We start from the raw sequence: 72,089 nt of genomic DNA, 5'->3' as shown, positions 1-72,089 counted from the left end.
TCCAGATGGCTGTGTGGATATATCCATGTTCATACCGATGGCGGAGAAAATATTTCAATGTTCATACAGATAGCGGTGTAGATCTTTCCATGTTCATACAGATAGCGGTGTAGATATTTCCGTGTTCATACAGATAGAGGTGTAGCTATTTCCATGTTCATACAGATTGCGGTGTAGATATTTCCATGTTCATCCAGATGGCTGTGTAGATATATCCATGTTCATACAGATGGCGGTGAAGATATTTCCATGTTCATACAGATAGCGGTGTAGATATTTCCATGTTCATACAGATAGTGGTGTAGATATTTCCATGTTCATACAGATAGCGGTGTATCTATTTCCATGTTCATACAGATGGCTGTGTAGATATTTCCATGTTCATCCAGATGGCTGTGTAGTTATTTCCATGTTCATACAGATAGCGGTGCTGATATTTCCATGTTTATACAGGTAGCGGTGTAGATATTTCCATGTTTATACAGATAGCGGTGTAGATATTTCCATGTTTATACAGATAGCGGTGTAGATATCTCCATCTTAATAGAGATGGCGGTGTAGATATTTATATGTTCATACAGATGGCGGTGAAGATATCTCCATGTTCATACAGATGGCGGTGTAGATATTTCCATGATAATACAGATAGCGGTGTAGTTATTTCCATGTGTAAAGAAATAGCTTTGTAGATATTTCCATGTATATGCAGATAGCTGTGTAGATATTTCCATTTTCATGCAGATAGCGGAGTAGATATTTCCATGTTCAAACAGATACCCGTGTAGATATTTCCATGTTCATACAGATAGCGGTGTAGATATTTCCATGTTTATACAGATAGCGGAGTAGATATCTCCATCTTAATACAGATGGCGGTGTAGATATTTATATGATCATACAGATGGCGGTGCAGATATTTCCATGTTCACACAGATGGTGGTGTAGATATTTCCATGTTTATAGAGATAGCGGTGTAGTTATTTCCATGTGTAAAGAGATAGCTGTATAGATATTTCCATGTATATGCAGATAGCTTTGTAGATATTTCCATTTACATGCAGATAGTGGTGTAGATATTTCCATGTTCAAACAGATAGCGGTGTAGATATTTCCAGGTTCATACAGATAGCAGTGTAGATATTTCCATGTTTAAACAGATAGTGGTGAAGATGTATACATGTTTACACAGATAGCGGTGTAGATATTTCCATGCTCATACAGATAGCGGTGTAGATATTTCCGTGTTCATCCAGATGGCTTTGTAGATATATCCATGTTCATACAGATGGCGGTGAAGATATTTCCATGTTCATACAGATAGCGGTGTAGATATTTCCATGTTCATGCAGATAGCGGTGTAGATATTTCCATGTTCATACAGACAGCGGTGCTGATATTTCCATGTTCATCCAGATGGCTGTTTAGATATATCTATGTTCATACAGATGGTGGTGAAGATATATCCATGTTCATACAGATATCGGTGTAGATATTTCCATGTTCATACAGATAGCAGTGTAGGTATTTCCATGTTCATACAGATAGCGGTGCTGATATTTCCATGTTTATACAGGTAGCGGTGTAGATATTTCCATGTTTATACAGATAATGGTGTAGATATTTCCATGTTTATACAGATAGCGTTGTAGATATTTCCATGTTTATACAGATAGTGGTGTAGATATTTCCATGTTTATAGAGATAGCGGTGTAGTTATTTCCATGTGTAAAGAGATAGCTTTGTAGATATTTCCATGTATATGCAGATAGCTGTGTAGATATTTCCATTTTCATGCAGATAGCGGTGTAGATATTTCCATGTTCATACAGATAGCGGTGTATCTGTTTCCATGTTCATACATATAGCGGTGTCGATATTTCCATGTTCATCCAGATGGCTGTGTAGATATTTCCATGTTCATACAGATAGCGGTGCTGATATTTCCATGTTTATACAGGTAGTGGTGTAGATATTTCCATGTTTATACAGATAGCGGTGTAGATATTTCCATGTTCATACAGATAGCAGTGTAGATATTTCCATGTTCATACAGATAGTGGTGTAGATATTTCCATGTTTATACAGATAGCGGTGAAGATGTATGCATGTTTACACAGATAGTGGTGTAGATATTTCCATGTTCATACAGATTGCGGTGTAGATATTTCCATGTTTATTCAGATGGCTATGTAGATATATCCATGTTCATACAGATGGCGGTTTAGATATTTCCATGTTCATACAGATAGCGGTGTAGATATTTCCATGTTCATACAGATAGCGGTGTAGATATTTCCATGTTTATACATATAGCGGTGTAGATATTTCCATGTTCATACATATAGCGGTGTAGATATTTCCATGTTCATCCAGATGGCTGTGTAGTTATATCCATGTTCATACAGATGGCGGTGAAGATATTTCCATGATCATACAGATAGCAGTGTAGATATTTCCATGTTCATACAGATAGCGGTGTAGACATTTCCATGTTCATACAGATTGCGATGTGGCTATTTCCATGTTCATACAGATAGCGGTGTAGATATTTCCATGTTCATCCAGATGGCTGTGTAGATATTTCCATGTTCATACAGATAGTGGTGCTGATATTTCCATGTTTATACAGGTAGCGGTGTAGATATTCCCATGTTTATACAGATAGCGGTGTAGATATTTCCATGTTTATACAGATAGATGTGAGGATGTATGCATGTTTAAACAGTTAGCGGTGCAGATATTTCCATGTTCATACAGATAGCGGTGTAGATATTTCCATGTTCATCCAGATGGCTGTGTAGATATATCCATGTTCATTCAGATGGCGGTGAACATATTTCCATGTTCATACAGATAGCGGTGTAGATATTTCCATGTTCATACAGATAGCTGTGTAGATATTTCCATGTTCATACAGACAGCGGTGTAGATATTTCCATGTTCATACAGATAGTGGTGTAGATATTTCCATGTTCATACAGGTAGCGGTGTAGCTATTTCCATGTTCATACAGATAGCGGTGTAGATATTTCCATGTTCATACAGATAGCGGTGCTGATATTTCTATGTTTATATAGGTAGTGGTGTAGATATTTCCATGTTTATACAGATAGCTGTGTAGATATTTCCATGTTTATACAGATAGCGGTGTAGATATTTTCATGTTTGTACAGATAGCGGTGTAGATATCTCCATCTTAATACAGATGGCGGTGTAGATATTTATATGTTCATACAGATGGCGGTGCAGATATTTCCATGTTCATACAGATGGCGGTGTAGGTATTTCCATGTTTATAGAGACTGCGGTGTAGATATTTCCATGTGTAAAGAAATAGCTTTGTAAATATTTCCATGTATATGCAGATAGCTGTGTAGATATTTCCATTTTCATGCAGATAGCGGTGTAGATATTTCCATGTTCAAACAGATAGCTGTGTAGATATTTCCATGTTCATACAGATAGCGGTGTAGATATTTCCATGTTTATACAGATAGCGGTGAAGATGTATGCATGTTAACACAGATAGCGGTGTAGATATTTCCAAGTTAGTACAGATAGCGGTGTAGATATTTCCATGTTCATCCAGATGGCTGTGTAGATATATCCATGTTCATACAGATGGCGGTGAAGCTATTTCCATGTTCATGCAGATAGCGGTGTAGATATTTCCATGTTCATACAGATAGCGGTGTAGACATTTCCATGTTCATACTGATAGCGGTGTAGCTATTTCCATGTTCATACAGATAGCGGTGTAGATATTTCCATGTTCATCCAGATGGCTGTGTAGATATGTCCATGTTCATACAGATGGCGGTGAAGTTATTTCCATGTTCATACAGATGGCGGTGTAGATATTTCCATGTTCATACAGATAGCAGTGTAGATATTTCCATGTTCATACAGACAGCAGTGCTGTTACTTCCATGTTCATCCAGATGGCTTTGTAGATATTTCCATGTTCATACAGATATCGGTGTAGATATTTCCATGTTCATAGAGATAGCGGTGTAGATATTTCCATGTTCATACAGATAGCGGTGCTGATATTTCCATGTTTATTCAGGTAGCGGTGTTGATATTTCCATGCTTATTCAGACAGCGGTGTAGATATTTCCATGTTTATACAGATAGCGGTGTAGATATTTTCATGTTTATACAGATAGCGGTGTAGATATCTCCATCTTAATACAGATGGCGGTGTAGATATTTATATGTTCATACAGATGGCGGTGCAGATATTTCCATGTTCATTCAGATGGCGGTGTAGATATTTCCATGTTTATAGAGATTGCGGTGTAGATATTTCCATGTGTAAAGAAATAGCTTTGTAGATATTTCCATGTACATGCAGAGAGCTGTGTAGATATTTCCATTTTCATGCAGATAGCGGTGTAGATATTTCCATGTTCAAACAGATATCTGTGTAGATATTTCCATGTTCATACAGATAGCGGTGTAGATATTTCCATGTTTATACAGATAGCGGTGAAGATGTATGCATGTTAACACAGATAGCGGAGTAGATATATCCATGTTCATAAAGATAGCGGTGTAGATATTTCCATGTTCATACAGATGGCGGTGTAGATATTTCCATGTTTATAGAGATACCGGTGTAGTTATTTCCATGTGTAAAGAGATAGCTTTGTAGATATTTCCATGTATATGCAGATATCTGTGTAGATATTTCCATTTTCATGCAGATAGCGGTGTAGATATTTCCATGTTCAAAGAGATAGCGGTGTAGATATTTCCATGTTTATACACATAGCGGTGTAGATATTTCCATGTTTATACAGATAGCGGTGTAGATATTTCCGTGTTTATACAGATAGCGTTGTAGGTATTTCCATGTTCATACAGATAGCGGTGTATGTATTTCCATGTTCATACAGATAGCGGTGTAGATATTTCCATTTTCATGCAGATAGCGGTGTATATATTTCCCTGTTTAAACAGTTAGCGTTTTAGATATTTCCATCTTCATACAGATAGCGGTGTAGATATTTCCATGTTCATACAGATGGCTGTGTAGATATATCCAAGTTCATACAGATAGCGGTGAAGATATTTCCATGTTCATACAGATGGCGGTGTAGTTATTTCCATGTTCATACCGATAGCGGTGCTGATATTTCCATGTTTATACAGGTAGCGGTGTAGATATTTCCATGTTCATACAGATGGCTGTGTAGATATATCCATGTTCATACAGATGGCGGTGAAGATATTTCCATGTTCATACTGATAGCGGTGTAGATATTTCCATGTTCATACAGATAGTGGTGTAGATATTTCCATGTTCATACAGATAGCGGTGTATCTATTTCCATGTTCATACAGATAGCGGTGTAGATATTTCCATGTTCATCCAGATGGCTGTGTAGATATTTCCATGTTCATACAGATAGCAGTGCTGATATTTCCATGTTTATACAGGTAGCGGTGTAGATATTTCCATGTTTATACAGATAGCGGTGTAGATATTTCCATGTTTATACAGATAGCGGTGTAGATATTTCCATATTTATACAGATAGCTGTGTAGATATCTCCATCTTAATGCAGATGGCGGTGTAGATATTTATATGTTCATACAGATGGCGGTGAAGATATCTCCATGTTCATACAGATGGCAGTGTAGATATTTCCATGTTAATAGAGATAGCGGTGTAGTTATTTCCATGTGTAAAGAAATAGCTTTGTAGATATTTCCATGTATATGCAGATAGCTGTGTAGATATTTCCATTTTCATGCAGATAGCGGAGAAGATATTTCCATGTTCAAACAGATAGCAGTGTAGATATTTCCATGTTCATACAGATAGCGGTGTAGATATTTCCATGTTTATACAGATAGCGGTGAAGATGTATGCATGTTTACACAGATAGTGGTGTAGATATTTCCATGTTCATACAGATAGCGGTGTAGATATTTCCATGTTCATTCAGATGGCTATGTAGATATATCCATGTTCATACAGATGGCGGTGAAGATATTTCCATGTTCATACAGATAGCGGTGTAGATATTTCCATGTTCATACAGATAGCTGTGTAGATGTTTCCATGTTCATTCAGACAGCGGTGTAGATATTTCCATGTTCATACAGATAGTGGTGTAGATATTTCCATGTTCATACAGATAGCGGTGTAGCTATTTCCATGTTCATCCAGATGGCTGTGTAGTTATATCCATGTTCATACAGATGGCGGTGAAGATATTTCCATGATCATACAGATAGCGGTGTAGATATTTCCATGTTCATACAGATAGCGGTGCTGATATTTCCATGTTTATACAGGTAGCGGTGTAGATATTCCCATGTTTATACAGATAGCGGTGTAGATATTTCCATGTTTATACAGATAGAGGTGAAGATGTATGCATGTTTACACAGTTAGCGGTGCAGATATTTCCATGTTCATACAGATAGCGTTGTAGATATTTCCATGTTTATACAGGTAGCGGTGTAGATATTTCCATGTTTATACAGATAGCGGTGTAGATATTTCCATGTTTATACAGATAGCGGAGTAGATATCTTCATCTTTATACAGATGGCGGTGTAGATATTTATATGATCATACAGATAGCGGTGTAGATATTTCCATGTTCATACAGATAGCGGTGTAGATATTTCCATATTCATCCAGATGGCTGTGTAGATATATCCATGTTCATACAGATGGCGGTGAAGATATTTCCATGTTCATACAGATAGCGGTGCAGATATTTCCATGTTCATACAGATGGCGGTGTAGATATTTCCATGTTTATAGAGGTAGCGGTGTAGTTATTTCCATGTGTAAAGATATAGCTGTATAGATATTTCCGTGTATATGCAGATAGCTCTGGAGATATTTCCATTTTCATGCAGATAGCGGTGTAGATATTTCCATGTTCATACAGATAGCGGTGGAGATATTTCCATGTTTATACAGATAGCGGTGAAGATGTATGCATGTTTATACAGATATCGGTGTAGATATTTCCATGTTCATTCAGGTAGCGGTGTAGATATTTCCATGTTCATCCAGATGGCTGTGTAGATATTTCCATGTTCATACAGATAGTGGTGCTGATATTTCCATGTTTATACAGGTAGCGGTGTAGATATTCCCATGTTTATACAGATAGCGGTGTAGATATTTCCATGTTTATACAGATAGAGGTGAGGATGTATGCATGTTTAAACAGTTAGCGGTGCAGATATTTCCATGTTCATACAGATTGCGGTGTAGATATTTCCATGTTCATCCAGATGGCTGTGTAGATATATCCATGTTCATTCAGATGGCGGTGAACATATTTCCATGTTCATACAGATAGCCGTGTAGATATTTCCATGTTCATACAGATAGCTGTGTAGATATTTCCATGTTCATACAGACAGCGGTGTAGATATTTCCATGTTCATACAGATAGTGGTGTAGATATTTCCATGTTCATACAGGTAGCGGTGTAGCTATTTCCATGTTCATACAGATAGCGGTGTAGATATTTCCATGTTCATACAGATAGCGGTGCTGATATTTCTATGTTTATATAGGTAGTGGTGTAGATATTTCCATGTTTATACAGATAGCTGTGTAGATATTTCCATGTTTATACAGATAGTGGTGTAGATATTTTCATGTTTGTACAGATAGCGGTGTAGATATCTCCATCTTAATACAGATGGCGGTGTAGATATTTATATGTTCATACAGATGGCGGTGCAGATATTTCCATGTTCATACAGATGGCGGTGTAGGTATTTCCATGTTTATAGAGACTGCGGTGTAGATATTTCCATGTGTAAAGAAATAGCTTTGTAAATATTTCCATGTATATGCAGATAGCTGTGTAGATATTTCCATTTTCATGCAGATAGCGGTGTAGATATTTCCATGTTCAAACAGATAGCTGTGTAGATATTTCCATGTTCATACAGATAGCGGTGTAGATATTTCCATGTTTATACAGATAGCGGTGAAGATGTATGCATGTTAACACAGATAGCGGTGTAGATATTTCCAAGTTAGTACAGATAGCGGTGTAGATATTTCCATGTTCATCCAGATGGCTGTGTAGATATATCCATGTTCATACAGATGGCGGTGAAGCTATTTCCATGTTCATGCAGATAGCGGTGTAGATATTTCCATGTTCATACAGATAGCGGTGTAGACATTTCCATGTTCATACTGATAGCGGTGTAGCTATTTCCATGTTCATACAGATAGCGGTGTAGATATTTCCATGTTCATCCAGATGGCTGTGTAGATATGTCCATGTTCATACAGATGGCGGTGAAGTTATTTCCATGTTCATACAGATGGCGGTGTAGATATTTCCATGTTCATACAGATAGCAGTGTAGATATTTCCATGTTCATACAGACAGCGGTGCTGTTACTTCCATGTTCATCCAGATGGCTTTGTAGATATTTCCATGTTCATACAGATATCGGTGTAGATATTTCCATGTTCATAGAGATAGCGGTGTAGATATTTCCATGTTCATAAAGATAGCGGTGCTGATATTTCCATGTTTATTCAGGTAGCGGTGTTGATATTTCCATGCTTATTCAGACAGCGGTGTAGATATTTCCATGTTTATACAGATAGCGGTGTAGATATTTTCATGTTTATACAGATAGCGGTGTAGATATCTCCATCTTAATACAGATGGCGGTGTAGATATTTATATGTTCATACAGATGGCGGTGCAGATATTTCCATGTTCATTCAGATGGCGGTGTAGATATTTCCATGTTTATAGAGATTGCGGTGTAGATATTTCCATGTGTAAAGAAATAGCTTTGTAGATATTTCCATGTACATGCAGAGAGCTGTGTAGATATTTCCATTTTCATGCAGATAGCGGTGTAGATATTTCCATGTTCAAACAGATATCTGTGTAGATATTTCCATGTTCATACAGATAGCGGTGTAGATATTTCCATGTTTATACAGATAGCGGTGAAGATGTATGCATGTTAACACAGATAGCGGAGTAGATATATCCATGTTCATAAAGATAGCGGTGTAGATATTTCCATGTTCATACAGATGGCGGTGTAGATATTTCCATGTTTATAGAGATACCGGTGTAGTTATTTCCATGTGTAAAGAGATAGCTTTGTAGATATTTCCATGTATATGCAGATATCTGTGTAGATATTTCCATTTTCATGCAGATAGCGGTGTAGATATTTCCATGTTCAAAGAGATAGCGGTGTAGATATTTCCATGTTTATACACATAGCGGTGTAGATATTTCCATGTTTATACAGATAGCGGTGTAGATATTTCCGTGTTTATACAGATAGCGTTGTAGGTATTTCCATGTTCATACAGATAGCGGTGTATGTATTTCCATGTTCATACAGATAGCGGTGTAGATATTTCCATTTTCATGCAGATAGCGGTGTATATATTTCCCTGTTCAAACAGTTAGCGGTTTAGATATTTCCATCTTCATACAGATAGCGGTGTAGATATTTCCATGTTCATACAGATGGCTGTGTAGATATATCCAAGTTCATACAGATAGCGGTGAAGATATTTCCATGTTCATACAGATGGCGGTGTAGTTATTTCCATGTTCATACCGATAGCGGTGCTGATATTTCCATGTTTATACAGGTAGCGGTGTAGATATTTCCATGTTCATACAGATGGCTGTGTAGATATATCCATGTTCATACAGATGGCGGTGAAGATATTTCCATGTTCATACTGATAGCGGTGTAGATATTTCCATGTTCATACAGATAGTGGTGTAGATATTTCCATGTTCATACAGATAGCGGTGTATCTATTTCCATGTTCATACAGATAGCGGTGTAGATATTTCCATGTTCATCCAGATGGCTGTGTAGATATTTCCATGTTCATACAGATAGCAGTGCTGATATTTCCATGTTTATACAGGTAGCGGTGTAGATATTTCCATGTTTATACAGATAGCGGTGTAGATATTTCCATGTTTATACAGATAGCGGTGTAGATATTTCCATATTTATACAGATAGCTGTGTAGATATCTCCATCTTAATGCAGATGGCGGTGTAGATATTTATATGTTCATACAGATGGCGGTGAAGATATCTCCATGTTCATACAGATGGCAGTGTAGATATTTCCATGTTAATAGAGATAGCGGTGTAGTTATTTCCATGTGTAAAGAAATAGCTTTGTAGATATTTCCATGTATATGCAGATAGCTGTGTAGATATTTCCATTTTCATGCAGATAGCGGAGAAGATATTTCCATGTTCAAACAGATAGCAGTGTAGATATTTCCATGTTCATACAGATAGCGGTGTAGATATTTCCATGTTTATACAGATAGCGGTGAAGATGTATGCATGTTTACACAGATAGTGGTGTAGATATTTCCATGTTCATACAGATAGCGGTGTAGATATTTCCATGTTCATTCAGATGGCTATGTAGATATATCCATGTTCATACAGATGGCGGTGAAGATATTTCCATGTTCATACAGATAGCGGTGTAGATATTTCCATGTTCATACAGATAGCTGTGTAGATGTTTCCATGTTCATTCAGACAGCGGTGTAGATATTTCCATGTTCATACAGATAGTGGTGTAGATATTTCCATGTTCATACAGATAGCGGTGTAGCTATTTCCATGTTCATCCAGATGGCTGTGTAGTTATATCCATGTTCATACAGATGGCGGTGAAGATATTTCCATGATCATACAGATAGCGGTGTAGATATTTCCATGTTCATACAGATAGCGGTGCTGATATTTCCATGTTTATACAGGTAGCGGTGTAGATATTCCCATGTTTATACAGATAGCGGTGTAGATATTTCCATGTTTATACAGATAGAGGTGAAGATGTATGCATGTTTACACAGTTAGCGGTGCAGATATTTCCATGTTCATACAGATAGCGGTGTAGATATTTCCATGTTTATACAGGTAGCGGTGTAGATATTTCCATGTTTATACAGATAGCGGTGTAGATATTTCCATGTTTATACAGATAGCGGAGTAGATATCTTCATCTTTATACAGATGTCGGTGTAGATATTTATATGATCATACAGATAGCGTTGTAGATATTTCCATGTTCATGCAGATAGCGGTGTAGATATTTCCATATTCATCCAGATGGCTGTGTAGATATATCCATGTTCATACAGATGGCGGTGAAGATATTTCCATGTTCATACAGATAGCGGTGCAGATATTTCCATGTTCATACAGATGGCGGTGTAGATATTTCCATGTTTATAGAGGTAGCGGTGTAGTTATTTCCATGTGTAAAGATATAGCTGTATAGATATTTCCGTGTATATGCAGATAGCTCTGGAGATATTTCCATTTTCATGCAGATAGCGGTGTAGATATTTCCATGTTCATACAGATAGCGGTGGAGATATTTCCATGTTTATACAGATAGCGGTGAAGATGTATGCATGTTTATACAGATATCGGTGTAGATATTTCCATGTTCATTCAGGTAGCGGTGTAGATATTTCCATGTTCATCCAGATGGCTGTGTAGATATTTCCATGTTCATACAGATAGTGGTGCTGATATTTCCATGTTTATACAGGTAGCGGTGTAGATATTCCCATGTTTATACAGATAGCGGTGTAGATATTTCCATGTTTATACAGATAGAGGTGAGGATGTATGCATGTTTAAACAGTTAGCGGTGCAGATATTTCCATGTTCATACAGATAGCGGTGTAGATATTTCCATGTTCATCCAGATGGTTGTGTAGATATATCCATGTTCATTCAGATGGCGGTGAACATATTTCCATGTTCATACAGATAGCGGTGTAGATATTTCCATGTTCATACAGATAGCTGTGTAGATATTTCCATGTTCATACAGACAGCGGTGTAGATATTTCCATGTTCATACAGATAGTGGTGTAGATATTTCCATGTTCATACAGGTAGCGGTGTAGCTATTTCCATGTTCATACAGATAGCGGTGTAGATATTTCCATGTTCATACAGATAGCGGTGCTGATATTTCTATGTTTATATAGGTAGTGGTGTAGATATTTCCATGTTTATACAGATAGCTGTGTAGATATTTCCATGTTTATACAGATAGCGGTGTAGATATTTTCATGTTTGTACAGATAGCGGTGTAGATATCTCCATCTTAATACAGATGGCGGTGTAGATATTTATATGTTCATACAGATGGCGGTGCAGATATTTCCATGTTCATACAGATGGCGGTGTAGGTATTTCCATGTTTATAGAGACTGCGGTGTAGATATTTCCATGTGTAAAGAAATAGCTTTGTAAATATTTCCATGTATATGCAGATAGCTGTGTAGATATTTCCATTTTCATGCAGATAGCGGTGTAGATATTTCCATGTTCAAACAGATAGCTGTGTAGATATTTCCATGTTCATACAGATAGCGGTGTAGATATTTCCATGTTTATACAGATAGCGGTGAAGATGTATGCATGTTAACACAGATAGCGGTGTAGATATTTCCAAGTTAGTACAGATAGCGGTGTAGATATTTCCATGTTCATCCAGATGGCTGTGTAGATATATCCATGTTCATACAGATGGCGGTGAAGCTATTTCCATGTTCATGCAGATAGCGGTGTAGATATTTCCATGTTCATACAGATAGCGGTGTAGACATTTCCATGTTCATACTGATAGCGGTGTAGCTATTTCCATGTTCATACAGATAGCGGTGTAGATATTTCCATGTTCATCCAGATGGCTGTGTAGATATGTCCATGTTCATACAGATGGCGGTGAAGTTATTTCCATGTTCATACAGATGGCGGTGTAGATATTTCCATGTTCATACAGATAGCAGTGTAGATATTTCCATGTTCATACAGACAGCGGTGCTGTTACTTCCATGTTCATCCAGATGGCTTTGTAGATATTTCCATGTTCATACAGATATCGGTGTAGATATTTCCATGTTCATAGAGATAGCGGTGTAGATATTTCCATGTTCATACAGATAGCGGTGCTGATATTTCCATGTTTATTCAGGTAGCGGTGTTGATATTTCCATGCTTATTCAGACAGCGGTGTAGATATTTCCATGTTTATACAGATAGCGGTGTAGATATTTTCATGTTTATACAGATAGCGGTGTAGATATCTCCATCTTAATACAGATGGCGGTGTAGATATTTATATGTTCATACAGATGGCGGTGCAGATATTTCCATGTTCATTCAGATGGCGGTGTAGATATTTCCATGTTTATAGAGATTGCGGTGTAGATATTTCCATGTGTAAAGAAATAGCTTTGTAGATATTTCCATGTACATGCAGAGAGCTGTGTAGATATTTCCATTTTCATGCAGATAGCGGTGTAGATATTTCCATGTTCAAACAGATATCTGTGTAGATATTTCCATGTTCATACAGATAGCGGTGTAGATATTTCCATGTTTATACAGATAGCGGTGAAGATGTATGCATGTTAACACAGATAGCGGAGTAGATATATCCATGTTCATAAAGATAGCGGTGTAGATATTTCCATGTTCATACAGATGGCGGTGTAGATATTTCCATGTTTATAGAGATACCGGTGTAGTTATTTCCATGTGTAAAGAGATAGCTTTGTAGATATTTCCATGTATATGCAGATATCTGTGTAGATATTTCCATTTTCATGCAGATAGCGGTGTAGATATTTCCATGTTCAAAGAGATAGCGGTGTAGATATTTCCATGTTTATACACATAGCGGTGTAGATATTTCCATGTTTATACAGATAGCGGTGTAGATATTTCCGTGTTTATACAGATAGCGTTGTAGGTATTTCCATGTTCATACAGATAGCGGTGTATGTATTTCCATGTTCATACAGATAGCGGTGTAGATATTTCCGTTTTCATGCAGATAGCGGTGTATATATTTCCCTGTTCAAACAGTTAGCGGTTTAGATATTTCCATCTTCATACAGATAGCGGTGTAGATATTTCCATGTTCATACAGATGGCTGTGTAGATATATCCAAGTTCATACAGATAGCGGTGAAGATATTTCCATGTTCATACAGATGGCGGTGTAGTTATTTCCATGTTCATACCGATAGCGGTGCTGATATTTCCATGTTTATACAGGTAGCGGTGTAGATATTTCCATGTTCATACAGATGGCTGTGTAGATATATCCATGTTCATACAGATGGCGGTGAAGATATTTCCATGTTCATACTGATAGCGGTGTAGATATTTCCATGTTCATACAGATAGTGGTGTAGATATTTCCATGTTCATACAGATAGCGGTGTATCTATTTCCATGTTCATACAGATAGCGGTGTAGATATTTCCATGTTCATCCAGATGGCTGTGTAGATATTTCCATGTTCATACAGATAGCAGTGCTGATATTTCCATGTTTATACAGGTAGCGGTGTAGATATTTCCATGTTTATACAGATAGCGGTGTAGATATTTCCATGTTTATACAGATAGCGGTGTAGATATTTCCATATTTATACAGATAGCTGTGTAGATATCTCCATCTTAATGCAGATGGCGGTGTAGATATTTATATGTTCATACAGATGGCGGTGAAGATATCTCCATGTTCATACAGATGGCAGTGTAGATATTTCCATGTTAATAGAGATAGCGGTGTAGTTATTTCCATGTGTAAAGAAATAGCTTTGTAGATATTTCCATGTATATGCAGATAGCTGTGTAGATATTTCCATTTTCATGCAGATAGCGGAGAAGATATTTCCATGTTCAAACAGATAGCAGTGTAGATATTTCCATGTTCATACAGATAGCGGTGTAGATATTTCCATGTTTATACAGATAGCGGTGAAGATGTATGCATGTTTACACAGATAGTGGTGTAGATATTTCCATGTTCATACAGATAGCGGTGTAGATATTTCCATGTTCATTCAGATGGCTATGTAGATATATCCATGTTCATACAGATGGCGGTGAAGATATTTCCATGTTCATACAGATAGCGGTGTAGATATTTCCATGTTCATACAGATAGCTGTGTAGATGCTTCCATGTTCATTCAGACAGCGGTGTAGATATTTCCATGTTCATACAGATAGTGGTGTAGATATTTCCATGTTCATACAGATAGCGGTGTAGCTATTTCCATGTTCATCCAGATGGCTATGTAGTTATATCCATGTTCATACAGATGGCGGTGAAGATATTTCCATGATCATACAGATAGCGGTGTAGATATTTCCATGTTCATACAGATAGCGGTGCTGATATTTCCATGTTTATACAGGTAGCGGTGTAGATATTCCCATGTTTATACAGATAGCGGTGTAGATATTTCCATGTTTATACAGATAGAGGTGAAGATGTATGCATGTTTACACAGTTAGCGGTGCAGATATTTCCATGTTCATACAGATAGCGGTGTAGATATTTCCATGTTTATACAGGTAGCGGTGTAGATATTTCCATGTTTATACAGATAGCGGTGTAGATATTTCCATGTTTATACAGATAGCGGAGTAGATATCTTCATCTTTATACAGATGGCGGTGTAGATATTTATATGATCATACAGATAGCGGTGTAGATATTTCCATGTTCATACAGATAGCGGTGTAGATATTTCCATATTCATCCAGATGGCTGTGTAGATATATCCATGTTCATACAGATGGCGGTGAAGATATTTCCATGTTCATACAGATAGCGGTGCAGATATTTCCATGTTCATACAGATGGCGGTGTAGATATTTCCATGTTTATAGAGGTAGCGGTGTAGTTATTTCCATGTGTAAAGATATAGCTGTATAGATATTTCCGTGTATATGCAGATAGCTCTGGAGATATTTCCATTTTCATGCAGATAGCGGTGTAGATATTTCCATGTTCATACAGATAGCGGTGGAGATATTTCCATGTTTATACAGATAGCGGTGAAGATGTATGCATGTTTATACAGATATCGGTGTAGATATTTCCATGTTCATTCAGGTAGCGGTGTAGATATTTCCATGTTCATCCAGATGGCTGTGTAGATATATCCATGTTCATACCGATGGCGGTGAAGATATTTCAATGTTCATACAGATAGCGGTGTAGATCTTTCCATCTTCATACAGATAGCGGTGTAGATATTTCCATGTTCATACAGATAGAGGTGTAGCTATTTCCATGTTCATACAGATTGCGGTGTAGATATTTCCATGTTCATCCAGATGGCTGTGTAGATATATCCATGTTCATACAGATGGCGGTGAAGATATTTCCATGTTCATACTGATAGCGGTGTAGATATTTCCATGTTCATACAGATAGTGGTGTAGATATTTCCATGTTCATACAGATAGCGGTGTTTCTATTTCCATGTTCATACAGATAGCGGTGTAGATATTTCCATGTTCATCCAGATGGCTGTGTAGATATTGCCATGTTCATACAGATAGCGGTGCTGATATTTCCATGTTTATACAGGTAGCGGTGTAGATATTTCCAAGTTTATACAGATAGCGGTGTAGATATTTCCATGTTTATACAGATAGCGGTGTAGATATTTCCATGTTTATACAGATAGCTGTGTAGATATCTCCATCTTAATGCAGATGGCGGTGTAGATATTTATATGTTCATACAGATGGCGGTGAAGATATCTCCATGTTCATACAGATGGCAGTGTAGATATTTCCATGTTAATAGAGATAGCGGTGTAGTTATTTCCATGTGTAAAGAAATAGCTTTGTAGATTTTTCCATGTATATGCAGATAGCTGTGTAGATATTTCCATTTTCATGCAGATAGCGGAGAAGATATTTCCATGTTCAAAAAGATAGCAGTGTAGATATTTCCATGTTCATACAGATAGCGGTGTAGATATTTCCATGTTTATACAGATAGCGGTGAAGATGTATGCATGTTTACACAGATAGTGGTGTAGATATTTCCATGTTCATACAGATAGCGGTGTAGATATTTCCATGTTCATTCAGATGGCTATGTAGATATATCCATGTTCATACAGATGGCGGTGAAGATATTTCCATGTTCATACAGATAGCGGTGTAGATATTTCCATGTTCATACAGATAGCTGTGTAGATATTTCCATGTTCATTCAGACAGCGGTGTAGATATTTCCATGTTCATACAGATAGTGTTGTAGATATTTCCATGTTCATACAGATAGCGGTGTAGCTATTTCCATGTTCATCCAGATGGCTGTGTAGTTATATCCATGTTCATACAGATGGCGGTGAAGATATTTCCATGATCATACAGATAGCGGTGTAGATATTTCCATGTTCATACAGATAGCGGTGCTGATATTTCCATGTTTATACAGGTAGCGGTGTAGATATTCCCATGTTTATACAGATAGCGGTGTAGATATTTCCATGTTTATACAGATAGAGGTGAAGATGTATGCATGTTTACACAGTTAGCGGTGCAGATATTTCCATGTTCATACAGATAGCGGTGTAGATATTTCCATGTTTATACAGGTAGCGGTGTAGATGTTTCCATGTTTATACAGATAGCGGTGTAGATATTTCCATGTTTATACAGATAGCGGAGTAGATATCTCCATCTTTATACAGATGGCGGTGTAGATATTTATATGATCATACAGATAGCGGTGTAGATATTTCCATGTTCATACAGATAGCGTTGTAGATATTTCCATATTCATCCAGATGGCTGTGTAGATATATCCATGTTCATACAGATGGCGGTGAAGATATTTCCATGTTCATACAGATAGCGGTGCAGATATTTCCATGTTCATACAGATGGCGGTGTAGATATTTCCATGTTTATAGAGGTAGCGGTGTAGTTATTTCCATGTGTATAGATATAGCTGTATAGATATTTCCATGTATATGCAGATAGCTTTGTAGATATTTCCATTTTCATGCAGATAGCGGTGTAGATATTTCCATGTTCAAACAGATAGCGGTGTAGATATTTCCATGTTCATACAGATAGCAGTGTAGATATTTCCATGTTTAAACAGATAGTGGTGAAGATGTATACATGTTTACAGAGATAGCGGTTTAGATATTTCCATGCTCATACAGATAGCGGTGTAGATATTTCCGTGTTCATCCAGATGGCTGTGTAGGTATTTCCATGTTCATACAGATAGCGGTGTAGATATTTCCATGTTCATTCAGATGGCTATGTAGATATATCCATGTTCATACAGATGGCGGTGAAGATATTTCCATGTTCATACAGATAGCGGTGTAGATATTTCCATGTTCATACAGATAGCTGTGTAGATATTTCCATGTTCATACAGACAGCAGTGCTGATATTTCCATGTTCATCCATATGGCTGTGTAGATATATCAATGTTCACACAGATGGAGGTGAATATATTTCCATGTTCATACAGATATCGGTGTAGATATTTCCATGTTCATACAGATAGCAGTGTAGGTATTTCCATGTTCATACAGATAGCGGTGCTGATATTTCCATATTTATACAGGTAGCGGTGTAGATATTTCCATGTTCATACAGATAGCGGTGTAGATATTTCCATGTTTATACAGATAGCGGTGTAGATATTTCCATGTTTATACAGATAGCGGTGTGGATATCTCCATCTTAATACAGATGGTGGTGTAGATATTTATATGTTCATGCAGATGGCGGTGCAGATATTTCCATGTTCATACAGATGGCGGTGTAGATATTTCTATGTTTATAGATATAGCGGTGTAGTTATTTCCATGTGTAAAGAAATAGCTTTGTAGATATTTCCATGTATATGCAGATAGCTCTGTAGATATTTCCATTTTCATGCAGATAGCGGTGTAGATATTTCCCTGTTCATACAGATAGCGGTGGAGATATTTCCATGTTTATACAGATAGCGGTGAAGATGTATGCATGTTTACACAGATAGCGGTGTAGATATTTCCATGTTCATTCAGGTAGCGGTGTAGATATTTCCATGTTCATCCAGATGGCTGTGTAGATATATCCATGTTCATACAGATAGCGGAGTAGATATTTCCATGTTCAAATAGATAGCGGTGTAGATATTTCCATGTTCATACAGATAGCGGTGTAGATATTTCCATGATTATACAGATAGCGGTGAAGATGTATGCATGTTTACACAGATAGTGGTGTAGATATTTCCATGTTCATACAGATAGCAGTGTAGATATTTCCATGTTTATACACATAGCGGTGTAGATATTTCCATGTTTATACATATAGCGGTGTAGATAATTCCATGTTCATACATATAGCGGTGTAGATATTTCCATGTTCATCCAGATGTCTGTGTAGTTATATCCATGTTCATACAGATGGCGGTGAAGATATTTCCATGATCATACAGATAGCGGTGTAGATATTTCCATGTTCATACAGATAGCGGTGTAGATATTTCCATGTTTATACATATAGCGGTGTAGATAATTCCATGTTCATACATATAGCGGTGTAGATATTTCCATGTTCATCCAGATGGCTGTGTAGTTATATCCATGTTCATACAGATGGCGGTGAAGATATTTCCATGATCATACAGATAGCGGTGTAGATATTTCCATGTTCATACAGATAGCGGTGTAGACATTTCCATGTTCATACAGATAGCGGTGTAGCTATTTCCATGTTCATACAGATAGCGGTGTAGATATTTCCATGTTCATCCAGATGGCTGTGTAGATATTTCCATGTTCATACAGATAGTGGTGCTGATATTTCCATGTTTATACAGGTAGCGGTGTAGATATTCCCATGTGTATACAGATAGCGGTGTAGATATTTCCATGTTTATACAGATAGAGGTAAAGATGTATGCATGTTTACACTGTTAGCGGTGCAGATATTTCCATTTTCATACAGATAGCGGTGTAGAAATTTCCATGTTCATCCAGATGGCTGTGTAGATATATCCATGTTCATTCAGATGGCGGTGAAGATATTTAAATGTTCATACAGATAGCGGTGTAGATATTTCCATGTTCATACTGATAGCTGTGTAGGTATTTCCATGTTCATACAGACAGCGGTGTAGATATTTCCATGATCATTCAGATAGAGGTGTAGATATTTCCATGTTCATACAGATAGCGGTGTATCTATTTCCATGTTCATACAGATAGCGGTGTAGATATTTCCATTTTCATAGAGATAGCGGTGTAGATATTTCCATATTCATACAGAGAGCAGTGCTGATATTTCCATGTTTATACAGGTAGCGGTGTAGATATTTCCATGTTTATACAGATAGCGGTGTAGATATCTCCATCTTAATACAGATGGCAGTGTAGATATTTATATGTTCATACAGATGGCGGTGCAGATATTTCCATGTTCATACAGATGGCGGTGTAGATATTTCCATGTTTATAGAGACTGCGGTGTAGATATTTCCATGTGTAAAGAAATAGCTTTGTAAATATTTCCATGTATATGCAGATAGCTGTGTAGATATTTCCATTTTCATGCAGATAGCGGTGTAGATATTTCCATGTTCAAACAGATAGCTGTGTAGATATTTCCATGTTCATACAGATAGCGGTGTAGATATTTGCATGTTTATACAGATAGCGGTGAAGATGTATGCATGTTTGCACAGATAGCGGTGTAGATATTTCCATGCTCATACAGATAGCGGTGTAGATATTTCCATGTCCATACAGATAGCGGTGTAGATATTTCCATGTTCATCCAGAAGGCTGTGTAGATATTTCCATGTTCATACAGATAGCGGTGCTGATATTTCCATGTTTATATAGGTAGCAGTGTAGATATTTCCAGGTTCATACAGATAGCGGTGTAGATATTTCCATGTTTATACAGATAGCGGTGTAGATATTTCCATGTTTATACAGATAGCGGTGTGGATATCACCATCTTAATACAGATGGTGGTGTAGATATTTATATGTTCATGCAGATGGCGGTGCAGATATTTCCATGTTCATACAGATGGCGGTGTAGATATTTCTATGTTTATAGAGATAGCGGTGTAGTTATTTCCATGTGTAAAGAGATAGCTTTGTAGATATTTCCATGTATATGCAGATAGCTCTGGAGATATTTCCATTCTCAAGCAGATAGCGGTGTAGATATTTCCGTGTTCATACAGATAGCGGTGGAGATATTTCCATGTTTATACAGATAGCGGTGAAGATGTATGCATGTTTACACAGATAGCGGTGTAGATATTTCCATGTTCATTCAGGTAGCGGTGTAGATATTTCCATGTTCATCCAGATGGCTGTGTAGATATATCCATGTTCATACCGATGGCGGTGAAGATATTTCAATGTTCATACAGATAGCGGTGTAGATCTTTCCATGTTCATACAGATAGCGGTGTAGATATTTCCATGTTCATATAGATAGAGGTGTAGCTATTTCCATGTTCATACAGAATGCGGTGTAGATATTTCCATGTTCATCCAGATGGCTGTGTAGATATATCCATGTTCATACAGATGGCGGTGAAGATATTTCGTTGTTCATACAGATAGCGGTCTAGATATTTCCATGTTCATACAGATAGTGGTGTAGATATTTCCATGTTCATACAGATAGCGGTGTATCTATTTCCATGTTCATACAGATGGCTGTGTAGATATTTCCATGTTCATACAGATAGCGGTGCTGATATTTCCATGTTTATACAGGTAGCGGTGCAGATATTTCCGTGTTTATACAGATAGCGGTGTGGATATCTCCATCTTAATACAGATGGTGGTGTAGATATTTATATGTTCATGCAGATGGCGGTGCAGATATTTCCATGTTCATACAGATGGCGGTGTAGATATTTCTATGTTTATAGATATAGCGGTGTAGTTATTTCCATGTGTAAAGAAATAGCTTAGTAGATATTTCCATGTATATGCAGATAGCTCTGTAGATATTTCCATTTTCATGCAGATAGCGGTGTAGATATTTCCATGTTCATACAGATAGCGGTGGAGATATTTCCATGTTTATACAGATAGCGGTGAAGATGTATGCATGTTTACACAGATAGCGGTGTAGATATTTCCATGTTCATTCAGGTAGCAGTGTAGATATTTCCATGTTCATCCAGATGGCTGTGTAGATATATCCATGTTCATACAGATAGCGGAGTAGATATTTCCATGTTCAAATAGATAGCGGTGTAGATATTTCCATGTTCATACAGATAGCGGTGTAGATATTTCCATGATTATACAGATAGCGGTGAAGATGTATGCATGTTTACACAGATAGTGGTGTAGATATTTCCATGTTCATCCAGATGGCTGTGTAGTTATATCCATGTTCATACAGATGGCGGTGAAGATATTTCCATGATCATACAGATAGCGGTGTAGATATTTCCATGTTCATACAGATAGCGGTGTAGATATTTCCATGTTTATACACATAGCGGTGTAGATATTTCCATGTTTATACATATAGCGGTGTAGATAATTCCATGTTCATACATATAGCGGTGTAGATATTTCCATGTTCATCCAGATGTCTGTGTAGTTATATCCATGTTCATACAGATGGCGGTGAAGATATTTCCATGATCATACAGATAGCGGTGTAGATATTTCCATGTTCATACAGATAGCGGTGTAGATATTTCCATGTTTATACATATAGCAGTGTAGATAATTCCATGTTCATACATATAGCGGTGTAGATATTTCCATGTTCATCCAGATGGCTGTGTAGTTATATCCATGTTCATACAGATGGCGGTGAAGATATTTCCATGATCATACAGATAGCGGTGTAGATATTTCCATGTTCATACAGATAGCGGTGTAGACATTTCCATGTTCATACAGATAGCGGTGTAGCTATTTCCATGTTCATACAGATAGCGGTGTAGATATTTCCATGTTCATCCAGATGGCTGTGTAGATATTTCCATGTTCATACAGATAGTGGTGCTGATATTTCCATGTTTATACAGGTAGCGGTGTAGATATTCCCATGTGTATACAGATAGCGGTGTAGATATTTCCATGTTTATACAGATAGAGGTGAAGATGTATGCATGTTTACACTGTTAGCGGTGCAGATATTTCCATTTTCATACAGATAGCGGTGTAGATATTTCCATGTTCATCCAGATGGCTGTGTAGATATATCCATGTTCATTCAGATGGCGGTGAAGATATTGAAATGTTCATACAGATAGCGGTGTAGATATTTCCATGTTCATACAGATAGCTGGGTAGGTATTTCCATGTTCATACAGACAGCGGTGTAGATATTTCCATGATCATACAGATAGAGGTGTAGATATTTCCATGTTCATACAGATAGCGGTGTATCTATTTCCATGTTCATACAGATAGCGGTGTAGATATTTCCATTTTCATAGAGATAGCGGTGTAGATATTTCCATATTCATACAGAGAGCAGTGCTGATATTTCCATGTTTATACAGGTAGCGGTGTAGATATTTCCATGTTTATACAGATAGCGGTGTAGATATCTCCATCTTAATACAGATGGCAGTGTAGATATTTATATGTTCATACAGATGGCGGTGCAGATATTTCCATGTTCATACAGATGGCGGTGTAGATATTTCCATGTTTATAGAGACTGCGGTGTAGATATTTCCATGTGTAAAGAAATAGCTTTGTAAATATTTCCATGTATATGCAGATAGCTGTGTAGATATTTCCATTTTCATGCAGATAGCGGTGTAGATATTTCCATGTTCAAACAGATAGCTGTGTAGATATTTCCATGTTCATACAGATAGCGGTGTAGATATTTGCATGTTTATACAGATAGCGGTGAAGGTGTATGCATGTTTGCACAGATAGCGGTGTAGATATTTCCATGCTCATACAGATAGCGGTGTAGATATTTCCATGTCCATACAGATAGCGGTGTAGATATTTCCATGTTCATCCAGAAGGCTGTGTAGATATTTCCATGTTCATACAGATAGCGGTGCTGATATTTCCATGTTTATATAGGTAGCAGTGTAGATATTTCCAGGTTCATACAGATAGCGGTGTAGATATTTCCATGTTTATACAGATAGCGGTGTAGATATTTCCATGTTTATACAGATAGCGGTGTGGATATCACCATCTTAATACAGATGGTGGTGTAGATATTTATATGTTCATGCAGATGGCGGTGCAGATATATCCATGTTCATACAGATGGCGGTGTAGATATTTCTATGTTTATAGAGATAGCGGTGTAGTTATTTCCATGTGTAAAGAGATAGCTTTGTAGATATTTCCATGTATATGCAGATAGCTCTGGAGATATTTCCATTCTCAAGCAGATAGCGGTGTAGATATTTCCGTGTTCATACAGATAGCGGTGGAGATATTTCCATGTTTATACAGATAGCGGTGAAGATGTATGCATGTTTACACAGATAGCGGTGTAGATATTTCCATGTTCATTCAGGTAGCGGTGTAGATATTTCCATGTTCATCCAGATGGCTGTGTAGATATATCCATGTTCATACCGATGGCGGTGAAGATATTTCAATGTTCATACAGATAGCGGTGTAGATCTTTCCATGTTCATACAGATAGCGGTGTAGATATTTCCATGTTCATATAGATAGAGGTGTAGCTATTTCCATGTTCATACAGATTGCGGTGTAGATATTTCCATGTTCATCCAGATGGCTGTGTAGATATATCCATGTTCATACAGATGGCGGTGAAGATATTTCGTTGTTCATACAGATAGCGGTCTAGATATTTCCATGTTCATACAGATAGTGGTGTAGATATTTCCATGTTCATACAGATAGCGGTGTATCTATTTCCATGTTCATACAGATGGCTGTGTAGATATTTCCATGTTCATACAGATAGCGGTGCTGATATTTCCATGTTTATACAGGTAGCGGTGTAGATATTTCCATGTTTATACAGATAGCGGTGTAGATATTTCCATGTTTACACAGATAGCGGTGTAGATATTTCCATGTTTATACAGATAGCGGTGTAGATATCTCCATCTTAATACAGATGGCGGTGTAGATATTTATATGTTCATACAGATGGCGGTGAAGATATCTCCATGTTCATACAGATGGCGGTGTAGATATTTCCATGTTAATAGAGATAGCGGTGTAGTTATTTCCATGTGTAAAGAAATAGCTTTGTAGATATTTCCATGTATATGCAGATAGCTGTGTAGATATTTCCATTTTCATGCAGATAGCGGAGAAGATATTTCCATGTTCAAACAGATAGCGGTGTAGATATTTCCATGTTCATACAGATAGCGGTGTTGATATTTCCATGTTTATACAGATAGCGGTGAAGATGTATGCATGTTTACACAGATAGTGGTGTAGATATTTCCATGTTCATACAGATAGCGGTGTAGATATTTCCATGTTCATTCAGATGGCTATGTAGATATATCCATGTTCATACAGATGGCGGTGAACATATTTCCATGTTCATACAGATAGCGGTGTAGATATTTCCATGTTCATACAGATAGCGGTGTAGATATTTCCATGTTTATACATATAGCGGTGTAGATAATTCCATGTTCATACATATAGCGGTGTAGATATTTCCATGTTCATCCAGATGGCTGTGTAGTTATATCCATGTTCATACAGATGGCGGTGAAGATATTTCCATGATCATACAGATAGCGGTGTAGATATTTCCATGTTCATACAGATAGCGGTGTAGACATTTCCATGTTCATACAGATAGCGGTGTAGCTATTTCCATGTTCATACAGATAGCGGTGTAGATATTTCCATGTTCATCCAGATGGCTGTGTAGATATTTCCATGTTCATACAGATAGCGGTGCTGATATTTCCATGTTTATACAGGTAGCGGTGTAGATATTCCCATGTGTATACAGATAGCGGTGTAGATATTTCCATGTTTATACAGATAGAGGTGAAGATGTATGCATGTTTACACTGTTAGTGGTGCAGATATTTCCATTTTCATACAGATAGCGGTGTAGATATTTCCATGTTCATCCAGATGGCTGTGTAGATATATCCATGTTCATTCAGATGGCGGTGAAGATATTTAAATGTTCATACAGATAGCGGTGTAGATATTTCCATGTTCATACAGATAGCTGTGTAGGTATTTCCATGTTCATACAGACAGCGGTGTAGATATTTCCATGTTCATACAGATAGAGGTGTAGATATTTCCATGTTCATACAGACAGCGGTGTATCTATTTCCATGTTCATACAGATAGAGGTGTAGATATTTCCATGTTCATACAGATAGCGGTGTAGATATTTCCATTTTCATAGAGATAGCGGTGTAGATATTTCCATATTCATACAGAGAGCAGTGCTGATATTTCCATGTTTATACAGGTAGCGGTGTAGATATTTCCATGTTTATACAGATAGCGGTGTAGATATCTCCATCTTTATACAGATGGCGGTGTAGATATTAATATGTTCATACAGATGGCGGTGCAGATATTTCCATGTTCATACAGATGGCGGTGTAGGTATTTCCATGTTTATAGAGACTGCGGTGTAGATATTTCCATGTGTAAAGAAATAGCTTTGTAAATATTTCCATGTATATGCAGATAGCTGTGTAGATATTTCCATTTTCATGCAGATAGCGGTGTAGATATTTCCATGTTCAAACAGATAGCTGTGTAGATATTTCCATGTTCATACAGATAGCGGTGTAGATATTTCCATGTTCATACAGACAGCGGTGCTGATATTTCCATGTTCATCCAGATGGCTGTGTAGATATATCTATGTTCATACAGATGGTGGTGAAGATATATCCATGTTCATACAGATAGCAGTGTAGGTATTTCCATGTTCATACAGATAGCGGTGCTGATATTTCCATGTTTATACAGGTAGCGGTGTAGATATTTCCATGTTTATACAGATAGTGGTGTAGATATTTCCATGTTTATACAGATAGCGGTGTAGATATTTCCATGTTATACAGATAGTGGTGTAGATATTTCCATGTTTATAGAGATAGCGATGTAGTTATTTCCATGTGTAAAGGGATAGCTTTGTAGATATTTCCATGTATATGCAGATAGCTGTGTAGATATTTCCATTTTCATGTAGATAGCGGTGTAGATATTTCCATGTTCATACAGATAGCGGTGTAGATATTTCCATGTTCATACAGATAGCGGTGCTGATATTTCCATGTTTATACAGGGAGCGGTGTAGATATTTCCATGTTTATACAGATAGCGGTGTAGATATTTCCATGTTTATACAGATAGCGGTGTAGATATTTCCATGTTTATACAGATAGCAGTGTAGATATCTCCATCTTAATAGAGATGGCGGTGTAGATATTTATATGTTCATACAGATGGCGGTGCAGATATTTCCATGTTCATGCAGATGGTGGTGTAGATATTTCCATGTTTATAGAGATAGCGGTGTAGTTATTTCCATGTGTAAAGAAATAGCTTTGTAGATATTTCCGTGTATATGCAGATAGCTGTGTAGATATTTCCATTTTCATGCAGATAGCGGTGTAGATATTTCCATGTTCAGATAGCGGTGTAGATATTTCCATGTTCATACAGATAGCGGTGTAGATATTTCCATGTTTATACAGATCGCGGTGAAGATGTATGCATGTTTGCACAGATAGCGGTGTAGATATTTCCATGTTCATACAGATAGCGGTGTAGATATTTCCATGTTCATACAGATAGCGGTGTAGATATTTCCATGTTCATCCAGAAGGCTGTGTAGATATTTCCATGTTCATACAGATAGCGGTGCTGATAGTTCCATGTTTATACAGGTAGCCGTGTAGATATTTCCATGTTTATACAGATAGCGGTGTAGATATTTCCATGTTTATACAGGTAGCGGTGTAGATATTTCCATGTTTATACAGATAGCGGTGTAGATATCTCCATCTTAATACAGATGGCGGTGTAGATATTTATATGTTCATACAGGTGTCGGTGCAGATATTTCCATGTTCATACAGATGGCGGTGTAGATATTTCCATGTTTATAGAGATAGCGGTGTAGTTATTTCCATGTGTAAAGAAATAGCTTTGTAGATATTTCCGTGTATATGCAGATAGCTGTGTAGGTATTTCCATTTTCATACAGATAGCAGTGTAGATATTTCCATGTTCAAACAGATAGCGGTGTAGATATTTCCATGTTCATACAGATAGCAGTGTAGATATTTGCATGTTTATACAGATAGCGGTGAAGATGTATGCATCTTTGCACAGATAGCTGTGTAGATATTTCCATGTTCATACAGATAGCGGTGTAGATATTTCCATGTTCATACAGATAGCGGTGTAGATATTTCCATGTTCATCCAGAAGGCTGTGTAGATATTTCAATGTTCATACAGATAGCGGTGCTGATATTTCCATGTTTATATAGGTAGAGGTGTAGATATTTCCATGTTCATACAGATAGCGGTGTAGATATTTCCATGTTTATACAGATAGCGGTGTAGATATTTCCATGTTTATACAGATAGCGGTGTGGATATCTCCATCTTAATACAGATGGTGGTGTAGATATTTATATGTTCATGCAGATGGCGGTGCAGATATTTCCATGTTCATACAGATGGCGGTGTAGATATTTCTATGTTTATAGAGATAGCGGTGTAGTTATTTCCATGTGTAAAGAAATAGCTTTGTAGATATTTCCATGTTTACACAGATAGCGGTGTAGATATTTCCATGTTCATTCAGGTAGCGGTGTAGATATTTCCATGTTCATCCAGATGGCTGTGTAGATATATCCATGTTCATACCGATGGCGGAGAAAATATTTCAATGTTCATACAGATAGCGGTGTAGATCTTTCCATGTTCATACAGATAGCGGTGTAGATATTTCCGTGTTCATACAGATAGAGGTGTAGCTATTTCCATGTTCATACAGATTGCGGTGTAGATATTTCCAAGTTCATCCAGATGGCTGTGTAGATATATCCATGTTCATACAGATGGCGGTGAAGATATTTCCATGTTCATACAGATAGCGGTGTAGATATTTCCATGTTCATACAGATAGTGGTGTAGATATTTCCATGTTCATACAGATAGCGGTGTATCTATTTCCATGTTCATACAGATGGCTTTGTAGATATTTCCGTGTTCATCCAGATGGCTGTGTAGTTATTTCCATGTTCATACAGATAGCGGTGCTGATATTTCCATGTTTATACAGGTAGCGGTGTAGATATTTCCATGTTTATACAGATAGCGGTGTAGATATTTCCATGTTTATACAGATAGCGGTGTAGATATCTCCATCTTAATAGAGATGGCGGTGTAGATATTTATATGTTCATACAGATGGCGGTGAAGATATCTCCATGTTCATACAGATGGCGGTGTAGATATTTCCATGATAATACAGATAGCGGTGTAGTTATTTCCATGTGTAAAGAAATAGCTTTGTAGATATTTCCATGTATATGCAGATAGCTGTGTAGATATTTCCATTTTCATGCAGATAGCGGAGTAGATATTTCCATGTTCAAACAGATACCGGTGTAGATATTTCCATGTTCATACAGATAGCGGTGTAGATATTTCCATGTTTATACAGATAGCGGAGTAGATATCTCCATCTTAATACAGATGGCGGTGTAGATATTTATATGATCATACAGATGGCGGTGCAGATATTTCCATGTTCACACAGATGGTGGTGTAGATATTTCATTGTTTATAGAGATAGCGGTGTAGTTATTTCCATGTGTAAAGAGATAGCTGTATAGATATTTCCATGTTTATGCAGATAGCTTTGTAGATATTTCCATTTACATGCAGATAGTGGTGTAGATATTTCCATGTTCAAACAGATAGCGGTGTAGATATTTCCAGGTTCATACAGATAGCAGTGTAGATATTTCCATGTTTAAACAGATAGTGGTGAAGATGTATACGTGTTTACACAGATAGCGGTGTAGATATTTCCATGCTCATACAGATAGCGGTGTAGATATTTCCGTGTTCATCCAGATGGCTTTGTAGATATATCCATGTTCATACAGATGGCGGTGAAGATATTTCCATGTTCAAACAGATAGCGGTGTAGATATTTCCATGTTCATACAGATAGCGGTGTAGATATTTCCATGTTCATACAGACAGCGGTGCTGATATTTCCATGTTCATCCAGATGGCTGTTTAGATATATCTATGTTCATACAGATGGTGGTGAAGATATTTCCATGTTCATACAGATATCGGTGTAGATATTTCCATGTTCATACAGATAGCAGTGTAGGTATTTCCATGTTCATACAGATAGCGGTGCTGATATTTCCATGTTTATACAGGTAGCGGTGTAGATATTTCCATGTTTATACAGATAATGGTGTAGATATTTCCATGTTTATACAGATAGCGTTGTAGATATTTCCATGTTTATACAGATTGTGGTGTAGATATTTCCATGTTTATAGAGATAGCGGTGTAGTTATTTCCATGTGTAAAGAGATAGCTTTGTAGATATTTCCATGTATATGCAGATAGCTGTGTAGATATTTCCATTTTCATGCAGATAGCGGTGTAGATATTTCCATGTTCATACAGATAGCGGTGTATCTGTTTCCATGTTCATACATATAGCGGTGTAGATATTTCCATGTTCATCCAGATGGCTGTGTAGATATTTCCATGTTCATACAGATAGCGGTGCTGATATTTCCATGTTTATACAGGTAGTGGTGTAGATATTTCCATGTTTATACAGATAGCGGTGTAGATATTTCCATGTTCATACAGATAGCAGTGTAGATATTTCCATGTTCATACAGATAGTGGTGTAGATATTTCCATGTTTATACAGATAGCGGTGAAGATGTATGCATGTTTACACAGATAGTGGTGTAGATATTTCCATGTTCATACAGATTTCGGTGTAGATATTTCCATGTTCATTCAGATGGCTATGTAGATATATCCATGTTCATACAGATGGCGGTTTAGATATTTCCATGTTCATACAGATAGCGGTGTAGATATTTCCATGTTCATACAGATAGCGGTGTAGATATTTCCATGTTTATACATATAGCGGTGTAGATATTTCCATGTTCATACATATAGCGGTGTAGATATTTCCATGTTCATCCAGATGGCTGTGTAGTTATATCCATGTTCATACAGATGGCGGTGAAGATATTTCCATGATCATACAGATAGCAGTGTAGATATTTCCATGTTCATACAGATAGCGGTGTAGACATTTCCATGTTCATACAGATTGCGGTGTGGCTATTTCCATGTTCATACAGATAGCGGTGTAGATATTTCCATGTTCATCCAGATGGCTGTGTAGATATTTCCATGTTCATACAGATAGTGGTGCTGATATTTCCATGTTTATACAGATAGAGGTGAGGATGTATGCATGTTTAAACAGTTAGCGGTGCAGATATTTCCATGTTCATACAGATAGCGGTGTAGATATTTCCATGTTCATCCAGATGGCTGTGTAGATATATCCATGTTCATTCAGATGGCGGTGAAGATATTTCCATGTTCATACAGATAGCGGTGTAGATATTTCCATGTTCATACAGATAGCTGTGTAGATATTTCCATGTTCATACAGACAGCGGTGTAGATATTTCCATGTTCATGCAGATAGTGGTGTAGATATTTCCATGTTCATACAGGTAGCGGTGTAGCTATTTCCATGTTCATACAGATAGCGGTGTAGATATTTCCATGTTCATACAGATAGCGGTGCTGATATTTCTATGTTTATATAGGTAGTGGTGTAGATATTTCCATGTTTATACAGATAGCGGTGTTGATATTTCCATGTTTATACAGATAGCGGTGTAGATATTTTCATGTTTGTACTGATAGCGGTGTAGATATCTCCATCTTAATACAGATGGCGGTGTAGATATTTATATGTTCATACAGATGGCGGTGCAGATATTTCCATGTTCATACAGATGGCGGTGTAGGTATTTCCATGTTTATAGAGACTGCGGTGTAGATATTTCCATGTGTAAAGAAATAGCTTTGTAAATATTTCCATGTATATGCAGATAGCTGTGTAGATATTTCCATTTTCATGCAGATAGCGGTGTAGATATTTCCATGTTCAAACAGATAGCTGTGTAGATATTTCCATGTTCATACAGATAGCGGTGTAGATATTTCCATGTTTATACAGATAGCGGAGAAGATGTATGCATGTTAACACAGATAGCGGTGTAGATATTTCCAAGTTAGTACAGATAGCGGTGTAGATATTTCCATGTTCATCCAGATGGCTGTGTAGATATATCCATGTTCATACAGATGGCGGTGAAGCTATTTCCATGTTCATGCAGATAGCGGTGTAGATATTTCCATGTTCATACAGATAGCGGTGTAGACATTTCCATGTTCATACTGATAGCGGTGTAGCTATTTCCATGTTCATACAGATAGCGGTGTAGATATTTCCATGTTCATCCAGATGGCTGTGTAGATATATCCATGTTCATACAGATGGCGGTGAAGTTATTTCCATGTTCATACAGATGGCGGTGTAGATATTTCCATGTTCATACAGATAGCAGTGTAGATATTTCCATGTTCATACAGACAGCGGTGCTGTTACTTCCATGTTCATCCAGATGGCTTTGTAGATATTTCCATGTTCATACAGATATCGGTGTAGATATTTCCATGTTCATAGAGATAGCGGTGTAGATATTTCCATGTTCATACAGATAGCGGTGCTGATATTTCCATGTTTATTTAGGTAGCGGTGTTGATATTTCCATGCTTATTCAGACAGCGGTGTAGATATTTCCATGTTTATACAGATAGCGGTGTAGATATTTTCATGTTTGTACAGATAGCGGTGTAGATATCTCCATCTTAATACAGATGGCGGTGTAGATATTTATATGTTCATACAGATGGCGGTGCAGATATTTCCATGTTCATTCAGATGGCGGTGTAGATATTTCCATGTTTATAGAGATTGCGGTGTAGATATTTCCATGTGTAAAGAAATAGCTTTGTAGATATTTCCATGTACATGCAGAGAGCTGTGTAGATATTTCCATTTTCATGCAGATAGCGGTGTAGATATTTCCATGTTCAAACAGATATCTGTGTAGATATTTCCATGTTCATACAGATAGCGGTGTAGATATTTCCATGTTTATACAGATAGCGGTGAAGATGTATGCATGTTTACACAGAGAGCGGTGTAGATATATCCATGTTCATACAGATAGCGGTGTAGATATTTCCATGTTCATACAGATGGCGGTGTAGATATTTCCATGTTTATAGAGATACCGGTGTAGTTATTTCCATGTGTAAAGAGATAGCTTTGTAGATATTTCCATGTATATGCAGATAGCTTTGTAGATATTTCCATTTTCATGCAGATAGCGGTGTAGATATTTCCATGTTCAAAGAGATAGCGGTGTAGATATTTCCATGTTTATACACATAGCGGTGTAGATATTTCCATGTTTATACAGATAGCGGTGTAGATATTTCCGTGTTTATACAGATAGCGTTGTAGGTATTTCCATGTTCATACTGATAGCGGTGTATGTATTTCCATGTTCATACAGATAGCGGTGTAGATATTTCCATTTTCTTGCAGATAGCGGTGTATATATTTCCCTGTTCAAACAGTTAGCGGTTTAGATATTTCCATCTTCATACAGATAGCGGTGTAGATATTTCCATGTTCATACAGATGGCTGTGTAGATATATCCAAGTTCATACAGATAGCGGTGAAGATATTTCCATGTTCATACAGATGGCGGTGTAGTTATTTCCATGTTCATACCGATAGCGGTGCTGATATTTCCATGTTTATACAGGTAGCGGTGTAGATATTTCCATGTTTATACAGATAGCGGTGTAGATATCTCCATCTTAATACAGATGGCGGTGTAGATATTTTTATGTTCATACAGATGGCGGTGCAGATATTTCCATGTTCATACAGATGGCGGTGTAGATATATCCATGTTTATAGAGATAGCGGTGTAGTTATTTCCATGTGTAAAGAAATAGCTTTGTAGATATTTCCGTGTATCTGCAGATAGCTTTGTAGATATTTCCATTTTCATGCAGATAGCGGTGTAGATATTTCCATGTTCAAACAGATAGCGGTGTAGATACTTCCAAGTTCATACAGATAGCAGTGTAGATATTTGCATGTTTATACAGATAGCGGTGAAGATGTATGCATGTTTGCACAGATAGCGGTGTAGATATTTCCATGTTCATACAGATAGTGGTGTAGATATTTCCATGTTCATACAGATAGCGGTGTAGATATTTCCATGTTCATCCAGAAGGCTGTGTAGATATTTCCATGTTCATACAGATAGCGGTGCTGATATTTCCATGTTTATATAGGTAGCGGTGTAGATATTTCCATGTTCATACAGACAGCGGTGTAGATATTTCCATGTTTATACAGATAGCGGTGTAGATATTTCCATGTTTATACAGATAGCGGTGTGGATATCTCCATCTTAATACAGATGGTGGTGTAGATATTTATATGTTCATGCAGATGGCGGTGCAGATATTTCCATGTTCATACAGATGGCGGTGTAGATATTTCTATGTTTATAGAGATAGCGGTGTAGTTATTTCCATGTGTAAAGAAATAGCTTTGTAGATATTTCCGTGTATATGCAGATAGCTCTGGAGATATTTCCATTTTCATGCAGATAGCGGTGTAGATATTTCCATGTTCAAACAGATAGCGGTGTAGATATTTCCATGTTCATACAGATAGCAGTGTAGATATTTCCATGTTTAAACAGATAGTGGTGAAGATGTATACATGTTTACAGAGATAGCGGTTTAGATATTTCCATGCTCATACAGATAGCGGTGTAGATATTTCCGTGTTCATCCAGATGGCTGTGTAGGTATTTCCATGTTCATACAGATAGCGGTGTAGATATTTCCATGTTCATTCAGATGGCTATGTAGATATATCCATGTTCATACAGATGGCGGTGAAGATATTTCCATGTTCATACAGATAGCGGTGTAGATATTTCCATGTTCATACAGATAGCTGTGTAGATATTTCCATGTTCATACAGACAGCAGTGCTGATATTTCCATGTTCATCCATATGGCTGTGTAGATATATCTATGTTCACACAGATGGAGGTGAAGATATTTCCATGTTCATACAGATATCGGTGTAGATATTTCCATGTTCATACAGATAGCAGTGTAGGTATTTCCATGTTCATAAAGATAGCGGTGCTGATATTTCCATATTTATACAGGTAGCGGTGTAGATATTTCCATGTTCATACAGATAGCGGTGTAGATATTTCCATGATTATACAGATAGCGGTGTAGATATTTCCATGTTTATACAGATAGCGGTGTGGATATCTCCATCTTAATACAGATGGTGGTGTAGATATTTATATGTTCATGCAGATGGCGGTGCAGATATTTCCATGTTCATACAGATGGCGGTGTAGATATTTCTATGTTTATAGATATAGCGGTGTAGTTATTTCCATGTGTAAAGAAATAGCTTTGTAGATATTTCCATGTATATGCAGATAGCTCTGTAGATATTTCCATTTTCATGCAGATAGCGGTGTAGATATTTCCATGTTCATACAGATAGCGGTGGAGATATTTCCATGTTTATACAGATAGCGGTGAAGATGTATGCATGTTTACACAGATAGCGGTGTAGATATTTCCATGTTCATTCAGGTAGCGGTGTAGATATTTCCATGTTCATCCAGATGGCTGTGTAGATATATCCATGTTCGTACAGATAGCGGTGTTGATCTTTCCATGTTCATACAGATAGCGGTGTAGATATTTCCATGTTCATACAGATAGAGGTGTAGCTATTTCCATGTTCATACAGATTGCGGCGTAGATATTTCCACTTTCATCCAGATGGCTGTGTAGATATATCGATGTTCATACAGATGGCGGTGAAGATATTTCCATCTTCATACAGATAGCAGTGTAGATATTTCCATGTTCATACAGATAGTGGTGTAGATATTTCCATGTTCATACAGATAGCGGTGTATCTATTTCCATGTTCATACATATAGCGGTGTAGATATTTCCAGGTTCATCCAGATGGCTGTGTAGATATTTCCATGTTCATACAGATAGCGGTGCTGATATTTCCATGTTTATACAGGTAGCGGTGTAGATATTTCCATGTTTATACAGTTAGCGGTGTAGATATTTCCATGTTTATACAGATAGCGGTGTAGATATTTCCATGTTTATACAGACAGCGTTGTAGATATCTCCATCTTAATACAGATGGCGGTGTAGATATTTATTTGTTCGTACAGATGGCGGTGAAGATATCTCCATGTTCATACAGATGGCGGTGTAGATATTTCCATGTTAGTAGAGATAGCGGTGTAGTTATTTCCATGTGTAAAGAAATAGCTTTGTAGATATTTCCATGTATATGCAGATAGCTGTGTAGATATTTCCATTTTCATGCAGATAGCGGAGTAGATATTTCCATGTTCAAACAGATAGCGGTGTAGATATTTCCATGTTCATACAGATAGCGGTGTAGATATTTCCATGTTTATACAGATACCGGTGAAGATGTATGCATGTTTACACAGATAGTGGTGTAGATATTTCCATGTTCATACAGATAGCGGTGTAGATATTTCCATGTTCATTCACATGGCTATGTAGATATATCCATGTTCATACAGAAGGCGGTGAAGATATTTCCATGTTCATACAGATAGCGGTGTAGATATTTCCATGTTCATACAGATAGCTGTGTAGATATTTCCATGTTCATTCAGACAGCGGTGTAGATATTTCCATCTTCATACAGATAGTGGTGTAGATATTTCCATGTTCATACAGATAGCGGTGTAGCTATTTCCATGTTCATCCAGATGGCTGTGTAGTTATATCCATGTTCATACAGATGGCGGTGAAGATATTTCCATGATCATACAGATAGCGGTGTAGATATTTCCATGTTCATACAGATAGCGGTGATGATATTTCCATGTTTATACAGGTAGCGGTGTAGATATTCCCATGTTTATACAGATAGCGGTGTAGATATTTCCATGTTTATACAGATAGAGGTGAAGATGTATGCATGTTTACACAGTTAGCGGTGCAGATATTTCCATGTTCATACAGATAGCGGTGTAGATATTTCCATGTTCATCCAGATGGCTGTGTAGATATATCCATGTTCATTCAGATGGCGGTGAAGATATTTCCATGTTCATACAGATAGCGGTGTAGATATTTCCATGTTCATACAGATAGCTGTGTAGATATATCCATGTTCATTCAGATGGCGGTGTAGATATTTCCATGTTCATACAGATAGCGGTGTAGATATTTCCATGTTCATACAGATAGCGGTGTAGCTATTTCCATGTTCATACAGATAGCGGGGTAGATATTTCCATGTTCATAGAGATAGCGGTGTAGATATTTCAATGTTCATACAGATAGCGGTGCTGATATTTCCATGTTTATACAGGTAGCGGTGTAGATATTTCCATGTTTATACAGATAGCGGTGTAGATATTTCCATGTTTATACAGATAGCGGTGTAGATATTTTCATGTTTATACAGATAGCGGTGTAGGTATCTCCATCTTAATACAGATGGCGGTGTAGATATTTATATGTTCATACAGATGGCGGTGCAGATATTTCCATGTTCATACAGATGGCGGTGTAGATATTTCCATGTTTATAGAGACTGCGGTGGAGATATTTCCATGTGTAAAGAAATAGCTTTGTAAATATTTCCATGTATATGCAGATAGCTGTGTAGATATTTCCATTTTCATGCAGATAGCGGTGTAGATATTTCCATGTTCAAACAGATAGCTGTGTAGATATTTCCATGTTCATACAGATAGCTGTGTAGATATTTTCATGTTTATACAGATAGCAGTGAAGATGAATGCATGTTAACACAGATAGCGGTGTAGATATTTCCAAGTTCATACAGATAGCGGTGTAGATATTTCCATGTTTATCCAGATGGCTGTGTAGATATATCCATGTTCATACACATGGCGGTGAAGATATTTCCATGTTCTTGCAGACAGCGGTGTAGATATTTCCATGTTCATACAGATAGCGGTGTAGAAATTTCCAAGTTCATACAGATAGCGGTGAAGATATTTCCATGTTGATACAGATGGCGGTGTAGTTATTTCCATGTTCATACCGATAGCGGTGCTGATATTTCCATGTTTATACAGGTAGCGGTGTAGATATTTCCATGTTTATACAGATAGCGGTGTAGATATCTCCATCTTAATACAGATGGCGGTGTAGATATTTTTATGTTCATACAGATGGCGGTGCAGATATTTCCATGTTCATACAGATGGCGGTGTAGATATTTCCATGTTTATAGAGATAGCGGTGTAGTTATTTCCATGTGTAAAGAAATAGCTTTGTATATATTTCCGTGTATCTGCAGATAGCTTTGTAGATATTTCCATTTTCATGCAGATAGCGGTGTAGATATTTCCATGTTCAAACAGATAGCGGTGTAGATACTTCCAAGTTCATACAGATAGCAGTGTAGATATTTGCATGTTTATACAGATAGCGGTGAAGATGTATGCATGTTTGCACAGATAGCGGTGTAGATATTTCCATGTTCATACAGATAGTGGTGTAGATATTTCCATGTTCATACAGATAGCGGTGTAGATATTTCCATGTTCATCCAGAAGGCTGTGTAGATATTTCCATGTTCATACAGATAGCGGTGCTGATATTTCCATGTTTATATAGGTAGCGGTGTAGATATTTCCATGTTCATACAGACAGCGGTGTAGATATTTCCATGTTTATACAGATAGCGGTGTAGATATTTCCATGTTTATACAGATAGCGGTGTGGATATCTCCATCTTAATACAGATGGTGGTGTAGATATTTATATGTTCATGCAGATGGCGGTGCAGATATTTCCATGTTCATACAGATGGCGGTGTAGATATTTCTATGTTTATAGAGATAGCGGTGTAGTTATTTCCATGTGTAAAGAAATAGCTTTGTAGATATTTCCGTGTATATGCAGATAGCTCTGGAGATATTTCCATTTTCATGCAGATAGCGGTGTAGATATTTCCATGTTCAAACAGATAGCGGTGTAGATATTTCCATGTTCATACAGATAGCAGTGTAGATATTTCCATGTTTAAACAGATAGTGGTGAAGATGTATACATGTTTACAGAGATAGCGGTTTAGATATTTCCATGCTCATACAGATAGCGGTGTAGATATTTCCGTGTTCATCCAGATGGCTGTGTAGGTATTTCCATGTTCATACAGATAGCGGTGTAGATATTTCCATGTTCATTCAGATGGCTATGTAGATATATCCATGTTCATACAGATGGCGGTGAAGATATTTCCATGTTCATACAGATAGCGGTGTAGATATTTCCATGTTCATACAGATAGCTGTGTAGATATTTCCATGTTCATACAGACAGCAGTGCTGATATTTCCATGTTCATCCATATGGCTGTGTAGATATATCTATGTTCACACAGATGGAGGTGAAGATATTTCCATGTTCATACAGATATCGGTGTAGATATTTCCATGTTCATACAGATAGCAGTGTAGGTATTTCCATGTTCATAAAGATAGCGGTGCTGATATTTCCATATTTATACAGGTAGCGGTGTAGATATTTCCATGTTCATACAGATAGCGGTGTAGATATTTCCATGATTATACAGATAGCGGTGTAGATATTTCCATGTTTATACAGATAGCGGTGTGGATATCTCCATCTTAATACAGATGGTGGTGTAGATATTTATATGTTCATGCAGATGGCGGTGCAGATATTTCCATGTTCATACAGATGGCGGTGTAGATATTTCTATGTTTATAGATATAGCGGTGTAGTTATTTCCATGTGTAAAGAAATAGCTTTGTAGATATTTCCATGTATATGCAGATAGCTCTGTAGATATTTCCATTTTCATGCAGATAGCGGTGTAGATATTTCCATGTTCATACAGATAGCGGTGGAGATATTTCCATGTTTATACAGATAGCGGTGAAGATGTATGCATGTTTACACAGATAGCGGTGTAGATATTTCCATGTTCATTCAGGTAGCGGTGTAGATATTTCCATGTTCATCCAGATGGCTGTGTAGATATATCCATGTTCGTACAGATAGCGGTGTAGATCTTTCCATGTTCATACAGATAGCGGTGTAGATATTTCCATGTTCATACAGATAGAGGTGTAGCTATTTCCATGTTCATACAGATTGCGGCGTAGATATTTCCACTTTCATCCAGATGGCTGTGTAGATATATCGATGTTCATACAGATGGCGGTGAAGATATTTCCATCTTCATACAGATAGCAGTGTAGATATTTCCATGTTCATACAGATAGTGGTGTAGATATTTCCATGTTCATACAGATAGCGGTGTATCTATTTCCATGTTCATACATATAGCGGTGTAGATATTTCCAGGTTCATCCAGATGGCTGTGTAGATATTTCCATGTTCATACAGATAGCGGTGCTGATATTTCCATGTTTATACAGGTAGCGGTGTAGATATTTCCATGTTTATACAGATAGCGGTGTAGATATTTCCATGTTTATACAGATAGCGGTGTAGATATTTCCATGTTTATACAGACAGCGTTGTAGATATCTCCATCTTAATACAGATGGCGGTGTAGATATTTATTTGTTCGTACAGAAGGCGGTGAAGATATCTCCATGTTCATACAGATGGCGGTGTAGATATTTCCATGTTAGTAGAGATAGCGGTGTAGTTATTTCCATGTGTAAAGAAATAGCTTTGTAGATATTTCCATGTATATGCAGATAGCTGTGTAGATATTTCCATTTTCATGCAGATAGCGGAGTAGATATTTCCATGTTCAAACAGATAGCGGTGTAGATATTTCCATGTTCATACAGATAGCGGTGTAGATATTTCCATGTTTATACAGATAGCGGTGAAGATGTATGCATGTTTACACAGATAGTGGTGTAGATATTTCCATGTTCATACAGATAGCGGTGTAGATATTTCCATGTTCATTCACATGGCTATGTAGATATATCCATGTTCATACAGAAGGCGGTGAAGATATTTCCATGTTCATACAGATAGCGGTGTAGATATTTCCATGTTCATACAGATAGCTGTGTAGATATTTCCATGTTCATTCAGACAGCGGTGTAGATAGTTCCATGTTCATACAGATAGTGGTGTAGATATTTCCATGTTCATACAGATAGCGGTGTAGCTATTTCCATGTTCATCCAGATGGCTGTGTAGTTATATCCATGTTCATACAGATGGCGGTGAAGATATTTCCATGATCATACAGATAGCGGTGTAGATATTTCCATGTTCATACAGATAGCGGTGATGATATTTCCATGTTTATACAGGTAGCGGTGTAGATATTCCCATGTTTATACAGATAGCGGTGTAGATATTTCCATGTTTATACAGATAGAGGTGAAGATGTATGCATGTTTACACAGTTAGCGGTGCAGATATTTCCATGTTCATACAGATAGCGGTGTAGATATTTCCATGTTCATCCAGATGGCTGTGTAGATATATCCATGTTCATTCAGATGGCGGTGAAGATATTTCCATGTTCATACAGATAGCGGTGTAGATATTTCCATGTTCATACAGATAGCTGTGTAGATATATCCATGTTCATTCAGATGGCGGTGTAGATATTTCCATGTTCATACAGATAGCGGTGTAGATATTTCCATGTTCATACAGATAGCGGTGTAGCTATTTCCATGTTCATACAGATAGCGGTGTAGATATTTCCATGTTCATAGAGATAGCGGTGTAGATATTTCAATGTTCATACAGATAGCGGTGCTGATATTTCCATGTTTATACAGGTAGCGGTGTAGATATTTCCATGTTTATACAGATAGCGGTGTAGATATTTCCATGTTTATACAGATAGCGGTGTAGATATTTTCATGTTTATACAGAAAGCGGTGTAGGTATCTCCATCTTAATACAGATGGCGGTGTAGATATTTATATGTTCATACAGATGGCGGTGCAGATATTTCCATGTTCATACAGATGGCGGTGTAGATATTTCCATGTTTATAGAGACTGCGGTGGAGATATTTCCATGTGTAAAGAAATAGCTTTGTAATTATTTCCATGTATATGCAGATAGCTGTGTAGATATTTCCATTTTCATGCAGATAGCGGTGTAGATATTTCCATGTTCAAACAGATAGCTGTGTAGATATTTCCATGTTCATACAGATAGCTGTGTAGATATTTTCATGTTTATACAGATAGCAGTGAAGATGAATGCATGTTAACACAGATAGCGGTGTAGATATTTCCAAGTTCATACAGATAGCGGTGTAGATATTTCCATGTTTATCCAGATGGCTGTGTAGATATATCCATGTTCATACACATGGCGGTGAAGATATTTCCATGTTCTTGCAGACAGCAGTGTAGATATTTCCATGTTCATACAGATAGCGGTGTAGACATTTCCAAGTTCATACAGATAGCGGTGCAGATATTTCCATGTTTATACAGGTAGCGGTGTAGATATTCCCATGTTTATACAGATAGCGGTGTAGATATTTCCATGTTTATACAGATAGAGGTGAAGATGTATGCATGTTTACACAGTTAGCGGTGCAGATATTTCCATGTTCATACAGATAGCGATGTAGATAATTCCATGTTCATCCAGATGGCTGTGTAGATATATCCATGTTCATTCAGATGGCGGTGAAGATATTTCCATGTTCATACAGATAGCGGTGTAGATATTTCCATGTTCATACAGATAGCTGTGTAGATATATCCATGTTCATTCAGATGGCGGTGTAGATATTTCCATGTTCATACAGATAGTGGTGTAGATATTTCCATGTTCATACAGATAGCGGTGTAGCTATTTCCATGTTCATACAGATAGCGGTGTAGATATTTCCATGTTCATAGAGATAGCGGTGTAGATATTTCAATGTTCATACAGATAGCGGTGCTGATATTTCCATGTTTATACAGGTAGCGGTGTAGATATTTCCATGTTTATACAGATAGCGGTGTAGATATTTCCATGTTTATACAGATAGCGGTGTAGATATTTTCATGTTTATACAGATAGCGGTGTAGGTATCTCCATCTTAATACAGATGGCGGTGTAGATATTTATATGTTCGTACAGATGGCGGTGCAGATATTTCCATGTTCGTACAGATGGCGGTGTAGATATTTCCATGTTTATAGAGACTGCGGTGGAGATATTTCCATGTGTAAAGAAATAGCTTTGTAAATATTTCCATGTATATGCAGATAGCTGTGTAGATATTTCCATTTTCATGCAGATAGCGGTGTAGATATTTCCATGTTCAAACAGATAGCTGTGTAGATATTTCCATGTTCATACAGATAGCTGTGTAGATATTTTCATGTTTATACAGATAGCGGTGAAGATGAATGCATGTTAACACAGATAGCGGTGTAGATATTTCCAAGTTCATACAGATAGCGGTGTAGATATTTCCATGTTCATCCAGATGGCTGTGTAGATATATCCATGTTCATACACATGGCGGTGAAGATATTTCCATGTTCATGCAGACAGCGGTGTAGATATTTCCGTGTTCATACAGATAGCGGTGTAGACATTTCCATGTTCATACTGATAGCGGTGTAGGAATTTCCATGTTCATACAGATAGCGGTGTAGATATTTCCATGTTCATCCAGATGGCTGTGTAGATATGTCCATGTTCATATAGATGGCGGTGAAGATATTTCCATGTTCATATAGATGGCGGTGTAGATATTTCCATGTTCATACAGATAGCAGTGTAGATATTTCCATGTTCATACAGACAGCGTTGTTGTTATTTCCATGTTCATCCAGATGGCTGTGTAGATATATCCATGTTCATACAGATGGCGGTGAAGATATTTCCATGTTCATACAGATATCTGTGTAGATATTTCCATGTTCATAGAGATAGCGGTGTAGATATTTCCATGTTCATACAGATAGCGGTGCTGATATTTCCATGTTTATTCAGGTAGCGGTGTTGATATTTCCATGTTTATACAGATAGCGGTGTAGATATTTCCATGTTTATACAGATAGCGGTGTAGACATTTTCATGTTTATACAGATAGCGGTGTAGATATCTCCATCTTAATACAGATGGCGGTGTAGATATTTATATGTCCATACAGATGGCGGTGCAGATATTTCCATGTTCATTCAGATGGCGGTGTAGATATTTCCATGTTTATAGAGATTGCGGTGTAGATATTTCCATGTGTAAAGAAATATCTTTGTAGATATTTCCATGTACATGCAGAGAGCTGTGTAGATATTTCCATTTTCATGCAGATAGCGGTGTAGATATTTCCATGTTCAAACAGATAGCTGTGTAGATATTTCCATGTTCATACAGATAGCGGTGTAGATATTTCCATGTTTATACAGATAGCGGTGAAGATGTATGCATGTTAACACAGATAGCGGTGTAGATATTTCCATGTTCATACAGATAGCGGTGTAGATATTTCCATATTCATCCAGATGGCTGTGTAGGTATATCCATGTTCATACAGATGGCGGTGAAGATATTTCCATGTTCATACAGATAGGGGTGTAGATATTTCCATGTTCATACAGATAGCGGTGCAGATATTTCCATGTTCAGACAGATAGCGGTGTAGATATTTCCATGTTCATACAGATAGCGGTGAAGATATTTCCATGTTCATCCAGATGGGTGTGTAGATAAATCCATGTTCATACAGATGGCGGTGAAGATATTTCCATGTTCATACAGATAGTGGTGTAGATATTTCCATGTTTATACAGATATCGGTGTAGATATTTCCATGTTTATACAGATAGCGGACTAGATATCTCCATCTTAATACAGATGGCGGTGTAGATATTTATATGATCATACAGATGGCGGTGTAGATATTTCCATGTTTATAGAGGTAGCGGTGTAGTTATTTCCATGTGTAAAGAGATAGCTGTATAGATATTTCCATGTATATGCAGATAGCTTTGTAGATATTTCCATTTTCATGCTGATAGCGGTGTAGATATTTCCATGTTCAAACAGATAGCGGTGTAGTTATTTCCATGTTCATACAGATAGCAGTGTAGATATTTCCATGTTTAAACAGATAGTGGTGAAGATGTATACATGTTTACAGAGATAGCGGTGTAGATATTTCCATGCTCATACAGATAGCAGTGCAGATATTTCCGTGTTCATCCAGATGGCTGTGTAGATATATCCATGTTCATACAGATGGCGGTGAAGATATTTCCATGTTCATACAGATAGCGGTGTAGATATTTCCATGTTCATACAGATAGCGGTGTAGATATTTCCATGTTCATACAGACAGCGGTGCTGATATTTCCATGTTCATCCAGATGGCGGTGTAGATATATCTATGTTCATACAGATGGTGGTGAAGATATTTCCATGTTCATACAGATATCGGTGTAGATATTTCCATGTTCATACAGATAGCAGTGTAGGTATTTCCATGTTCATACAGATAGCGGTGCTGATATTTCCATGTTTATACAGGTAGCGGTGTAGATATTTCCATGTTTATACAGATAGTGGTGTAGATATTTCCATGTTTATACTGATAGCCGCGTAGATATTTCCACGTTTATACAGATAGTGGTGTAGATATTTCCATGTTTATAGAGATAACGGTGTAGTTATTTCCATGTGTAGAGAGATAGCTTTGTAGATATTTCCATGTATATGCCGATAGCTGTGTAGATATTTCCATTTTCATGCAGATAGCGGTGTAGATATTTCCATGTTCATACAGATAGCGGTGTAGATATTTCCATGTTCATACAGATAGCGGTGCTGATATTTCCATGTTTATACAGGTAGCGGTGTAGATATTTCCATGTTTATACAGATAGCGGTGTAGATATTTCCATGTTTCTACAGATAGCGGTGTAGTTATTTCCATGTTTATACAGATAGCAGTGTAGATATCTCCATCTTAATAGAGATGGCGGTGTAGATATTTATATGTTCATACAGATGGCGGTGAAGATATTTCCATGTTCATACAGATGGTGGTGTAGATATTTCCATGTTTATAGAGATAGCGGTGTAGTTATTTCCATGTGTAAAGAAATAGCCTTGTAGATAGTTCCGTGTATATGCAGATAGCTGTGTAGATATTTCCATTTTCATGCAGATAGCGGTGTAGATATTTCCATGTTCAGCTAGCGGTGTAGATATTTCCATGTTCATACAGATAGCGGTGTAGATATTTGCATGTTTATACAGATAGCGGTGAAGATGTATGCATGTTTGCACAGATAGCGGTGTAGATATTTCCATGTTCATACAGATAGCGGTGTAGATATTTCCATGTTCATACAGATAGCGGTGTAGACATTTCCATGTTCATCCAGAAGGCTGTGTAGATATTTCCATGTTCATACAGATAGCGGTGCTGATAGTTCCAAGTTTATACAGGTAGCCGTGTAGATATTTCCATGTTTATACAGATAGCGGTGTAGATATTTCCACGTTCATCCAGATGGCTGTGTAGATATATCCATGTTCATACAGATGGCGGTGACGATATTTCCATGTTCATACAGATAGCAGTGTAGATATTTCCATGTTCATACAGATAGTGGTGTAGATATTTCCATATTCATACAGATAGCGGTGTATCTATTTCCATGTTCATACATATAGCGGTGTAGATATTTCCAGGTTCATCCAGATGGCTGTGTAGATATTTCCATGTTCATACAGATAGCGGTGCTGATATTTCCATGTTTATACAGGTAGCGCTGTAGATATTTCCATGTTTATACAGAAAGCGGTGTTGATATTTCCATGTTTATACAGATAGCGGTGTAGATATTTCCATGTTTATACAGACAGCGTTGTAGATATCTCCATCTTAATACAGATGGCGGTGTAGATATTTATTTGTTCGTACAGATGGCGGTGAAGATATCTCCATGTACATACAGATGGCGGTGTAGATATTTCCATGTTAGTAGAGATAGCGGTGTAGTTATTTCCATGTGTAAAGAAATAGCTTTGTAGATATTTCCATGTATATGCAGATAGCTGTGTAGATATTTCCATTTTCATGCAGATAGCGGCGTAGATATTTCCATGTTCAAACAGATAGCGGTGTAGATATTTCCATGTTCATACAGATAGCGGTGTAGATATTTCCATGTTTATACAGATAGCGGTGAAGATGTATGCATGTTTACACAGATAGTGGTGTAGATATTTCCATGTTCATACAGATAGCGGTGTAGATATTTCCATGTTCATTCAGATGGCTATGTAGATATATCCATGTTCATACAGATGGCGGTGAAGATATTTCCATGTTCATACAGATAGCGGTGTAGATATTTCCATGTTCATACAGATAGCTGTGTAGATATTTCCATGTTCATTCAGACAGCGGTGTAGATATTTCCATGTTCATACAGATAGTGGTGTAGATATTTCCATGTTCATACAGATAGCGGTGTAGCTATTTCCATGTTCATCCAGATGGCTGTGTAGTTATATCCATGTTCATACAGATGGCGGTGAAGATATTTCCATGATCATACAGATAGCGGTGTAGATATTTCCATGTTCATACAGATAGCGGTGCTGATATTTCCATGTTTATACAGGTAGCGGTGTAGATATTCCCATGTTTATACAGATAGCGGTGTAGATATTTCCATGTTTATACAGATAGAGGTGAAGATGTATGCATGTTTACACAGTTAGCGGTGCAGATATTTCCATGTTCATACAGATAGCGGTGTAGATATTTCCATGTTTATACAGGTGGCGGTGTAGATATTTCCATGTTTATACAGATAGCGGTGTAGATATTTCCATGTTTATACAGATAGCGGAGTAGATATCTCCATCTTAATACAGATGGCGGTGTAGATATTTATATGATCATACAGATAGCGGTGTAGATATTTCCATGTTCATACAGATAGCGGTGTAGATATTTCCATATTCATCCAGATGGCTGTGTAGATATATCCATGTTCATACAGATGGCGGTGAAGATATTTCCATGTTCATACAGATAGCGGTGCAGATATTTCCATGTTCATACAGATGGCGGTGTAGATATTTCCATGTTTATAGAGGTAGCGGTGTAGTTATTTCCATGTGTAAAGAGATAGCTGTATAGATATTTCCATGTATATGCAGATAGCTTTGTAGATATTTCCATTTTCATGCAGATAGCGGTGTAGATATTTCCATGTTCAAACAGATAGCGGTGTAGATATTTCCATGTTCAAACAGATAGCGGTGTAGATATTTCCATGTTCATACAGATAGCAGTGTAGATATTTCCATGTTTAAACAGATAGTGGTGAAGATGTATACATGTTTACAGAGATAGCGGTGTAGATATTTCCATGCTCATACAGATAGCGGTGTAGATATTTCCGTGTTCATCCAGATGGCTGTGTAGATATTTCCATGTTCATACAGATAGCGGTGTAGATATTTCCAGGTTCATTCAGATGGCTATGTAGATATATCCATGTTCATACAGATGGCGGTGAAGATATTTCCATGTTCATACAGATAGCGGTGTAGATATTTCCATGTTCATACAGATAGCAGTGTAGGTATTTCCATGTTCATACAGATAGAGGTGCTGATATTTCCATATTTATACAGGTAGCGGTGTAGATATTTCCATGTTCATACAGATAGCGGTGTAGATATTTCCATGTTTATACAGATAGCGGTGTAGATATTTCCATGTTTATACAGATAGCGGTGTGGATATTTCCATGTTCATACAGATAGCGGTGCTGATATTTCCATGTTTATACAGGTAGCGGTGTAGATATTTCCATATTTATACAGATAGCGGTGTAGATATATCCATCTTAATACAGATGGTGGTGTAGATATTTATATGTTCATGCAGATGGCGGTGCAGATATTTCCATTTTCATACAGATGGCGGTGTAGATATTTCTATGTTTATAGAGATAGCGGTGCAGTTATTTCCATGTGTAAAGAAATAGCTTTGTAGATATTTCCATGTATATGCAGATAGCTCTGTAGATATTTCCATTTTCATGCAGATAGCGGTGTAGATATTTCCATGTTCATACAGATAGCGGTGGAGATATTTCCATGTTTATACAGATAGCGGTGAAGATGTATGCATGTTTACACAGAAAGCGGTGTAGATATTTCCATGTTCATTCAGGTAGCGGTGTAGATATTTCCATGTTCATCCAGATGGCTGTGTAGATATTTCCATGTTTATACAGATAGAGGTGAAGATGTATGCATGTTTACACAGTTAGCGGTGCAGATATTTCCATGTTCATACAGATAGCGGTGTAGATATTTCCATGTTCATCCAGATGGCTGTGTAGATATATCCATGTTCATACAGATGGCGGTGAAGATATTTCCATGTTCATACAGATAGCGGTGTAGATATTTCCATGTTCATACAGATAGCTGTGTAGATATATCCATGTTCATTCAGATGGCGGTGTAGATATTTCCATGTTCATACAGATAGTGGTGTAGATATTTCCATGTTCATACAGATAGCGGTGTAGCTATTTCCGTGTTCATACAGATAGCGGTGTAGATATTTCCATGTTCATAGAGATAGCGGTGTAGATATTTCCATGTTCATACAGAGAGCGGTGCTGATATTTCCATGTTTATACAGGTAGCGGTGTAGATATTTCCATGTTTATACAGATAGCGGTGTAGATATTTCCATGTTTATACAGATAGCGGTGTAGATATTTTCATGTTTATACAGATAGCGCTGTAGGTATCTCCATCTTAATACAGATGGCGGTGTAGATATTTATATGTTCATACAGATGGCGGTGCAGATATTTCCATGTTCATACAGATGGCGGTGTAGATATTTCTATGTTTATAGAGACTGCGGTGGAGATATTTCCACGTGTAAAGAAATAGCTTTGTAAATATTTCCATGTATATGCAGATAGCTGTGTAGATATTTCCATTTTCATGTAGATAGCGGTGTAGATATTTCCATGTTCAAACAGATAGCTGTGTAGATATTTGCATGTTCATACAGATAGCTGTGTAGATATTTTCATGTTTATACAGATAGCGGTGAAGATGAATGCATGTTAACACAGATAGCGGTGTAGATATTTCCAAGTTCATTCAGATAGCGGTGTAGATATTTCCATGTTCATCCAGATGGCTGTGTAGATATATCCATGTTCATACACATGGCGGTGAAGATATTTCCATGTTCATGCAGACAGCGGTGTAGATATTTCCATGTTCATACAGATAGCGGTGTAGACATTTCCATGTTCATACTGATGGCGGTGTAGAAATTTCCATGTTCATACAGATAGCGGTGTAGATATTTCCATGTTCATCCAGATGGCTGTGTAGATATGTCCATGTTCATACAGATGGCGGTGAAGATATTTCCATGTTCATACAGATGGCGGTGTAGATATTTCCATGTTCATACAGATAGCAGTGTAGATATTTCCATGTTCATACAGAAGGCGGTGAAGATATTTCCATGATCATACAGATAGCGGTGTAGATATTTCCATGTTCATACAGATAGCGGTGTAGACATTTCCATGTTCATACAGATAGCGGTGTAGCTATTTCCATGTTCATACAGATAGCGGTGTAGATATTTCCATGTTCATCCAGATGGCTGTGTAGATATTTCCATGTTCATACAGATAGTGGTGCTGAGATTTCCATGTTTATACAGGTAGCGGTGTAGATATTCCCATGTGTATACAGATAGCGGTGTAGATATTTCCATGTTTATACAGATAGAGGTGAAGATGTATGCATGTTTACACTGTTAGCGGTGCAGATATTTCCATTTTCATACAGATAGCGGTGTAGATATTTCCATGTTCATCCAGATGGCTGTGTAGATATATCCATGTTCATTCAGATGGCGGTGAAGATATTTAAATGTTCATACAGATAGCGGTGTAGATATTTCCATGTTCATACAGATAGCTGTGTAGGTATTTCCATGTTAATACAGACAGCGGTGTAGATATTTCCATGTTCATACAGATAGAGGTGTAGATATTTCCATGTTCATACAGATAGCGGTGTATCTATTTCCATGTTCATACAGATAGCGGTGTAGATATTTCCATTTTCATAGATATAGCGGTGTAGATATTTCCATATTCATACAGAGAGCAGTGCTGATATTTCCATGTTTATACAGGTAGCGGTGTAGATATTTCCATGTTTATACAGATAGCGGTGTAGATATCTCCATCTTAATACAGATGGCGGTGTAGATATTTATATGTTCATACAGATGGCGGTGCAGATATTTCCATGTTCATACAGATGGCGGTGTAGATATTTCCATGTTTATAGAGACTGCGGTGTAGATATTTCCATGTGTAAAGAAATAGCTTTGTAAATATTTCCATGTATATGCAGATAGCTGTGTAGATATTTCCATTTTCATGCAGATAGCGGTGTAGATATTTCCATGTTCAAACGGATAGCTGTGTAGATATTTCCATGTTCATACAGATAGCGGTGTAGATATTTCCATGTTCATACAGACAGCGGTGCTGATATTTCCATGTTCATCCAGATGGCTGTGTAGATATATCTATGTTCATACAGATGTTGGTGAAGATATTTCCATGTTCATACAGTTAGCAGTGTAGGTATTTCCATGTTCATACAGATAGCGGTGCTGATATTTCCATGTTTATACAGGTAGCGGTGTAGATATTTCCATGTTTATACAGATAGTGGTGTAGATATTTCCATGTTTATACAGATAGCGGTGTAGATATTTCCATGTTTATACAGATAGTGGTGTAGATATTTCCATGTTTATAGAGATAGCGGTGTAGTTATTTCCATGTGTAGAGAGATAGCTTTGTAGATATTTCCATGTATATGCAGATAGCTGTGTAGATATTTCCATTTTCATGCAGATAGCGGTGTAGATATTTCCATGTTCATACAGATAGCGGTGTAGATATTTCCATGTTCATACAGATAGCGGTGCTGATATTTCCATGTTTATACATGTAGCGGTGTAGATATTGCCATGTTTATACAGATAGCGGTGTAGATATTTCCATGTTTATACAGATAGCGGTGTAGTTATTTCCATGTTTATACAGATAGCAGTGTAGATATCTCCATCTTAATAGAGATGGCGGTGTAGATATTTATATGTTCATACAGATGGCGGTGCAGATATTTCCATGTTCATACAGATGGTGGTGTAGATATTTCCATGTTTATAGAGATAGCGGTGTAGTTATTTCCATGTGTAAAGAAATAGCCTTGTAGATAGTTCCGTGTATATGCAGATAGCTGTGTAGATATTTCCATTTTCATGCAGATAGCGGTGTAGATATTTCCATGTTCAGCTAGCGGTGTAGATATTTCCATGTTCATACAGATAGCGGTGTAGATATTTGCATGTTTATACAGATAGCGGTGAAGATTTATGCATGTTTGCACAGATAGCGGTGTAGATATTTCCATGTTCATACAGATAGCGGTGTAGATATTTCCATGTTCATACAGAGAGCGGTGTAGATATTTCCATGTTCATCCAGAAGGCTGTGTAGATATTTCCATGTTCATACAGATAGCGGTGCTGATAGTTCCATGTTTATACAGGTAGCCGTGTAGATATTTCCATGTTTATACAGATAGCGGTGTAGATATTTCCATGTTTATAGAGATAGCGGTGTAGATATTTCCATGTTTATACAGATAGCGGTGTAGATATCTCCATCTTAATACAGATGGCGGTGTAGATATTTATATGTTCATACAGATGGCGGTGCAGATATTTCCATGTTCATACAGATGGCGGTGTAGATATTTCCATGTTTATAGAGATAGCGGTGTAGTTATTTCCATGTGTAAAGAAATAGCTTTGTAGATATTTCCGTGTATATGCAGATAGCTGTGTAGATATTTCCATTTTCATGCAGATAGCGGTGTAGATATTTCCATGTTCAAACAGATAGCGGTGTAGATATTTCCATGTTCATACAGATAGCAGTGTAGATATTTGCATGTTTATACAGATAGCGGTGAAGATGCATGCATGTTTGCACAGATAGCGGTGTAGATATTTCCATGTTCATACAGATAGCGGTGTAGATATTTCCATGTTCATACAGATAGCGGTGTAGATATTTCCATGTTCATCCAGAAGGCTGTGTAGATATTTCCATGTTCATACAGATAGCGGTGCTGATATTTCCATGTTTATATAGGTAGCAGGGTAGATATTTCCAGGTTCATACAGATAGCGGTGTAGATATTTCCATGTTTATACAGATAGCGGTGTAGATATTTCCATGTTTATACAGATAGCGGTGTGCATATCTCCATCTTAATACAGATGGTGGTGTAGATATTTATATGTTCATGCAGATAGCGGTGTAGATATTTCCGTGTTCATACAGATAGCGGTGGAGATATTTCCATGTTTATACAGATAGCGGTGAACATGTATGCATGTTTACACAGATAGCGGTGTAGATATTTCCATGTTCATTCAGGTAGCGGTGTAGATATTTCCATGTTCATCCAGATGGCTGTGTAGATATATCCATGTTCATACCGATGGCGGTGAAGATATTTCAATGTTCATACAGATAGCGGTGTAGATCTTTCCATGTTCATACAGATAGCGGTGTAGATATTTCCATGTTCATATAGATAGAGGTGTAGCTATTTCCATGTTCAAACAGATTGCCGTGTAGATATTTCCATGTTCATCCAGATGGCTGTGTAGATATATCCATGTTCATACAGATGGCGGTGAAGATATTTCGTTGTTCATACAGATAGCGGTGTAGATATTTCCATGTTCATACAGATAGTGGTGTAGATATTTCCATGTTCATACAGATAGCGGTGTATCTATTTCCATGTTCATCCAGATGGCTGTGTAGATATTTCCATGTTCATACAGATAGCGGTGCTGATATTTCCATGTTTATACAGGTAGCGGTGTAGATATTTCCATGTTTATACAGATAGCGGTGTAGATATTTCCATGTTTACACAGATAGCGGTGTAGATATTTCCATGTTTATACAGATAGCGGTGTAGATATCTACATCTTAATACAGATGGCGGTGTAGATATTTATATGTTCATACAGATGGCGGTGAAGATATCTCCATGTTCATACAGATGGCGGTGTAGCTATTTCCATGTTAATAGAGATAGCGGTGTAGTTATTTCCATGTGTAAAGAAATAGCTTTGTAGATATTTCCATGTATATGCAGATATCTCTGGAGATATTTCCATTCTCATGCAGATAGCGGTGTAGATATTTCCGTGTTCATACAGATAGCGGTGGAGATATTTCCATGTTTATACAGATAGCGGTGAAGATGTATGCATGTTTACACAGATAGCGGTGTAGATATTTCCATGTTCATTCAGGTAGCGGTGTAGATATTTCCATGTTCATCCAGATGGCTGTGTAGATATATCCATGTTCATACCGATGGCGGTGAAGATATTTCAATGTTCATACAGATAGCGGTGTAGATCTTTCCATGTTCATACAGATAGCGGTGTAGATATTTCCATGTTCATATAGATAGAGGTGTAGCTATTTCCATGTTCATACAGATTGCGGTGTAGATATTTCCATGTTCATCCAGATGGCTGTGTAGATATATCCATGTTCATACAGATGGCGGTGAAGATATTACCTTGTTCATACAGATAGCGGTGTAGATATTTCCATGTTCATACAGATAGTGGTGTAGATATTTCCATGTTCATACAGATAGCGGTGTATCAATTTCCATGTTCATACAGATAGCAGTGTAGATATTTCCATGTTCATCCAGATGGCTGTGTAGATATTTCCATGTTCATACAGATAGCGGTGCTGATATTTCCATGTTTATACAGGTAGCGGTGTAGATATTTCCATGTTTATACAGATAGCGGTGTAGATATTTCCATGTTTACACAGATAGCGGTGTAGATATTTCCATGTTTATACAGATAGCGGTGTAGATATCTCCATCTTAACAGATGGCGGTGTAGATATTTATATGTTCATACAGATGGCGGTGAAGATATCTCCATGTTCATACAGATGGCGGTGTAGATATTTCCATGTTAATAGAGATAGCGGTGTAGTTATTTCCATGTGTAAAGAAATAGCTTTGTAGATATTTCCATGTATATGCAGATAGCTGTGTAGATATTTCCATTTTCATGCAGATAGCGGAGTAGATATTTCCATGTTCAAACAGATAGCGGTGTAGATATTTCCACGTTCATACAGATAGCGGTGTAGATATTTCCATGTTTATAAAGATAGCGGTGAAGATGTATGCATGTTTACACAGATAGTGGTGTAGATATTTCCATGTTCATACAGATAGCGGTGTAGATATTTCCATGTTCATACAGACAGCGGTGCTGATATTTCCATGTTCATACAGATAGCGGTGTAGATATTTCCATGTTCAAACAGATAGCGGTGTAGATATTTCCGTGTTCATCCAGATGGCTGTGTAGATATATCCATGTTCTTACAGATGGCGGTGAAGATATTTCCATGTTCATACAGATAGCGGTGTAGATATTTCCATGTTCATACAGATAGCGGTGTAGATATTTCCATGTTCATACAGACAGCGGTGCTGATATTTCCATGTTCATCCAGATGGCTGTGTAGATATATCTATGTTCATTCAGATGGTGGTGAAGATATTTCCATGTTCATACAGATATCGGTGTAGATATTTCCATGTTCATACAGATAGCAGTGTAGGTATTTCCATGTTCATACAGATAGCGGTGCTGATATTTCCATCTTTATACAGGTAGCGGTGTAGATATTTCCATGTTTATACAGATAGTGGTGTAGATATTTCCATGTTTATACAGATAGCGGTGTAGATATTTCCATGTTTATACAGATAGTGGTGTAGATATTTCCATGTTTATAGAGATAGCGGTGTAGTTATTTCCATGTGTAGAGAGATAGCTTTGTAGATATTTCCATGTATATGCAGATAGCTGTGTAGATATTTCCATTTTCATGCAGATAGCGGTGTAGATATTTCCATGTTCATACAGATAGCGGTGTAGATATTTCCATGTTCATACAGATAGCGGTGCTGATATTTCCATGTTTATACAGGTAGCGGTGTAGATATTTCCATGTTTGTACAGATAGCGGTGTAGATATTTCCATGTTTCTACAGATAGCGGTGTAGTTATTTCCATGTTTATACAGATAGCAGTGTAGATATCTCCATCTTAATAGAGATGGCGGTGTAGATATTTATATGTTCATACAGATGGCGGTGCAGATATTTCCATGTTCATACAGATGGTGGTGTAGATATTTCCATGTTTATAGAGATAGCGGTGTAGTTATTTCCATGTGTAAAGAAATAGCCTTGTAGATAGTTCCGTGTATATGCAGATAGCTGTGTAGATATTTCCATTTTCATGCAGATAGCGGTGTAGATATTTCCATGTTCAGCTAGCGGTGTAGATATTTCCATGTTCATACAGATAGCGGTGTAGATATTTGCATGTTTATACAGATAGCGGTGAAGATGTATGCATGTTTGCACAGATAGCGTTGTAGATATTTCCATGTTCATACAGATAGCGGTGTAGATATTTCCATGTTCATACAGATAGCGGTGTAGGTATTTCCATGTTCATCCAGAAGGCTGTGTAGATATATCCATGTTCATACAGATAGCGGTGCTGATAGTTCCATGTTTATACAGGTAGCCGTTTAGATATTTCCATGTTTATACAGATAGCGGTGTAGATATTTCCATGTTTATACAGATAGCGGTGTAGATATTTCCATGTTTATACAGATAGCGGTGTAGATATCTCCATCTTAATACAGATGGCGGTGTAGATATTTATATGTTCATACTGATGGCGGTGCAGATATTTCCATGTTCATACAGATGGCGGTGTAGATATTTCCATGTTTATAGAGATAGCGGTGTAGTTATTTCCATGTGTAAAGAAATAGCTTTGTAGATATTTCCATATATATGCAGATACCTCTGGAGATATTTCCATTCTCATGCAGATAGCGGTGTAGATATTTCCGTGTTCATACAGATAGCGGTGGACATATTTCCATGTTTATACAGATAGCGGTGAAGATGTATGCATGTTTACACAGATAGCGGTGTAGATATTTCCATGTTCATTCAGGTAGCGGTGTAGATATTTCCATGTTCATCCAGATGGCTGTGTAGATATATCCATGTTCATACCGATGGCGGTGAAGATATTTCAATGTTCATACAGATAGCGGTGTAGATCTTTCCATGTTCATACAGATAGCGGTGTAGATATTTCCATGTTCATATAGATAGAGGTGTAGCTATTTCCATGTTCATACAGATTGCGGTGTAGATATTTCCATGTTCTTCCAGATGGCTGTGTAGATATATCCATGTTCATACAGATGGCGGTGAAGATATTTCCTTGTTCATACAGATAGCGGTGTAGATATTTCCATGTTCATACAGATAGTGGTGTAGATATTTCCATGTTCATACAGATAGCGGTGTATCTATTTCCATGTTCATACAGATAGCGGTGTAGATATTTCCATGTTCATTCATATGGCTGTGTAGATATATCCATGTTCATACAGATGGCGGTGAAGATATTTCCATGTTCATGCAGATAGCGGTGTAGATATTTCCATGTTTATACAGATAGCGGTGTAGATATCTCCATCTTAATACATTTGGCGGTGTAGATATTTATATGTTCATACAGATGGCGGTGCAGATATTTCCTTGTTCATTCACATGGCGGTGTAGATATTTCCATGTTCATTCAGATGGCGGTGTAGATATTTCCATGTGTAAAGAAATAGCTTTGTAGATATTTCCATGTACATGCAGAGAGCTATGTAGATATTTCCATTTTCATGCAGATAGGGGTGTAGATATTTCCATGTTCAAACAGATAGCTGTGTAGATATTTCCATGTTCATACAGATAGCGGTGTAGATATTTCCATGTTTATACAGGTAGCGGTGTAGATATTTCCATGTTTATACAGATAGCGGTGTAGATATTTCCATGTTTATACAGATAGCGGAGTAGATATCTCCATCTTAATACAGATGGCGGCGTAGATATTTATATGATCATACCGATAGCGGTGTAGATATTTCCATCTTCATACAGATAGCGGTGTAGATATTTCCATATTCATCCAGATGGCTGTGTAGATATATCCATGTTCATACAGATGGCGGTGAAGATATTTCCATGTTCATACAGATAGCGGTGCAGATATTTCCATGTTCATACAGAAGGCTGTGTAGATATTTCCATGTTTATAGAGGTAGCGGTGTAGTTATTTCCATGTGTAAAGAGATAGCTGTATAGATATTTCCATGTATATGCAGATAGCTTTGTAGATATTTCCATTTTCATGCAGATAGCGGTGTAGATATTTCCATGTTCAAACAGATAGCGGTGTAGATATTTCCATGTTCATACAGAGAGCGGTGTAGATATTTCCATGTTTAAACAGATAGTGGTGAAGATGTATACATGTTTACAGAGATAGCGGTGTAGATATTTCCATGCTCATACAGATAGCGGTGTAGATATTTCCGTGTTCATCCAGATGGCTGTGTAGATATTTCCATGTTCATACAGATAGCGGTGTAGATATTTCCATGTTCATTCAGATGGCTATGTAGATATATCCATGTTCATACAGATGGTGGTGAAGATATTTCCATGTTCATACAGATATCGGTGTAGATATTTCCATGTTCATACAGATAGCGGTGCTGATATTTCCATATTTATACAGGTAGCGGTGTAGATATTTCCATGTTCATACAGATAGCGGTGTAGATATTTCCATGTTTATACAGATAGCGGTGTAGATATTTCCATGTTTATACAGATAGCGGTGTGGATATCTCCATCTTAATACAGATGTTGGTGTAGATATTTATATGTTCATGCAGATGGCGGTGCAGATATTTCCATGTTCATACTGATTGCGGTGTAGATATTTCTATGTTTATAGAGATAGCGGTGTAGTTATTTCCATGTGTAAAGAAATAGCTTTGTAGATATTTCCATGTATATGCAGATAGCTCTGTAGATATTTCCATTTTCATGCAGATAGCGGTGTAGATATTTCCATGTTCATACAGATAGCGGTGGAGATATTTCCATGTTTATACAGATAGCAGTGAAGATGTATGCATGTTTACACAGATAGCGGTGTAGATATTTCCATGTTCATTCAGGTAGCGGTGTAGATATTTCCATGTTCATCCAGATGGCTGTGTAGATATATCCATGTTCATACAGATAGCGGTGTAGATCTTTCCATGTTCATACAGATAGCGGTGTAGATATTTACATGTCCATACAGATAGAGGTGTAGCTATTTCCATGTTCATACAGATTGCGGCGTAGATATTTCCACGTTCATCCAGATGGCTGTGTAGATATATCCATGTTCATACAGATGGCGGTGAAGATATTTCCATGTTCATGCAGATAGCAGTGTAGATATTTCCATGTTCATACAGATAGTGGTGTAGATATTTCCATGTTCATACAGATAGCGGTGTATCTATTTCCATGTTCATACATATAGCGGTGTAGATATTTCCAGGTTCATCCAGATGGCTGTGTAGATATTTCCATGTTCATACAGATAGCGGTGCTGATATTTCCATGTTTATACAGGTAGCGGTGTAGATATTTCCATGTTTATACAGATAGCCGTGTAGATATTTCCATGTTTATACAGATAGCGGTGTAGATATTTCCATGTTTATACAGACAGCGTTGTAGATATCTCCATTTTAATACAGATGGCGGTGTAGATATTTATTTGTTCATACAGATGGCGGTGAAGATATCTCCATGTTCATACAGATGGCGGTGTAGATATTTCCATGTTAGTAGAGATAGCGGTGTAGTTATTTCCATGTGTAAAGAAATAGCTTTGTAGATATTTCCATGTATATGCAGATAGCTGTGTAGATATTTCCATTTTCATGCAGATAGCGGAGTAGATATTTCCATGTTCAAACAGATAGCGGTGTAGATATTTCCATGTTCATACAGATAGCGGTGTAGATATTTCCATGTTTATACAGATAGCGGTGAAGATGTATGCATGTTTACACAGATAGTGGTGTAGATATTTCCATGTTCATACAGATAGCGGTGTAGATATTTCCATGTTCATTCAGATGGCTATGTAGATATATCCATGTTCATACAGATGGCGGTGAAGATATTTCCATGTTCATACAGATAGCGGTGTAGATATTTCCATGTTCATACAGATAGCTGTGTAGATATTTCCATGTTCATTCAGACAGCGGTGTAGATATTTCCATGTTCATACAGATAGTGGTGTAGATATTTCCATGTTCATAAAGATAGCGGTGTAGCTATTTCCATGTTCATCCAGATGGCTGTGTAGTTATATCCATGTTCATACAGATGGCGGTGAAGATATTTCCATGATAATACAGATAGCGGTGTAGATATTTCCATGTTCATACAGATAGCGGTGCTGATATTTCCATGTTTATACAGGTAGCGGTGTAGATATTCCCATGTTTATACAGATAGCGGTGTAGATATTTCCATGTTTATACAGATAGAGGTGAAGATGTATGCATGTTTACACAGTTAGCGGTGCAGATATTTCCATGTTCATACAGATAGCGGTGTAGATATTTCCATGTTTATACAGGTGGCGGTGTAGATATTTCCATGTTTATACAGATAGCGGTGTAGATATTTCCATGTTTATACAGATAGCGGAGTAGATATCTCCATCTTAATACAGATGGCGGTGTAGATATTTATATGATCATACAGATAGCGGTGTAGATATTTCCATGTTCATACAGATAGCGGTGTAGATATTTCCATATTCATCCAGATGGCTGTGTAGATATATCCATGTTCATACAGATGGCGGTGAAGATATTTCCATGTTCATACAGATAGCGGTGCAGATATTTCCATGTTCATACAGATGGCGGTGTAGATATTTCCATGTTTATAGAGGTAGCGGTGTATTTATTTCCATGTGTAAAGAGATAGCTGTATAGATATTTCCATGTATATGCAGATAGCTTTGTAGATATTTCCATTTTCATGCAGATAGCGGTGTAGATATTTCCATGTTCAAACAGATAGCGGTGTAGATATTTCCATGTTCAAACAGATAGCGGTGTAGATATTTCCATGTTCATACAGATAGCAGTGTAGATATTTCCATGTTTAAACAGATAGTGGTGAAGATGTATACATGTTTACAGAGATAGCGGTGTAGATATTTCCATGCTCATACAGATAGCGGTGTAGATATTTCCGTGTTCATCCAGATGGCTGTGTAGATATTTCCATGTTCATACAGATAGCGGTGTAGATATTTCCAGGTTCATTCAGATGGCTATGTAGATATATCCATGTTCATACAGATGGCGGTGAAGATATTTCCATGTTCATACAGATAGCGGTGTAGATATTTCCATGTTCATACAGATAGCGGTGTAGATATTTAAATGTTCATACAGACAGCGGTGCTGATATTTCCATGTTCATCCATATGGCTGTGTAGATATATCTATGTTCATACAGATGGTGGTGAAGATATTTCCATGTTCATACAGATATCGGTGTAGATATTTCCATGTTCATACAGATAGCAGTGTAGGTATTTCCATGTTCATACAGATAGAGGTGCTGATATTTCCATATTTATACAGGTAGCGGTGTAGATATTTCCATGTTCATACAGATAGCGGTGTAGATATTTCCATGTTTATACAGATAGCGGTGTAGATATTTCCATGTTTATACAGATAGCGGTGTGGATATTTCCATGTTCATACAGATAGCGGTGCTGATATTTCCATGTTTATACAGGTAGCGGTGTAGATATTTCCATATTTATACAGATAGCGGTGTAGATATCTCCATCTTAATACAGATGGTGGTGTAGATATTTATATGTTCATGCAGATGGCGGTGCAGATATTTCCATGTTCATACAGATGGCGGTGTAGATATTTCTATGTTTATAGAGATATCGGTGCAGTTATTTCCATGTGTAAAGAAATAGCTTTGTAGATATTTCCATGTATATGCAGATAGCTCTGTAGATATTTCCATTTTCATGCAGATAGCGGTGTAGATATTTCCATGTTCATACAGATAGCGGTGGAGATATTTCCATGTTTATACAGATAGCGGTGAAGATGTATGCATGTTTACACAGAAAGCGGTGTAGATATTTCCATGTTCATTCAGGTAGCGGTGTAGATATTTCCATGTTCATCCAGATGGCTGTGTAGATATTTCCATGTTTATACAGATAGAGGTGAAGATGTATGCATGTTTACACAGTTAGCGGTGCAGATATTTCCATGTTCATACAGATAGCGGTGTAGATATTTCCATGTTCATCCAGATGGCTGTGTAGATATATCCATGTTCATACAGATGGCGGTGAAGATATTTCCATGTTCATACAGATAGCGGTGTAGATATTTCCATGTTCATACAGATAGCTGTGTAGATATATCCATGTTCATTCAGATGGCGGTGTAGATATTTCCATGTTCATACAGATAGTGGTGTAGATATTTCCATGTTCATACAGATAGCGGTGTAGCTATTTCCGTGTTCATACAGATAGCGGTGTAGATATTTCCATGTTCATAGAGATAGCGGTGTATATATTTCCATGTTCATACAGAGAGCGGTGCTGATATTTCCATGTTTATACAGGTAGCGGTGTAGATATTTCCATGTTTATACAGATAGCGGTGTAGATATTTCCATGTTTATACAGATAGCGGTGTAGATATTTTCATGTTTATACAGATAGCGCTGTAGGTATCTCCATCTTAATACAGATGGCGGTGTAGATATTTATATGTTCATACAGATGGCGGTGCAGATATTTCCATGTTCATACAGATGGCGGTGTAGATATTTCTATGTTTATAGAGACTGCGGTGGAGATATTTCCACGTGTAAAGAAATAGCTTTGTAAATATTTCCATGTATATGCAGATAGCTGTGTAGATATTTCCATTTTCATGTAGATAGCGGTGTAGATATTTCCATGTTCAAACAGATAGCGGTGTAGATATTTGCATGTTCATACAGATAGCTGTGTAGATATTTTCATGTTTATACAGATAGCGGTGAAGATGAATGCATGTTAACACAGATAGCGGTGTAGATATTTCCAAGTTCATTCAGATAGCGGTGTAGATATTTCCATGTTCATCCAGATGGCTGTGTAGATATATCCATGTTCATACACATGGCGGTGAAGATATTTCCATGTTCATGCAGACAGCGGTGTAGATATTTCCATGTTCATACAGATAGCGGTGTAGACATTTCCATGTTCATACTGATGGCGGTGTAGAAATTTCCATGTTCATACAGATAGCGGTGTAGATATTTCCATGTTCATCCAGATGGCTGTGTAGATATGTCCATGTTCATACAGATGGCGGTGAAGATATTTCCATGTTCATACAGATGGCGGTGTAGATATTTCCATGTTCATACAGATAGCAGTGTAGATATTTCCATGTTCATACAGAAGGCGGTGAAGATATTTCCATGATCATACAGATAGCGGTGTAGATATTTCCATGTTCATACAGATAGCGGTGTAGACATTTCCATGTTCATACAGATAGCGGTGTAGCTATTTCCATGTTCATACAGATAGCGGTGTAGATATTTCCATGTTCATCCAGATGGCTGTGTAGATATTTCCATGTTCATACAGATAGTGGTGCTGAGATTTCCATGTTTATACAGGTAGCGGTGTAGATATTCCCATGTGTATACAGATAGCGGTGTAGATATTTCCATGTTTATACAGATAGAGGTGAAGATGTATGCATGTTTACACTGTTAGCGGTGCAGATATTTCCATTATCATACAGATAGCGGTGTAGATATTTCCATGTTCATCCAGATGGCTGTGTAGATATATCCATGTTCATTCAGATGGCGGTGAAGATATTTAAATGTTCATACAGATAGCGGTGTAGATATTTCCATGTTCATACAGATAGCTGTGTAGGTATTTCCATGTTAATACAGACAGCGGTGTAGATATTTCCATGTTCATACAGATAGAGGTGTAGATATTTCCATGTTCATACAGATAGCGGTGTATCTATTTCCATGTTCATACAGATAGCGGTGTAGATATTTCCATTTTCATAGATATAGCGGTGTAGATATTTCCATATTCATACAGAGAGCAGTGCTGATATTTCCATGTTTATACAGGTAGCGGTGTAGATATTTCCATGTTTATACAGATAGCGGTGTAGATATCTCCATCTTAATACAGATGGCGGTGTAGTTATTTATATGTTCATACAGATGGCGGTGCAGATATTTCCATGTTCATACAGATGGCGGTGTAGATATTTCCATGTTTATAGAGACTGCGGTGTAGATATTTCCATGTGTAAAGAAATAGCTTTGTAAATATTTCCATGTATATGCAGATAGCTGTGTAGATATTTCCATTTTCATGCAGATAGCGGTGTAGATATTTCCATGTTCAAACGGATAGCTGTGTAGATATTTCCATGTTCATACAGATAGCGGTGTAGATATTTCCATGTTCATACAGACAGCGGTGCTGATATTTCCATGTTCATCCAGATGGCTGTGTAGATATATCTATGTTCATACAGATGTTGGTGAAGATATTTCCATGTTCATACAGATATCGGTGTAGATATTTCCATGTTCATACAGTTAGCAGTGTAGGTATTTCCATGTTCATACAGATAGCGGTGCTGATATTTCCATGTTTATACAGGTAGCGGTGTAGATATTTCCATGTTTATACAGATAGTGGTGTAGATATTTCCATGTTTATACAGATAGCGGTGTAGATATTTCCATGTTTATACAGATAGTGGTGTAGATATTTCCATGTTTATAGAGATAGCGGTGTAGTTATTTCCATGTGTAGAGAGATAGCTTTGTAGATATTTCCATGTATATGCAGATAGCTGTGAAGATATTTCCATTTTCATGCAGATAGCGGTGTAGATATTTCCATGTTCATACAGATAGCGGTGTAGATATTTCCATGTTCATACAGATAGCGGTGCTGATATTTCCATGTTTATACATGTAGCGGTGTAGATATTGCCATGTTTATACAGATAGCGGTGTAGATATTTCCATGTTTATACAGATAGCGGTGTAGTTATTTCCATGTTTATACAGATAGCAGTGTAGATATCTCCATCTTAATAGAGATGGCGGTGTAGATATTTATATGTTCATACAGATGGCGGTGCAGATATTTCCATGTTCATACAGATGGTGGTGTAGATATTTCCATGTTTATAGAGATAGCGGTGTAGTTATTTCCATGTGTAAAGAAATAGCCTTGTAGATAGTTCCGTGTATATGCAGATAGCTGTGTAGATATTTCCATTTTCATGCAGATAGCGGTGTAGATATTTCCATGTTCAGCTAGCGGTGTAGATATTTCCATGTTCATACAGATAGCGGTGTAGATATTTGCATGTTTATACAGATAGCGGTGAAGATGTATGCATGTTTGCACAGATAGCGGTGTAGATATTTCCATGTTCATACAGATAGCGGTGTAGATATTTCCATGTTCATACAGATAGCGGTGTAGATATTTCCATGTTCATCCAGAAGGCTGTGTAGATATTTCCATGTTCATACAGATAGCGGTGCTGATATTTCCATGTTTATACAGGTAGCCGTGTAGATATTTCCATGTTTATACAGATAGCGGTGTAGATATTTCCATGTTTATACAGATAGTGGTGTAGATATCTCCATCTTAATACAGATGGCGGTGTAGATATTTATATGTTCATACAGATGGCGGTGCAGATATTTCCATGTTCATACAGATGGCGGTGTAGATATTTCCATGTTTATAGAGATAGCGGTGTAGTTATTTCCATGTGTAAAGAAATAGCTTTGTAGATATTTCCGTGTATATGCAGATAGCTGTGTAGATATTTCCATTTTCATGCAGATAGCGGTGTAGATATTTCCATGTTCAAACAGATAGCGGTGTAGATATTTCCATGTTCATACAGATAGCAGTGTAGATATTTGCATGTTTATACAGATAGCGGTGAAGATGTATGCATGTTTGCACAGATAGCGGTGTAGATATTTCCATGTTCATACAGATAGCGGTGTAGATATTTCCATGTTCATATAGATAGCGGTGTAGATATTTCCATGTTCATCCAGAAGGCTGTGTAGATATTTCCATGTTCATACAGATAGCGGTGCTGATATTTCCATGTTTATATAGGTAGCAGGGTAGATATTTCCAGGTTCATACAGATAGCGGTGTAGATATTTCCATGTTTATACAGATAGCGGTGTAGATATTTCCATGTTTATACAGATAGCGGTGTGCATATCTCCATCTTAATACAGATGGTGGTGTAGATATTTATATGTTCATGCAGATGGCGGTGCAGATATTTCCATGTTGATACAGATGGCGGTGTAGATATTTCTACGTTTATAGAGATAGCGGTGTAGTTATTTCCATGTGTAAAGAAATAGCTTTGTAGATATTTCCATGTATATGCAGATAGCTCTGGAGATATTTCCATTCTCATGCAGATAGCGGTGTAGATATTTCCGTGTTCATACAGATAGCGGTGGAGATATTTCCATGTTTATACAGATAGCGGTGAACATGTATGCATGTTTACACAGATAGCGGTGGAGATATTTCCATGTTTATACAGATAGCGGTGAACATGTATGCATGTTTACACAGATAGCGGTGTAGATATTTCCATGTTCATTCAGGTAGCGGTGTAGATATTTCCATGTTCATCCAGATGGCTGTGTAGATATATCCATGTTCATACCGATGGCGGTGAAGATATTTCAATGTTCATACAGATAGCGGTGTAGATCTTTCCATGTTCATACAGATAGCGGTGTAGATATTTCCATGTTCATATAGATAGAGGTGTAGCTATTTCCATGTTCAAACAGATTGCCGTGTAGATATTTCCATGTTCATCCAGATGGCTGTGTAGATATATCCATGTTCATACAGATGGCGGTGAAGATATTTCGTTGTTCATACAGATAGCAGTGTAGATATTTCCATGTTCATACAGATAGTGGTGTAGATATTTCCATGTTCATACAGATAGCGGTGTATCTATTTCCATGTTCATCCAGATGGCTGTGTAGATATTTCCATGTTCATACAGATAGCGGTGCTGATATTTCCATGTTTATACAGGTAGCGGTGTAGATATTTCCATGTTTATACAGATAGCGGTGTAGATATTTCCATGTTTACACAGATAGCGGTGTAGATATTTCCATGTTTATACAGATAGCGGTGTAGATATCTCCATCTTAATACAGATGGCGGTGTAGATATTTATATGTTCATACAGATGGCGGTGAAGATATCTCCATGTTCATACAGATGGCGGTGTAGCTATTTCCATGTTAATAGAGATAGCGGTGTAGTTATTTCCATGTGTAAAGAAATAGCTTTGTAGATATTTCCATGTATATGCAGATAGCTGTGTAGATATTTCCATGTTCAAACAGATAGCGGAGTAGATATTTCCATGTTCAAATAGATAGCGGTGTAGATATTTCCATGTTCATACAGATAGCGGTGTAGATATTTCCATGATTATACAGATAGCGGTGAAGATGTATGCATGTTTACACAGATAGTGGTGTAGATATTTCCATGTTCATACAGATAGCAGTGTAGATATTTCCATGTTCATTCAGATGGCTGTGTAGATATATCCATGTTCATACAGATGGCTGTGAAGATATTTCCATGTTGATACAGATAACGGTGTAGATATTTCCATGTTCATACAGATAACGGTGTAGATATTTCCATGTTCATACAGATAGCGGTGTAGATATTTCCATGTTTATACATATAGCGGTGTAGATAATTCCATGTTCATACATATAGCGGTGTAGATATTTCCATGTTCATCCAGATGTCTGTGTAGTTATATCCATGTTCATACAGATGGCGGTGAAGATATTTCCATGATCATACAGATAGCGGTGTAGATATTTCCATGTTCATACAGATAGCGGTGTAGATATTTCCATGTTTATACATATAGCGGTGTAGATAATTCCATGTTCATACATATAGCGGTGTAGATATTTCCATGTTCATCCAGATGTCTGTGTAGTTATATCCATGTTCATACAGATGGCGGTGAAGATATTTCCATGATCATACAGATAGCTGTGTAGATATTTCCATGTTCATACAGATAGCGGTGTAGACATTTCCATGTTCATACAGATAGCGGTGTAGCTATTTCCATGTTCATACAGATAGCGGTGTAGATATTTCCATGTTCATCCAGATGGCTGTGTAGATATTTCCATGTTCATACAGATAGTGGTGCTGATATTTCCATATTTATACAGGTAGCGGTGTAGATATTCCCATGTGTATACAGATAGCGGTGTAGGTATTTCCATGTTTATACAGATAGAGGTGAAGATGTATGCATGTTTACACTGTTAGCGGTGCAGATATTTCCATTTTCATACAGATAGCGGTGTAGATATTTCCATGTTCATCCAGATGGCTGTGTAGATATATCCATGTTCATTCAGATGGCGGTGAAGATATTTAAATGTTCATACAGATAGCGGTGTAGATATTTCCATGTTCATACAGATAGCTGTGTAGGTATTTCCATGTTCATACAGACAGCGGTGTAGATATTTCCATGATCATACAGATAGAGGTGTAGATATTTCCATGTTCATACAGATAGCGGTGTATCTATTTCCATGTTCATACAGATAGCGGTGTAGATATTTCCATTTTCATAGAGATAGCGGTGTAGATATTTCCATATTCATACAGAGAGCAGTGCTGATATTTCCATGTTTATACAGGTAGCGGTGTAGATATTTCCATGTTTATACAGATAGCGGTGTAGGTATCTCCATCTTAATACAGATTTCAGTGTAGATATTTATATGTTCATACAGATGGCGGTGCAGATATTTCCATGTTCATACAGATGGCGGTGTAGATATTTCCATGTTTATAGAGACTGCGGTGTAGATATTTCCATGTGTAAAGAAATAGCTTTGTAAATATTTCCATGTATATGCAGATAGCTGTGTAGATATTTCCATTTTCATGCAGATAGCGGTGTAGATATTTCCATGTTCAAACAGATAGCTGTGTTGATATTTCCATGTTCATACAGATAGCGGTGTAGATATTTCCATGTTCATACAGACAGCGGTGCTGATATTTCCATGTTCATCCAGATGGCTGTGTAGATATATCTATGTTCATACAGATGGTGGTGAAGATATTTCCATGTTCATACAGATATCGGTGTAGATATTTCCATGTTCATACAGATAGCAGTGTAGGTATTTCCATGTTCATACAGATAGCGGTGCTGATATTTCCATGTTTATACAGGTAGCGGTGTAGATATTTCCATGTTTATACAGATAGTGGTGTAGATATTTCCATGTTTATACAGATAGCGGTGTAGATATTTCCATGTTTATACAGATAGTGGTGTTGATATTTCCATGTTTATAGAGATAGCGGTGTAGTTATTTCCATGTGTAGAGAGATAGCTTTGTAGATATTTCCATGTATATGCAGATAGCTGTGTAGATATTTCCATTTTCATGCAGATAGCGGTGTAGATATTTCCATGTTCATACAGATAGCGATGTAGATATTTCCATGTTCATACAGATAGCGGTGCTGATATTTCCATGTTTATACAGGTAGCGGTGTAGATATTTCCATGTTTATACACATAGCGGTGAAGATATTTCCATGTTTATACAGATAGCGGTGTAGTTATTTCCATGTTTATACAGATAGCAGTGTAGATATCTCCATCTTAATAGAGATGGCGGTGTAGATATTTATATGTTCATACAGATGGCGGTGCAGATATTTCCATGTTCATACAGATGGTGGTGTAGATATTTCCATGTTTATAGAGATAGCGGTGTAGTTATTTCCATGTGTAAAGAAATAGCCTTGTAGATAGTTCCGTGTATATGCAGATAGCTGTGTAGATATTTCCATTTTCATGCAGATAGCGGTGTAGATATTTCCATGTTCAGCTAGCGGTGTAGATATTTCCATGTTCATACAGATAGCGGTGTAGATATTTGCATGTTTATACAGATAGCGGTGAAGGTGTATGCATGTTTGCACAGATAGCGGTGTAGATATTTCCATGTCCATACAGATAGCGGTGTAGATATTTCCATGTTCATCCAGAAGGTTGTGTAGATATTTCCATGTTCATACAGATAGCGGTGCTGATATTTCCATGTTTATATAGGTAGCAGTGTAGATATTTCCAGGTTCATACAGATAGCGGTGTAGATATTTCCATGTTTATACAGATAGCGGTGTAGATATTTCCATGTTTATACAGATAGCGGTGTGGATATCACCATCTTAATACAGATGGTGGTGTAGATATTTATATGTTCATGCAGATGGCGGTGCAGATATTTCCATGTTCATACAGATGGCGGTGTAGATATTTCTATGTTTATAGAGATAGCGGTGTAGTTATTTCCATGTGTAAAGAGATAGCTTTGTAGATATTTCCATGTATATGCAGATAGATCTGGAGATATTTCCATTCTCAAGCAGATAGCGGTGTAGATATTTCCGTGTTCATACAGATAGCGGTGGAGATATTTCCATGTTTATACAGATAGCGGTGAAGATGTAGGCATGTTTACACAGATAGCTGTGTAGATATTTCCATGTTCATTCAGGTAGCGGTGTAGATATTTCCATGTTCATCCAGATGGCTGTGTAGATATATCCATGTTCATACCGATGGCGGTGAAGATATTTCAATGTTCATACAGATAGCGGTGTAGATCTTTCCATGTACATACAGATAGCGGTGTAGATATTTCCATGTTCATATAGATAGAGGTGTAGCTATTTCCATGTTCATACAGATTGCGGTGTAGATATTTCCATCTTCATCCAGATGGCTGTGTAGATATATCCATGTTCATACAGATGGCGGTGAAGATATTTCGTTGTTCATACAGATAGCGGTCTAGATATTTCCATGTTCATACAGATAGTGGTGTAGATATTTCCATGTTCATACAGATAGCGGTGTATCTATTTCCATGTTCATACAGATGGCTGTGTAGATATTTCCATGTTCATACAGATAGCGGTGCTGATATTTCCATGTTTATACAGGTAGCGGTGTAGATATTTCCATGTTTATACAGATAGCGGTGTAGATATTTCCATGTTTACACAGATAGCGGTGTAGATATTTCCATGTTAATACAGATAGCGGTGTAGATATCTCCATCTTAATACAGATGGCGGTTTAGATATTTATATGTTCATACAGATGGCGGTGAAGATATCTCCATGTTCATACAGATGGCGGTGTAGATATTTCCATGTTAATAGAGATAGCGGTGTAGTTATTTCCATGTGTAAAGAAATAGCTTTGTAGATATTTCCATGTATATGCAGATAGCTGTGTAGATATTTCCATTTTCATGCAGATAGCGGAGTAGATATTTCCATGTTCAAACAGATAGCGGTGTAGATATTTCCATGTTCATACAGATAGCGGTGTAGATATTTCCATGTTTATACAGATAGCGGTGAAGATGTATGCATGTTTACACAGATAGTGGTGTAGATATTTCCATGTTCATACAGATAGCGGTGTAGATATTTCCATGTTCATTCAGATGGCTATGTAGATATATCCATGTTCATACAGATGGCGGTGAAGATATTTCCATGTTCATACAGATAGCGGTGTAGATATTTCCATGTTCATACAGATAGCGGTGTAGATATTTCCATGTTTATACATATAGCGGTGTAGATA

This window comes from Gorilla gorilla, chromosome 9 (genome assembly GCF_029281585.2).
Source record: "Gorilla gorilla gorilla isolate KB3781 chromosome 9, NHGRI_mGorGor1-v2.1_pri, whole genome shotgun sequence".
NCBI lineage: Eukaryota > Metazoa > Chordata > Mammalia > Primates > Hominidae > Gorilla > Gorilla gorilla.
This window is presented reverse-complemented; position numbering follows the sequence as displayed.